Source organism: Chlorocebus sabaeus, chromosome 16, assembly GCF_047675955.1.
Source record: "Chlorocebus sabaeus isolate Y175 chromosome 16, mChlSab1.0.hap1, whole genome shotgun sequence".
Classification (NCBI taxonomy): Eukaryota; Metazoa; Chordata; class Mammalia; order Primates; family Cercopithecidae; genus Chlorocebus; species Chlorocebus sabaeus.
In genome coordinates this window covers 21,522,398-21,593,459 of record NC_132919.1, presented here as the reverse complement: position 1 = coordinate 21,593,459, position 71,062 = coordinate 21,522,398, and the positions used below count along the sequence as shown (strand labels likewise).

At 49.0% G+C, this 71,062-nt stretch overlaps 1 protein-coding gene, 1 long non-coding RNA gene and 3 pseudogenes across 2 annotated transcripts; 1 reads left to right on the top strand and 4 right to left on the bottom strand.

Annotated features, from left to right (window-relative positions):
* Positions 1-19,327: 19,327 nt before the first annotated feature.
* LOC103247499 (coilin-like) lies at positions 19,328-21,472 on the bottom strand (annotated as a pseudogene).
* Positions 21,473-28,175: 6,703 nt separating this feature from the next.
* On the top strand, positions 28,176-28,937 carry LOC103247498 (uncharacterized). The gene is made up of 3 exons (XR_012088967.1): positions 28,176-28,329; positions 28,433-28,631; positions 28,870-28,937. It is a non-coding gene; the product is annotated as an uncharacterized lncRNA (long non-coding RNA).
* Positions 28,938-31,723: 2,786 nt separating this feature from the next.
* LOC140708752 (leukocyte receptor cluster member 1-like) lies at positions 31,724-35,730 on the bottom strand (annotated as a pseudogene).
* Positions 35,731-36,150: 420 nt separating this feature from the next.
* Positions 36,151-50,379, bottom strand: LOC103247502 (voltage-gated chloride channel TMC4-like). The gene is given in 17 exon segments (XM_073005542.1): positions 36,151-36,405; positions 36,498-36,558; positions 36,560-36,574; positions 36,880-37,035; positions 37,132-37,262; positions 38,061-38,176; positions 38,179-38,243; positions 38,612-38,709; positions 38,973-39,099; positions 39,692-39,855; positions 40,418-40,591; positions 41,395-41,542; positions 45,416-45,537; positions 45,693-45,924; positions 46,568-46,723; positions 49,209-49,422; positions 50,301-50,379. Coding segments are annotated over 17 exon segments (2,127 nt in total). The 3' UTR covers positions 36,151-36,336.
* An 8,657-nt stretch (positions 50,380-59,036) lies between these two features.
* Positions 59,037-61,897, bottom strand: LOC140708586 (lysophospholipid acyltransferase 7 pseudogene; annotated as a pseudogene).
* Between the last annotated feature and the right edge of the window lie 9,165 nt (positions 61,898-71,062).

Here is a 71,062-nt window from a genome sequence, read left to right as displayed (position 1 = left end):
TTTCTGATTTAGTGAATCTGGGGTAGGGCCTGAGGATGTGCATTTCTAACAAGTTCTCAGGTGATACTAATGCTGCTGGTTTGGGGGCCCCACTTTAAGAACCAAAGTAAATGATGAAATACTCCATGCCATGCCACAAAACAAAACAAAACAAAAAAAACCCTTGGATTTCCTCTAGCTCCTCAGCTTTTGAAAGGTGTTTCAGGGGCCAGCAACATCAGCATTTCTGGGAGCTTATTATAGAAGCATACTCTCAGGCCCCCACCTCAGACCTATTGACTCACAATCTACAGTTGTGTGTGTGTGTGTGTGTGTGTGTGTGTGTGTGTGTGTGTGTGTGTGTGTTTTGAGCTGGAGTCTTGCTCTGTTGCCCAGCCTGGAGTGCAGAGGCGTTATCTCGGCTCACTGCAAGCTCCGCCTCCCAGGTTCACACCATTCTCCTTCCTCAGCCTCCTGAGTAGCTGGGACTACAGGTGCCTGCCACCGTGCCCAGCTAATTTATTGTATTTTAGTAGAGATGGGTTTTCACTGTGTTAGCCAGGATGGTCTCCATCTCCTGACCTCGTGATCCACCTGCCTTGGCCTCCCAAAGTGCTGGGATTACAGGCATGAGCCGTCGCACCCGGCCCAGAATCTACAGTTTAACGAGATCTCCAGGTGATCCTTATGTGTGTAAAAGTTTGATAAGCACTGCTCTATCTAGCCCACTGGTTCCCAGCCCAGGCCCGCACATTAGGATCCCCTGGAGAGGCTTTTCAAAAGTACTTGTGCCCAGGTCCCACTGTAATGCACTTGATTTAGGAATGAGTCAGGGCATGGGTTTGGTTTCAGAGCTCCCCAGGTGATTGTAATGTGCAACCAGGGCTGAGAACCACCGCTATAGGTATCACCCTCAGTTAGGAGAAGAGTTCCCCATCAGGGCACTGTTTTGAACATTCTGTCATGAAAGTTTGAAAGAGCAGCCAAAAGCTGCAAAGCCATAACTACCTGCGGAGAACAGAACTGGAACAGGTACAGGCAGATTACTCTCTTTCATGCTTCTCCCCTCTCACCTCACAAATGTCTCTTCCTTTTGCTTGCCTTTGGCCTCCCGTTCTTTTAGTTTCTCTTTCACTCTCCCTTAATGACATATAATATTAGTTAATTTAAAAATTGGTTATGATTATATAACTATGTAGCTAATTACATAACTATATATTAATTATATAGTAGTTAATATAAAACACTTTCCACAGGAGCATATCATTTTAGTATGTAAAACACTAAATGTATATAGACGACCCTTGAACATGTCCACTTCTATGCAGATTTTCTTCTGCCTCCTCCACCCCGAGACAGCAAGGCCAACCCCTCCTCTTCTTCCTCCTCCTCAGCCTACTCAAGGTGAAGATGACGATGAAGGCCTGCCCTTATGATGATCCAGTTACACTTGATGAACAGTAAATATCTTTTCTCTTCCTTATGATTTTCTTAATAACATTTCATTTTCTCTAGCTTACTTTATTATAAGAATATGGTATAAAATACATATAACATACATCATATGTGTTCTTCAATTGTTTCTGGTTTCAGGCTTCAGGTCAACAGTAGTTAAGTTTTGGGTGAGTCAAAGATTAAACCTGAATTTTCAACTGCATGGGAGTAGGTGTCCCTAATGCACACGTTGTTCAAAGGTCAACTGTGTTTAGTTTTAACATATGGAATCTTATTAGATAATATGAAAAGGAGATAGCTTAAAAGCCCTTGTATTCTGAAAGCTACGTGGCTTTGATATGCCATTTTAATAACAGGTAAATTGAATGTTTTCGATTTCTGTCTCTAAAACAAAACCAATGCAACTACTAGTTGAGATGCTTTGTATTTGCATATGGCCCTTGACAGACCCCCCAACCCCTAATCCCCAGACACACTCCTCAGAATTTAACCCTAATCGAAGTTCTCACCCTATTTTAGGGCACATGTTTATGCAGTGTGTACTATGAGAGCCACTTAGTGCAGTTAGATTATGTAGTCTTCTGGGACAGTTTGGCCATTCCAAGGGGCTTTGCCATACAATAAAAGCCATTAGCACTGAACTTCAAAGACATTAGGTGAAGTGAAAGAAGCCAGACACAGAAGACTATTGTATGATTCCATTTGTATAAAATGCCCAGAAAAGACATATCTATAGAGAGAAGGTAAATTAGCGGTTACCTGCAGTGGGAGAGAGAAATAACTGCAAATGGACACTATGGGGTTTTGGTGGGGGTAGGGGATAGAAATGTTCCAAAATTAGATTATTCCTATTGTGGCACAATTCTATAAATAGATTTAAAAACTATCTAATTGTACTGGTAAAATAGATGCATTCATTGATATGTAAATTATACTTCAATAAAGCTACTAAAAAATAGCAAATCACCAAAAAATTAGCACTAAATATTTCTCCACCTTAAAATAAGTTTTTTCACCCTCGTCCTTTTCTAGTAATACCTGGTGAAGAGGAAGGAGCAAAACGGTTTTAAGGCAGACTCACTTATTTAAGAGAAGTATATATTCCCATTGCCAGTGGTTTGATACCATTTTTACTTGCTTTCAAGTACTCTGAGATCTGGCAAGGCAAGGAAAGGAGGGAGGGGGGGAAAAGGAGGAAATTTTGAAAAGAATTAAAAGCTATCGGATTTCTTTTTGAGACGGAGTTTCACTCTTGAACCTGGGAACAGAGGTTTTTAAAACAGCTGCCTGGGGAAGCCGCGGGACTCAGGGGAAGGCGGCGCTGCCAGAAAGTGTTAACCTCACAGGCGCCGACATCTGGCAGGAGTCAGGGCTTTGGCAGAGCCTGGTCCTCCCTACCAGTCTGTACAGGGGAGCTGCCCCACCTGCTGATTTATCATTCCGTAATGTCAGGGGGATGGGATGTTGAAATTGTGGCTAGAATGTGAAATACGAAAACCACGAAGACTATGATTTAGCATCCGGGGAAGATCAGCACTAGCCTGCAGAAGAGCTTGTGAACGGGAGGCATCCTCGGCCCTCGCCTGTAGGTTTTTTACTCCAACACTCAAGCTGGGGATCTGGGCGGGCAGAGCGTTCTTGGGTTAGAGCAGACAGACGCAAAAGTGGAATTAGTAAGAGCAAAACCACTGCTGTGCCGCTATGGGGATAGTGTGAGCGAGGGCCGGGAGGACCAAAGTAAGTTTTAATTAAACAGAGACCTGATGTTGAAGGATAAATAGAACAATGTGGGGTGTAAACAGCTTAAATCAGGGATTCAAATACACCTGCGGGTGACTAGACTTGATAATTTGTAGTCTCGGAGAAGATACAGATGAGTAGGATAATATCCGCAAATTTTGCTCCTTAAAAGAAATAATAGCTTGAATTTTAAGGAGGTACTAAATAAGAGAATTAAGTGGGAGAATGATTTTAAGTTATTTGTGGAGAAAAAGGTAAGTTAGCAAAGGAAACACAAAACTACATGTGTGTAAATCTTGCATCAAAAAAAGTAAAACATCAATGCTTTGTGTGATTTCTTTCTTCCCTCCTAGGATTTACATAGTGTGTTGAAGTTTTTCTCTTTTTTTTCTTTTTTCCTTTTTTTTTTGCATTTCCAACTTTCAGCATGCCCCTATTTACAGGGAAAAATGCAGTTTCTACATTGCTGGTTATCAAAATAAGCGTTGACAACTGTTCCCTCAATGTTTACAGTTTGTTTTAATTGCTTCCTGTCATACCAAATGCATCTACCATATGGATTTTCACAACTGGCTTCAAGACATGAGCATGCTGCATTGAAAGTTAAATAGGACAACTTGACTACTGAATCCTGAGGTTCATTCATTTGTTCATTTATTCATTCATCCAGAAAAACGACTGCCCCAGGCACTGTACAGAAATGAACAAGTCTGCCTGCCTTTACAAAGCACGCTATCTGCTCAATGGGATGATACAAAAAGCGCGTGCGTGCATGTGTGTGTGTGTGTGTGTGTGTGTGTGTAGCTGGTACCCAGCTAGAGTACTGAGTCCATTTTGTAACAATAGGCAGAAATATATATAAAGGAGTTCTTTTTCTGTCCAGCAATATCGGGCAGTGGAACTTTGCCAGAGGTCAGTAGTTCAGGTAACTGAGGATAATCATTCTTAAGAACCAATTAAAAAATTGTAAAAGAATGTTTGCTGGGAATCACTCGAAAATATAGCACTTATGCCTCTGCCTTCCTTTCATTTGATCATGATGACCCTTGACTACAGTTGCTTTGATACAGGGAGTCAGGGGCCTGGGAGGTTTTTGTTTACTTGTGTATTTATTGTATGTCACAGTTTCATCCTTATTGCTGTGTGATTTGGGGCCATTAACCTTGCTAATTGTGCTTCATCTGTAAAAGGAGAGGGTGGGCTTCAGTAGAAGTTCTTTAAAGGCCTGTTCTAGTTTTGATGTTTGTTGCTTACATTGTGCCATCAGTAAAGTCTCAGTGCCTTTACACCATGGACGGTAGCACGACCCTTTGGAAAAAGCCCGTAGTATGTGAGGACTTGGGACCCTTGTTAGAATCAAGGCTGTGCTTGTTAGAATTGTGTCCAAGGTACCTGTGAACATGTTCTGAGGGAGGCTGTGCGAAGCTCTTGGAGGTTTCCAGGTCATGAACTTGTCAGCCTTTGTGAACTTGTCAGGATGCTCACAGGCTTCTTTTTGTTTTGTTTCTCTCTTGCTCCTATTTATTTATTTGGCTTGTTTCTGCTTTCAGTCATGGTCTGGAAAATTGAGGTCACTTTAAACCTTATCTCTAGATAAATGGAGTATAACTACACATATACACCTTCCAATTGTGCTATTCAAGACAGAGGGAAATTTTCCCTACTGTGCATCTCTAAATTTCCAGAACAATGGCACAAAATACATTCCACTTTTCTGTTCATCAATTAAGTTATCTTCTTCTCTGAAACTGCTATCAAGGAATTCAGCAAACATTTAGTAAGTAGGCACCTTCTCTACTCCAGCCCTGGGAGAGTTGCTGAAAATAGAGAGATGAAAAGCCTGATCCCTAACAGGGTGAAGTTCCCTGGTATGTGTAGCTCACTGGCATAATGTCATGACACAGCCCTGCATGGCCCACTGGTCTCACCACACTCTCTCATGGGTTTGTCATTCAGATGCATTTGTATGTTTTGCCCCAGATAAAGACCTAAAAAGTGCAAGTGAAATCCCACTGTTCTGTTAAAATAGAAAACATGTTTGATGTTGCCTATATTTATGCCTTCTCCAAATATTTGATAATTAAAGGGTCATTGTTATTTGCTGTCATAACAATATGATGTAATACATGATTATTGTGGAAATCTTGGAAAATAAAGAAAACTTGGAAAAAGGGAATAAAAATCTGCATGAGTTGCTACACTTAGAGGCAACTACTGCCAACATTATGGGCTATTTCTTTCAGGTCTATATTTTTACTTACTGACACTTTGCCAGGCACTGTGCTAGTGACACTGTAATGAATGACTGCATCCTCCCCTCAGAGCTCACAGCTTAGACCTTGTGTTAAGTGTAATGACCTGGAAGTACAAAAAGAAAGTAGGAGGAGCTTGACCTCGGGGCACTTCCATGGACTCTGGGTTTAGGAAAGGGTTTCCAGAGGGAGAGATATTTAAGTTAAGACCTAAAGAATCAGGGGAAGTTGTCCAGGAGATGGGAAGGATGGCAATGGGGGGAAGGCGTAAGTGAAACATGGCTTTGGGGTGACTGGAGGGCAGAGGGCGGAAGCCTCCAGGAGGAGGAGTGATAAGAGATGGTGCTGCAGAGGTAAGCCAGTCCCCAGGCAGGGAGCTTATCAACCCAGTTATTACTATTCTGTAGTAACAACTTTGGGTCCTGAGTCTTTCTGGTTTTATTTCATTTTAGATTCTGCACTTAATACCATAGCATAATCTTGTTTTATATTAATATAAATTATTTTAAGGGATATGTAATATTCCCCCAATGGATGAGGCATCATTGACTTAACTGTGCTCCTTTTGCTGAAGTTGAATCTACCAAGAATTTAAGGTGGGCGGAGCAAGATGGCCAAATAGGAACAGCTCCAGTCTCCAACTCCCAGCGCGAGCGACACAGAAGACCGGTGATTTCTGCATTTTCAACTGAGGTACTGGGTTCATCTCACTGGGGAGTGCCAGACGATCGGTGCTGGTAAGCTGCTGCAGCCCGACCAGCGAGAGCTGAAGCAGGGCGAGGCATTGACTCACCTGGAAAGCGCAAGGGGGAAGGGAATACCTTTTCCTAGCCAGGGGAACTGAGACACACAACACCTGGAAAATTGGGTAACTCCCACCCCAAAACTGCGCTTTAAGCAAACAGGCACACCAGGAGATCATATCCCACACCTGGCCGGGAGGGTCCCACACCCACGGAGCCTCCCTCATTGCTAGCACAGCAGTCTGTGATCTACCGGCAAGGCAGCAGCGAGGCTGGGGGAGGGGCGCCCGCCATTGCTGAGGCTTAAGTAGGTAAACAAAGCTGCTGGGAAGCTCGAACTGGGTGGAGCTCACAGCAGCTCAAGGAAACCTGCCTGTCTCTGTAGACTCCACCTCTGGGGACAGGGCACAGTAAACAATAACAAACGCAGCAGCTCTGCAGACGCAAGCGACTCTATCTGAGAGCTTTGAAGAGAGCAGTGGATCTCCCAACATGGAGGTTGAGATCTGAGAAGGGACAGACTCCCTGCTCAAGTGGGTCCCTAACCCCTGAGTAGCCTAACTGGGAGAGATCCCCCACTAGGGGCAGTCTGACACCCCACACCTCACAGGGTGGAGTACACCCCTGAGAGGAAGCTTCCAAAGCAAGAATCAGACAGGTACACTCGCTGTTCAGAAATATTCTATCTTCTGCAGCCTCTGCTGCTGATACCCAGGCAAACAGGGTCTGGAGTGGACCTCAAGCAATCTCCTACAGCTACAACCTACAGCTGAGGATCCTGACTGTTAGAAGGAAAGCTATCAAACAGGAAGGACACCTACACCAAAACCCCATCAGTACATCACCATCATCAAAGACCAGAGGCAGATAAAACCACAAAGATGGGGAAAAAGCAGGGCAGAAAAGCTGGAAATTCAAAAAATAAGAGCGCATCTCCCCCGGCAAAGGAGCGCAGCTCATCGCCAGCAACGGATCAAAGCTGGACGGAGAATGACTTTGACGACATGAGAGAAGAAGGCTTCAGTCCATCAAATTTCTCAGAGCTAAAGGAGGAATTACGTACCCAGCGCAAAGAAACTAAAAATCTTGAAAAAAAAGTGGAAGAATTGATGGCTAGAGTAATTAATGCAGAGAAGCTCACAAACGAAATGAAAGAGATGAAAACCATGGCACGAGAAATACATGACAAATGCACAAGCTTCAGTAACCGACTCGATCAACTGGAAGAAAGAATGTCAGCGATGGAGGATCAAATGAATGAAATGAAGCGAGAAGAGAAACCAAAAGAAAAAAGAAGAAAAAGAAATGAACAAAGCCTGCAAGAAGTATGGGATTATGTAAAAAGACCAAATCTACGTCTGATTGGGGTGCCTGAAAGTGAGGGGGAAAATGGAACCAAGTTGGAAAACACTCTTCAGGATATCATCCAGGAGAACTTCCCCAACCTAGTAGGGCAGGCCAACATTCAGATCCAGGAAATACAGAGAACGCCACAAAGATACTCCTCGAGAAGAGCAACTCCAAGACACATAATTGCCAGATTCACCAAAGTTGAAATGAAGGAAAAAATCTTAAGGGCAGCCAGAGAGAAAGGTCGGGTTACCCACAAAGGGAAGCCCATCAGACTAACAGCAGATCTCTCGGCAGAAACTCTTCAAGCCAGAAGAGAGTGGGGGCCAATATTCAACATTCTTAAAGAAAAGAATTTTAAACCCAGAATTTTATATCCAGCCAAACTAAGTTTCATAAGTGAAGGAGAAATAAAATCCTTTACAGATAAGCAAATGCTTAGAGATTTTGTCACCACTAGGCCTGCCTTACAAGAGACCCTGAAGGAAGCACTAAACATGGAAAGGAACAACCGGTACCAGCCATTGCAAAAACATGCCAAAATGTAAAGACCATCAAGGCTAGGAAGAAACTGCATCAACTAACGAGCAAAATAACCAGTTAATATCATAATGGCAGGATCAAGTTCACACATAACAATCTTAACCTTAAATGTAAATGGACTAAATGCTCCAATTAAAAGACACAGACTGGCAAACTGGATAAAGAGTCAAGATCCATCAGTCTGCTGTATTCAGGAGACCCATCTCACACGCAGAGACATACATAGGCTCAAAATAAAGGGATGGAGGAAGATTTACCAAGCAAATGGAGAACAAAAAAAAAGCGGGGGTTGCAATACTAGTCTCTGATAAAACAGACTTTAAACCATCAAAGATCAAAAGAGACAAAGAAGGCCATTACATAATGGTAAAGGGATCAATTCAACAGGAAGAGCTAACTATCCTAAATATATATGCACCCAATACAGGAGCACCCAGATTCATAAAGCAAGTCCTTAGAGACTTACAAAGAGACTTAGACTCCCATACAATAATCATGGGAGACTTCAACACTCCACTGTCAACATTAGACAGATCAACGAGACAGAAAGTTAACAAGGATATCCAGGAATTGAACTCATCTCTGCAGCAAGCAGACCTAATAGACATCTATAGAACTCTCCACCCCAAATCAACAGAATATACATTCTTCTCAGCACCACATCGTACTTACTCCAAAATTGACCATGTAATTGGAAGTAAAGCACTCCTCAGCAAATGTACAAGAACAGAAATTATAACAAACTCTCTCTCAGACCACAGTGCAATCAAATTAGAACTCAGGACTAAGAAACTCAATCAAAACCGCTCAACTACATGGAAACTGAACAACCTGCTCCTGAATGACTACTGGGTACATAACGAAATGAAGGCAGAAATAAAGATGTTCTTTGAAACCAATGAGAACAAAGATACAACATACCAGAATCTCTGGGACACATTTAAAGCAGTGTGTAGAGGGAAATTTATAGCACTAAATGCCCACAAGAGAAAGCAGGAAAGATCTAAAATTGACACTCTAACATCGCAATTAAAAGAACTAGAGAAGCAAGAGCAAACACATTCGAAAGCTAGCAGAAGGCAAGAAATGACTAAGATCAGAGCAGAACTGAAGGAGATAGAGACACAAAAAACCCTCCAAAAAATCAATGAATCCAGGAGTTGGTTTTTTGAAAAGATCAACAAAATTGACAGACCACTAGCAAGACTAATAAAGAAGAAAAGAGAGAAGAATCAAATCGACGCAATTAAAAATGATAAAGGGGATATCACCACCGACCCCACAGAAATACAAACTACCATCAGAGAATACTATAAACACCTCTACGCAAATAAACTGGAAAATCTAGAAGAAATGGATAATTTCCTGGACACTTACACTCTTCCAAGACTAAACCAGGAAGAAGTTGAATCCCTGAATAGACCAATAGTAGGCTCTGAAATTGAGGCAATAATTAATAGCCTACCAACCAAAAAAAGTCCAGGACCAGATGGATTCACAGCTGAATTCTACCAGAGGTACAAGGAGGAGCTGGTACCATTCCTTCTGAAACTATTCCAATCAATAGAAAAAGGGGGAATCCTCCCTAACTCATTTTATGAGGCCAACATCATCCTGATACCAAAGCCTGGCAGAGACACAACAAAAAAAGAGAATTTTAGACCAATATCCCTGATGAACATCGATGCAAAAATCCTCAATAAAATACTGGCAAACCGGATTCAGCAGCACATCAAAAAGCTTATCCACCATGATCAAGTGGGCTTCATCCCTGGGATGCAAGGCTGGTTCAACATTTGCAAATCAATAAACATAATCCAGCATATAAACAGAACCAAAGACAAGAACCACATCATTATCTCAATAGATGCAGAAAAGGCTTTTGACAAAATTCAACAGCCCTTCATGCTAAAAACGCTCAATAAATTTGGTATTGATGGAACGTACCTCAAAATAATAAGAGTTATTTATGACAAACCCACAGCCAATATCATACTGAATGGGCAAAAACTGGAAAAATTCCCTTTGAAAACTGGCACAAGACAGGGATGCCCTCTCTCACCACTCCTATTCAACATAGTGTTGGAAGTTCTGGCTAGGGCAATCAGGCAAGAGAAAGAAATCAAGGGGATTCAGTTAGGAAAAGAAGAAGTCAAATTGTCCCTGTTTGCAGACGACATGATTGTATATTTAGAAAACCCCATTGTCTCAGCCCAAAATCTCCTTAAGCTGATCAGCAACTTCAGCAAAGTCTCAGGATACAAAATTAATGTGCAAAAATCACAAGCATTCTTATACACCAGTGACAGTCAAACAGAGAGCCAAATCAGGAATGAACTTCCATTCACAATTGCTTCAAAGAGAATAAAATACCTAGGAATCCAACTTACAAGGGATGTAAAGGACCTCTTCAAGGAGAACTACAAACCACTGCTCAGTGAAATAAAAGAGGACACAAACAAATGGAAGAACATACCATGCTCATGGATAGGAAGAATCAATATCGTGAAAATGGCCATACTGCCCAAGGTAATTTATAGATTCAATGCCATCCCCATCAAGCTACCAATGAGCTTCTTCACAGAATTGGAAAAAACTGCTTTAAAGTTCATATGGAACCAAAAAAGAGCCCGCATCTCCAAGACAATCCTAAGTCAAAAGAACAAAGCTGGAGGCATCACGCTACCTGACTTCAAACTATACTACAAGGCTACAGTAACCAAAACAGCATGGTACTGGTACCAAAACAGAGATATAGACCAATGGAACAGAACAGAGTCCTCAGAAATAATACCACACATCTACAGCCATCTGATCTTTGACAAACCTGAGAGAAACAAGAAATGGGGAAAGGATTCCCTATTTAATAAATGGTGCTGGGAAAATTGGCTAGCCATAAGTAGAAAGCTGAAACTGGATCCTTTCCTTACTCCTTATACGAAAATTAATTCAAGATGGATTAGAGACTTAAATGTTAGACCTAATACCATAAAAATCCTAGAGGAAAACCTAGGTAGTACCATTCAGGACATAGGCATGGGCAAAGACTTCATGTCTAAAACACCAAAAGCAACGGCAGCAAAAGCCAAAATTGACAAATGGGATCTCATTAAACTAAAGAGCTTCTGCACAGCAAAAGAAACTACCATCAGAGTGAACAGGCAACCTACAGAATGGGAGAAAATTTTGGCAATCTACTCATCTGACAAAGGGCTAATATCCAGAACCTACAAAGAACTCAAACAAATTTACAAGAAAAAAACAAACAACCCCATCAAAAAGTGGGCAAAGGATATGAACAGACATTTCTCAAAAGAAGACATTCATACAGCCAACAGACACATGAAAAAATGCTCATCATAACTGGCCATCAGAGAAATGCAAATCAAAACCACAATGAGATACCATCTCACACCAGTTAGAATGGCGATCATTCAAAAGTCAGGAAACAACAGGTGCTGGAGAGGATGTGGAGAAATAGGAACACTTTTACACTGTTGGTGGGATTGTAAACTAGTTCAACCATTATGGAAAACAGTATGGCGATTCCTCAAGGATCTAGAACTAGGTGTACCATATGACCCAGCCATCCCATTACTAGGTATATACCCAAAGGATGATAAATTATGCTGCTATAAAGACACATGCACACGTATGTTTATTGCAGCACTATTCACAATAGCAAAGACTTGGAATCAACCCAAATGTCCATCAGTGACAGATTGGATTAAGAAAATGTGGCACATATACACCATGGAATACTATGCAGCCATAAAAAAGGATGAGTTTGTGTCCTTTGTAGGGACATGGATGCAGCTGGAAACCATCATTCTTAGCAAACTATCACAAGAACAGAAAACCAAACACCGCATGTTCTCACTCATAGGCGGGAACTGAACAATGAGATCACTTGGACTCGGGAAGGGGAACATCACACACCGGGGCCTATCATGGGGAGGGGGGAGGGGGGAGGGATTGCATTGTGAGTTATACCTGATGTAAATGACGAGTTGATGGGTGCAGCACACCAACATGGCACAAGTATACATATGTAGCAAACCTGCACGTTGTGCACATGTACCCTACAACTTGAAGTTTAATAATAATAAATAAATTTAAAAAAAAAAAGAGAGCAACTTAATATATGAGAAAACGTAAACTTAAAATGAAGATATCTCTTTCTTGATGGTGAATAACCTATTAATTTAATTTATAATTTCAGAAGATTTTTTCTCCAAAAAAAAAGTTAAATAAACTTGTTTAATCAAGAGTTCCAAAGAATTCCATATTGCTATCTGTAGAGCAGATGGCTATCCTGCTGCTTCTGTTGCCACCTTGTCCTCTAGCAGCTGTGATTACTAGAAAAAAATTTCCTTTATTACTTACATGATGTGTCCATAACTGCAATCAAACATTTAAAAAGTTACTCAGTGGATCCTTTAAAAAAGGAGAAATACACACAATTTTAAAATTAAGCACATCTGTATTTCCAAAGTTTCCATGGACAATCCTAAAATTTGGTTAAGAGATCAATGAATTTTTTCACTTTCTTTAATCTCATCTCGCTCACTCCTAACCTGTTGTGCAAATGGTTTCTACCACAGGTAGAATGCTATGTTATTTATTTCTTTAAAAGTCTTACTTCCATTGAAAAGTAGGTATGAAATTAACACAACAAAATAAGGAAGATCATTGGTAACTGGGTATAAATGTCCATATAGGTACTTATTCTATAATACTTTAACAATTCATTTCAGTTATACTCAAACCTGTTTTTTAGACGTGTCTTATTTATTCAATGAATCACGCTTGTTCAGTTAGAAGAATTGGATATTACACGTTTGTATCTTAGTTTTGTCCTGCTGTCATTTAAAATAAAATCGAATCTAAAAATTAAAAAAAAAAAAAAAAAAAAAAAGAATTTAAAACAAAAAATAGCATTTTTTTTTTTTTTTTTTTTGCTTCACATTCCACTTCCCCTGTGGTTCTCCATGGTCTCCAGGTAATAGTAAAACTGGATCATTCTAAGCAAGGTAGACACATTCATGTTCTTTTACCCCAAATCAGAATTTGGACCATCAACCAGAATCCACTGCTTCAGGACTCGTGGTAGCAGGTGTTAAATTCCCTTCCAGAAGCAGAATCATCACAGCTTTCATTTCTTCCTCTAAGCAGCCCACTCCTGCATCCAAAGAAAGATCAATGCACAGAACTTGTTTCTAGGTAGTGTCAAATCCCCTCTTCCTTCCTCCACTGGTCTCCCCCTCCTCCCCCTACTCTAAAAAAAACTAAGATCAGAATCGGTTGACAAAATATCAACCTTTTATTAAGGAAAACACTTTAGAAGAAAGAATCGTTGCAGGCAAAAACCGTGTGTGATGAAACACACTCTTTCATCCCTCTTAACCCAGGAAAGTTACCAGCACTCATTCATACTTTCATTCATTGGTTTATTCAACAAGTACTTATTTGGTGTTAGGCCACCCTCTGAGTATAGAGTAAGGGCCAAAACCAACCTGGCTGCTGCCTTGCAGACCCTACAGCTGAGAAAAGAGTCTGACATTCCACAAATAAACATATCAAGTATTTTATGACCTGCGGTGGTAGGTGGTGCTATGAAGGTAAACAGATGTGAAGGAAAAAGCATAGCAAATCTAAGGAATTGGAAGGAGTCTGTGGCTGTGCACAATGAGAGTGTGGGAGAATGTTGTCAAATGAGCAAAAGAAGTTTTCTCATTTTTTTTCCTCTTTCTCCTTAACATAGCCATAGAATGTCTTGTGGGAGATGGAGTATATCTGCCCATTTAGAAACCAAAAGGCTCATCTTCAGATTGGGAGGCTTGGCAGTGGGGCAGGGGACCACTTCCTATCACCTTCAATTCCTTCAGCCTCCTATTTCCTTTTTCTTTGAGGCCCTCAGGGCCAGTAACCTGGTTATGAAGGCAGCTCTCGAGAAAATTAAAATACTAAAAGCAAACCATGAATGAAGAAATTCTGTTTAGGTAGGTGCCATTTATGTACAGCTCATTGATTTCCCTTCTGGTGGTTGTTCTCAAAAAGTATCTTGTGAAGATAGAATGTTATTGTGAGCACAGTTGTTAATATTAATGTTATATTTCTATTAGTCCATTCTCATGCTGCTGTAAGGACAGGCCAGAGACAAACCCAGGTAATTTATAAAGAAAAGAGGTTTAATTGACTCACAGTTCTGCTGGATGGGGAAGCCCCAGGAAACTGGCAGTCCTGGCAGAATACACCTCTTTATAGGGCAGCGGGAGAGGGAAGGAGGCACCTCTTCACAGGACAGCAGGAGAGAGAATGAGAGCCAAGTGAAGGAGGAAGCCCCTTATAAAACCATTGGATCTCATAAGAACTCGATTACTATCATGAGAACAGCATCAGGGAAACTGCCCCCATGATTCAATTACCTCCTACCGGGTCCCTCCCATGACATGTGGGGATTATGGGATTACAATTCAAGATGAGATTTGGATGGGGACACAAAGCTAAACCATATCAATATCCGACACCCACAGATTCTCAGAGAAGTAAGATTACCTTTAGCCTATATTATTGAGTACTCTGCCTAACCAAATCATTTGGAACTCTTTCAGTTACAAGTGACAGAAAACCCAACTCAAGTTGGATTAAGCAAAGAGGGAATTTGCTGGCTCATGTGACTCGATAGTCCTGGGCTAGGGTTAAGTGTCAGGCGCAACAAAATGTAGGGGTTAAACAATATTATTAGTACTCAGCACAGCTCTGTTCTTCCCATGTGTTGACTTTGTTCTCAGACAGTATCTCCCTTCGGGGTCAGAAGGCAGCTGCTGCATCTCAGCTTAAAATCATGTAGTGAAAAGGGAGCTGAATACAACCAGTGCCCACCCTGGGAGCTGGGAGGTGAGGGGTGGAAGGAAATCCACCCAGTGCATATGGCTGAGGGTGAGGGAGGCATGGACCCTGAAGAAAATGCAAGGTATTAAACTTTTCTTTTTTAGAAGAACGGTAAATCCTCTAACAGTCCTGCCCCCTAAAAAAAAAATCACTGTATCTCAAACTTAACTTTTGATAGGACCCACTTAAGTTACTTGATAGAAGAGAAACTCAGAGAATGGGCCTTTGTTACTTTCTCAGGAAGCCGAGTTACAAGTTGAAGGTGGACATCCTCCTTTCATTTTGTACCATTTATTTTCAACTTAACAGAATTTCCTTGAAATGTTCTGATATTTGCTGGGCACCCTTACCCAGCTACCAGTACCAATCCAGACTTACCTTATTTTTATGGATGTTCTATCATTTCATTGAGACTGGGAGGAAGGGACATGTCACCCTAAAAACTGAGTCTAACCGTTTTTCACTCATTCAACTTTGAAACACAGCTTGTCTTGCTGTTTGCAGTTGTGAGGGAGTGAGAAATGTAACATTTTTTGCAAAACATTTCAAATACTGGAGACTCAGTAACATCCCATTTCTGGCAACTCCTAGGGGAAAGGAGGAAGCAGTAATGAGCAAAACCCTCCTGGGGAAAAGAGCACAGGAGATGAAGTGTGAGTGGTTACTCCTCAGTGACGCAGGGTCCGAGGAAGTCAGGGCTTCTGAGGGAGGCTGCTGCCAGTGGCTCTGACTTGCCTGCCCCATGGGCCAAGGCTTGCCTTAGCCACAATAGTTTACTATGCCCAGACAAAAAGGAAATTCATGAACAGAGAGCATGTCAAGTGTATGGCCACTGCCAAGAATAAGAGCCAGAATCTCCCAGTCAGGCTTCTCCTTGACCTTTCAGCTTTCATGAGGATGGAGCCAGACCAGGTGAACCAACCTGAGCACCTCTGTGTACAAGGCTGTGGTTTGCTTGGGAAAGTGAGTGCTGGCAAGGGCTGCTTATGGCTCCTCAGCCTGAATGAAGATGTCCATTGTAAGAGAGCTGTGTGTATGCTGTGAGTCTGCCCATCCAGGTTTGCAGGCAGAAGATATGTATGCCTTCTTTGGAGGAGGTGGAGGCTGGACATGGCTTTCTCCAAACTGTTTTACTTTATTTTTTCCTGTGATGTCCGTCCAGCCAGTCTGCATAGCATCTGCCCTTTCTGGTCAAGAGGCTTGCCGGAGAAGATACTAAGGGGCCACATAATAAGAGCAGAGCCACACAGTATCACTTAGAGCTTAAGGACAGTCAGCACCTCTGGGCTTAGACTAGATAGAACCCATTTACATGATACAACAGAAGAGAAACTCGTGGAATAAGTCTTTGCTACTTTCTCAGGAAGTTGAGCATCTTCCTTTCCTTTTGTTCCAAATTCAACTTAATTTATGAATTTGACTGAGCCTGACCCCTTACCATACCTTGCCCACTTTTAGGCAGACCATGCACCAACATGGGGAGGCAGGCACTGGAATACAGAAATGTTTGCTGAGGCCGTTTGATGTGCAGAACATCCAAAGGATAAGCTTGGGGCCCTGATTCATTTGCCAACTAGGTGGGTGGCATTGGGTAACTTTCTTTCTCTCTATGGGCCACATTCTCCTCAATAGTAAAATAGGTAATGGTCAGAATGATGTTCATGGCCTTGTATAATTCTCACGCTAAGACAGGACAGTGCATAAAAACTCACAGTTACCTAAATCACTCTTCTAAGAGGAAACAGGAAAATGTGGCACCATTGCAAGTTCTCTTTCTCCCCCTAGGACCATTGCACAACGCTAGAAGTGATGTCTGCCTCCCATGATAGAGTGAGCACCTCCCTGATGGGGCTGGGCATGGCATGGGGCTGCACATCAGCATGGAGGCCTGGGCTCCCTTTGTACTGGCAAAACACCTGAGCTTCACTTGGATTCAGGGACCATCCCTAACCTGTCACCATGTGGGAGGTACCACATGGAAGACACAGACATATAGAAAATACAGTCTCCACCCTCAGGATATCTAGCTAATCTGAGCTTCTTCTAGTTACTCAATGCTTCTCCTTTTTCTTGTTTACTTCTAAACTTCACACACGCTGTGGTCTCAGCCTGAAATGCTCTCTTTGTTGCCCTGTTACTAGGACTGCTGTGTACAGCTATGGAAATGTCATGCTGCATAATTCTAGGCCTATTTACATAAATGTATATGATGCCCTCAGAAATGTGCAGTGTACAACTTATACAACTGCACAGCATGGCTCCAACTGCCACCTCCACCCCATTTCCCCTATCTGGGTGTAGCTCATACTCATCTCAGTTTTCAGCTTAGTCATTACATTTCCTTTCCTTCTGACCATCTTCCTTTCTTCCTTCTCTCCCTCTTTCTTCCTGTCTCTCACATTTATTGACCACCTACTTTGTGCCAGGACCTGTGCTAGGAGCTGGGTATACAACTGTAACAAAAGAGAGTCCCTGCTCTTGTGAAACATTTATATTGTTCTTCCTCCAGGAAGCCTTCCCTGATTGCACCATAATTGTATTAGGTGCCTGTTGACTGACCAATGAACAGTTCTCACCTGGGGACCTTGTGCCCTAGAATATAGGGCCTCTGGTGTGAAGGAAATCTGAGGGTAGGAGGGGCTGGGGGAGACTGAGCTGGAGCTCCATTCCTTCCAGTTTTCTGTCCTCAGGAGTGCCCTGGGGCATTTATGAAGCTCATTAGTAAAGCAGCAATTAATGTGGGGCCCAGAGCATGGTTTCTTCCTGCCAGGGAGGCCACAAAGTTCCAGAACATCCCAGGGAGGAATGGGGCACCACCCAGGCCTGCCTCCTGGGGCTGCAAAACAATCCCTGATGAGTCCTCTCCAGCGGACGGTGCAGTCACCTGCAAGGAGGCAGCTGAGCTGAAGGTGTTCTCCAGGACGCTTAAAATTGCCAGGCTCCTTCCACAAATGCCTTCCCAACACTGTTTAGGGTGGTGAATGCCAGGAAACTAATGAATCTGAGCTTAGTGAATTAATTGTTGATGAAAGAATGTAAATAGTGTGCTTCCTGTTTGTCAGTTTCTACAGAAATTAATCAACCCCACTTGGCAGCAAACAGGATTGAATTTTAAACTTAATTTACGAATTTGGCGAAACTATGGGAAGTCTTGCCTGGAGGACCTTCCATGACTGCTTCATGTCCCAACAGGCTTTGCCTTTCATAGAAGGCATGATTGCTTTAAGAGGGTCCCAACCAGAGAAAGGGACGATGGAGGAGGAAAGAGGGGAAGGTAGGATTGAACACAGGCTTTGATTGCGAGGCTCCAGCCAGACCCATGCTTCCTCCTGCCTTCCTGCCTCAACCCTCCCCGGTGGACCCCTCACCAGATGAAGGTCTGTTAGCTGAGCTGGGGGATGATGGCTCAGAGCAACGGGGCTGACTTTCAGGCAAGGCCTGAGTTTGGTTTTAATTATGTTGTGCTGTGTGCATGAACTAAAATTGCAGGATGATGTGAAAGAAAAATACATCTAATAAGAAGTGTATTTTTTGGACTTTTTTTTTAGTTCAATGTGATTTTATTTAAAAATGTGTACAGCTGAAGGAGGGATCTGATCTTTTTGTTAAATAAAACCAATTTTCACAGTATATATTTGGCCATTTTAGCTTGGTAGTGAATAATAACAGAAAAGGAAGTCTCTGTTCAAGATCCTCACTCCAGCACTCAGCCACGTGCCTGGCAAGATGACACATTTCCTGGTGTGAGGCTCACAGCCAATCCTCTCACCCAAGTGGAACACCAATTCTCCTCCAGGCATACACACACACACACACACACACACATATCTTATTTTCCCTACTCTACACAGTGCCCTGAGAATCCTTAATTTTAAAGTTGGGCAAAACATGAAAGGATTCCTTAACTTATTGTCTGCGACAAATCCAACTACCTTTTAACTCTTAACAATTGCAAGTATAAAATACTTGAAATTTACAAGATGCTCCATTTAATGGAACAACTCAAATGCTAAAAAATTAGATCAAGTAACATGCTTTAATATTTTTAAATGTTATTTGAAATTTATTGAGACAAGATAGCAGCACATTCTTGGTATTATAAACTCCTACTGATGACTGCTACTTGGTGGACAAAAACATTTAAAACAGAGAAGAAACCATACTGGATACAACAATGTCTGCAGGGAATGTCATGTTTTACATTTTGTTAACTGAAATTAAACCTGACAAAGAACCAAAGATCTACAAACCGATACCCATGTCATTTTAAATGATGAGGTAGATTGTTTCCTATGCAGTAAAGCGAAGATAACAAAAAAATTCCATACAACTTCCAAATCCTCTTTAAAAAAAGTTTGAGTTATAGTCACTTTCACAAACAAGACATTCATAAACCATAAGGTGGAGAGGTCATACTCAGGCAGGTTCTGTACTTGATGTGCTACTTGGAGATTCAATAATCAGTCTTGGGTCAATCAACTCTCTCCAAAATACAGTGATCTTGCTCTCCTGCGTCACAGTGTACTCCACTACCTCGGTTCCATTTTCATTGTGATAAACCAAATCAAATTTCCCAGGTTCTCTCAAGGCAGGTAAGGATGAAAGAATTTGTATATCTACTTGATGGGTCTCTGGATTGTGAGTTAATATTCTTCCTTCCTTGTAATCGAGACATCAGGAGGGTAACTGGATGTTAGTTCCAAAAGTTTAAATATAATCTTTTCTCCAACTTGAGGGGCAGCTGCTAACAGTGGTAACAGACTATAGTCCTTCTTGTGTGTCTCTACCAGATCTGGATAATAGTAGATGAATTTGTTACCACATCATTTAATTGCTGTCACCTCTGGTTGTCAGTGCTTCTATTTACAACACAGGAAACAGGATGCCCTCATCCTCAACCTCTCCCCAGCATGCCCCGTCCCTTAGCTCTCTTCCAAGAAAAAAGGTTCTCTCCTCTACCCCATCCTCTTCCTAAACTAGTGGGGAGAGACACCCTGGGAGAAAGACCATGAGCCTGTCTGCCACCATTTGAGCCAGAACGCCTCCATCCAGGAGAACCTGCAGTCTGTGATGACAGCCCTGGGACTGGACAACCTCTTCCTGCAAAAAGGCCTACTGTCTTTAAGAAACCCACAGCACACTCCGGGGTGCTTGATGACATCAAGCATTGGTCATCTGACTCTGAACTAGAGTCTGAACTAGAAGATGTTGTTCCGGGGGTATGGCTAAAGCCAGGTTATTTTTTGTTTTTTTTTTTTTGAGACGGAGTCTCGCTCTGCCGCCCAGGTTGGAGTGCAGTGGCGTGATCTCGGCTCACTGCAACCTCAGCCTCCCAGGCTCACGCCATTCTCCTGCCTCAGCCTCCCGAGCAGCTGGGACTACAGGCGCCTGCCAACACGCCCGGCTAATTTTTTTTTTTTGTATTTTTAGTAGAGACGGGGTTTCACGGTGTTCGCCAGGATGGTCTCGATCTCCTGACCTCGTGATCCACCCGCCTCAGCCTCCCAAAGTTCTGGGATTACAGGAGTGAGCCACCGCGCCCGGCCTAAAGCCAGGTTTTATACCAGTTTGTCTGCAGTTGTATTTTTGGTAGAGGATCCTTCCTTTGATAACTCAGTTGGTAATTTCTCGGAGGAATTTCTGGCCTCCAAAGTGACTTTGCTGGGACCATCACTATAGATTCATCACAAGACTCAGACTCCGAGGGGGAACTGGGACTCTCTTTTGGGCAAATGCTTACGATACCTTTCCTTTTGGCTTTACCAAGGCTGTTTCTAGCAGAACTTTTTGGAGAACTACATCTTTGATTGGCCCAGTCTTTTACTGCCTGTATTTTAGGAGACTTGGGATTCTTGGCCTTTTTTTTTATATTCACATTTCTCCTTTTTCTTTGGGGATTTTCTTTTGGTCTCTTCGTTATCATCACCCACAGTGCCACAGGTTGTTTTCTTTTTTCTTTTTTTTTTTTTTTTTTTTTTTTTTTGCTGGCAGTCTGATCTGTGATGGCTTCTGGTTCCAGATCCAAGACCTTCTCATTATTGTTATTGTTCTCTTGCCTCTTCCAATGCTTCTTTGATTATTTGTAATCTGGTTCAGTTTCTTCATCCTTCTCTAACTGAAATGCCCCTTCTTTGCTATTCTAAGAGATAAATTAGTGTCGCATTACTGATGACTGCAGGATTCTCAGCGGCTCCTCTCTCTTCTAATTTAACTCTGAGGCAGTCGTTGTCTCTCACCAGGCGCTCGCTCTCGGTGGCGGGCAGGAGGCCCCCCTCCAGGTAGAGGCTTAGGAGGGCCCAGAACTGAAGCCGAAGCGCTAGTGGATGAGACTAATGAGATCTGTGATGACTTGGCATCTGTTCAAGTCGACCAGAAGCCAGAAGGCCGTACAGTAGGGGGTAACTGTCGGTGGATAATCAGATTGAAACCGTAGCCTAACGATCTCAGAAGCTGCCATCTTGCTTGATGCTTAGCGGAAGTCCAGAGATATTTTGGACTATTTTTAAATTTCGGGACCAGGGGGCATCTTCTTGAGTCTGGAGAGACTAATGTGAGGAATCGGCTCCTATGGGGCATGAATTAGAGCCTCGATCCTATGTGCCCCTGAGTGGAACCCAGAACAGCTGCTGGCTCTCGCGAGTGAGCAGTCAGCCCTTGTCACCACGCAGGTCAGGCTCTCTGATTGGAGCTAGTATGTTCAGGAATCCCAATCAGACATCCCTGGTGGGCAGTCAAAAATCCTGTGTAGGCCGGGTGTGGTGCCTCATGTCTGTAATCCCAGCACTTTGGGAGGCTGAAGCGGGTGGATCGCCTGAGGTCAGGGGTTTGAGACCAGCCTGGCCAACGTGGTGAAACCCCATCTCTACTGAAAATACAAAAATTAGCCGGGCGTGGTGGCAGGTGCCTGTAATCCCAGCTACTCAGGGGGGCCAAGGCAGGAGAATTGCTTGAACCCAGGAGGCGGAGGTTACAGTGAGCTGAGATCGTCCCATCGCATTCCAGCTTGGGGAACAAGAGTGAGACTTCGTCTCAAAAAAAAAAAAAAAAAAAAAATCCTATGTAGACCACCACTAAGCAGTGACCCCAACCTCTCCAGTCTTGGCTTATGTGACAGAGTGTGTGAATGCCTGTCTGTGTGGTGTACATGCTTTTTTTTTTTAGATGGGATCTCACTCTGTCCCCCAGGCTGGAATGCAGTGGCATAATTACGGCTTATTACAGCCTCAACCTCCAACCTCTCAGGCTGAGGCAATCCTCTCACCTCAGCCTCCTGAAAAACTGGGGCCACAGGGACGTGATACCATGCCCTGCTAATTTTCAATTTTTTTTGTAGAGACAAGGTCTTGCTACGTTGCCCAAGCTGGTCTTGAACTCCTGAGCCCAAGCAATTCTCCCACCTTGGCCTCCTGACATGCTGAGGTTACAGGCATAAGCCACTCCACCCAGCTGGCACATGCTTTTTATGTTCCAAAAACACTCATTTTATCATGGAAAGCCTATGAACCACTGAGTGAAGATAGGAGGGAAAGGTATAATGGAATGTGTTCTAATCTAACCAAAAAGTTCTCACCAGCCTCAAGAGTCAGGAAAGGGCTAGAGCCCCTGTGTTCCTACTACTTAGAAACATTTCCAATACTTAGAATTATTCAGTAATTCAACCGTTCATTAAGCCTTGAGGATACAGCAAGGAATGTGCCTGTGAAACTTAGAGTTATTATGAACACAGACATAAGCTTTCAGTTCTGGTTTCCTATTCTATTAAAACTTAGGCGCACATACCCCTGATTCTAAAAAATTTTTAAAGGTAACACCCCCACAAAACCAATAAATACTAGATAATGGGATAGATATTGGAAAGAGAACAGGCTGTAGGGATAGGCTGGCTCTTCCCCTTACTAGCTATGTGACCTTGGACAATTTATTTAACCTGTTCTTTGTCAAAAATGTTCTTTTTTTTTTTTTTTTTTTTTTTTTTTTTTTTAATTTGTGATGTTATTACCGGCTCACTCAGGCTGTGTCTGCCTTTTGTTTACCTTTGTTCTCAAACTGCCAGATTTATCATTCCATGGTTCTTTCAGGTAGCTTCTTGGGAGAAAGTAGATTGCATAAACAAAGGTGTGTATAGCAACGACTCGAGTTGGAATGGATAGGAAAGCATTTGATGTGCTAAGGGAACCAAAGCATGGTCTTTCTTCAGCCTAACTTCCCAGCTAAATTGACAAGTCACTGTTCTGTAACAAATGTCCTTTACTTTCTACCCCACCCTCATTCCCATTCCCATGCCTTTACTCACTCAGGGTCTGTGGCCTGAAGCTCCATTCCCTGCCTTCTCAGATGAAAAGGCTGTCAAGCCCAGCTCACATGCTACCTCACCTCCATGAGGGCTGCCTCTATGGTATTCTCTAGAGGTAATTCCTTTCTCCTTTCTGGCACTACATCACTCTTGAAATGCAGCCATTTGCATACTATCTCACCTACAAATTGCAAAGTCCTCAGGAGAAAAACTGTGCATTCTTAATCTTCTTTGTCCTCTATTGTCTTAACACTGAAGAAGGACTCTGTCTTGTTTGTTCTGTCTACATCACCCTGGGAATATCTGAGAACAAATTACTGTTTACAGAATATGATGAAATTTAATGAAAGAGGTCTTAATGTTAAGTCTTATTGTGCTGAATATGTAGATATTGTTTTTGACTGAAAGCAAACAAGCAGAGCGATTCTCTTTAGTGCCCTATCGCCCAGAACTGTGACTTCGTAATATTTCTGTGTCTTTCCTCCTTCCTTCCTTATTCTTTCTGCTATTTACATATTACCCCAGCATGGAAAATGGAGACCCAGAGTTGACAATAAGAGCCCAGAGACCAGGGTTCAAATCCCAGCTCTGCCCCTTACTAGCTGAGTGATCCTGCACAAGCCATTGAATTTGCCTGGGCTTCAGTTTTTGAACTGTAAATAAGGCCATCTTGTGGCCTATCTCCAGAATGGCTGTGAAAGTTAAGTGAGATGGTATACACATGAGTACTTTAAAATGGTGCAGTGTTTTCACCATGTAAACATCATTGAGTTGTACAGTTAAAACATGGATGTATATTTTAGTGAAAGGTTTTTTTTTTTTTTTTTTTTGAGACAGAGTCTCACTCTGTCACCCAGGCTGGAGTGCAGTGGTGTGATCTCGGCTCACTGTAAGCACCACTTCCTGGGTTCATGCCATTCTCCTGCCTCAGCCTCCCGAGTAGCTGGGACTACAGGTACCCGCCACCACACCAGGCTAAATTTTGTATTTTTTTTTTTTAGTAGAGATGGGGTTTCACCGTGTTAGCCAGGATGACCTCGATCTCCTGACCTCATGATCCACCCACCTCAGCCTCCCAAAGTGCTGAGATTATAGGCGTGAGCCACGCGCCCGGCCAATGAAAGGTTCTTTATAGCAGTTTGTTCAGACAATTTCAATTGCATGGCTATTAAACTGATTGCTGAAGAAAAAGGTGAAAGAATGATTTCAAGTTAGCTTTAAGTCATTAATACAGTGTTGAATAGATACTGAGTTTATATGGGAACTAGCCAGTTCGCTGTACTGAGACAACTCCACATTTTGTTCATTATTACTTCCTAAATCTCAGTGTTTTAATTTTACCCTATTCAAATACAATAGAACTACCTTTTGGTAATCTGGGAACTTGTATTTGAAGTCAAATTTAGGAGCTCTTTGTGGAAAAGTACATGATAGAGTAAAGGATGATTTATTAGGTTGCTCATAAATTTTGTCTTTAAAATACTGCCTGGGATAGACGAGCCATTATAATTGTTTGGTTTTGTTTGTTTAGTGCTCTAGACTCAGTGCTTTGCACAGTGCCTGAAAAACTGTGCTCATTTACTTGAGAACTAAGGGGTACCCAGGACTCAGGACTTTCAGTGTTAAAGCCGGGAAAGTCCCGGGCAAACTAAGATGGTTGGCACGTGGAAGATGCTGATATATTTGTGAAAGGAAAGGAGGGAGGAAGCAAGGAAGGCAATGAATTGGTAAATAAATGTTGGTACTATAGAACCCTCCTTTCCTTGAAATTTTCTAGAACTATATGTCATGTGTGCCTATTTTAAACATTTTAGTATTCATGTTCAAAAGCCACTATACTGCACTTTAAACACCATTATCTGGTAAAATGCCTTTCAATGAAGTGGTTACTGTTTGGCAAATATTCCATAGCTAGGACCACAGGCAGATGTAAAGATGTGGAAGCTACATATTTTAGACCCAATTGTCCGAATTCTTTTCTCCTGACTTAAGGATTTAATTACTTAAAAAAAGAGATTTATAAACCAGAGCGAAGATACCCGTGGAGACTGTACTGTATCCATGGACAATTAAATTCTAAATGCAGAGTTTGGGGTTTGATGTCGTTTTCCTGGTTAAACGCATGTAGGGCTGGAAAAGGCCTCAGAAACTCCCCCGGCCCCTTCTGTTACCAAAGGGTAAAGTGAGTCCAGGGTGGGCCAGTGCTGGCCCAGGTCCCCTTGGCAAGTTGATGGAAAGGCTGGACTAGAATGATCCTCTGCTTTTCTCTGTAGAGTGCATGCCACCTTTTTCTTCGATTTTCACTGCATTTGTCCTCCTTGCCTTCAGCCTATGAGCACTTTGGATCAAATTATGAAATCACTTGTCAGATTTGAGGATTTCCTGTGCTTCAAGGGTATGCACACCTATTTCTATTTCAAAACTAGTTGTTCCTACCTGACCCAGCCTCCTAAAAACTCTCCAAAAAATTGGGTACTGTACAGGTCTAATGAGGGTGCCTGAGAATAAGCAATATAAAAGCATTTTATCCATTAATCTCCAAGTGGGTTTCTACTCCTCATTTGGGGGTAAACATTGATGAATGGGGTCCTACAAATGGGCTTCCCTCTGAACGTGTGACTTTGATATGACTGTGAAGAGGAGCAAGTGAAAGTGGAGTGAATATACAGAACAGAGGTGAGAACAAAGCACAATCGCAGAAAGATGAACACAGCAAAGCCAAGTCTCAAGACACAAAGATGATAAGCTCAAAATTAGAAGACAACTAATGAAGTAGTGGACACCACTGTTATGGACTGTATGTGTCCCCCTAAAATGTATTATGTTGAAGCCCTAACCAGCAGGGTGTATTTGGAGATGGGGATTTGGGGAGGTAATTAGGTTTAGATGAGGTCATGAGGGTGGGACCCCAAAGATGGAATTAGTGTCCTCAGAAGATAATGAAGAGAGGCCAGAACACCCTCTTTCTCTGCCATTCGAGAACACAGTGAGAAGTGTCTGGCTGCAAGCTAGGAAAACAGCCAGACTTTGATCTTGGACTTTCTAGTTTTCAACACTGTAAGAAAATAAATTTTGTTATTGAAGCCAATCCACCTGTGGTATTTTCTTATGGCAGTGCAAGCAGACTGATACAGCCATATACACAATTCTTCCAACACCCTGGCCTGTTAGCTCCTTGACTTCTTACTCCCTGTGACCCCGCATTCCATCCTACCTAATCACCCACTGCTGTCTAAATCACCTGGACTAGGGACTCTCCACCTTCACTGCCCGTAAGATTCACCCAGAAAGTCTAAAACTCAACACCTGGACATCACCACAGCCCATTGGAATCACAGTATTTCACAGGGTAGAGCCTGTTGTTTAAAAGTTCCCTGGGTGATTCTAGTGTGTGGCCACGATTGAAAACCACTGCAAACACACTCAAGCAAGTTCAAATCAATGAAATGACAACCTTATATAAAATTAGGCAAAGAAGTCGGCATGGTGACTCACACCTGTAACCCCAGCAATTTGGGAAGCTGAGGCAAGAGGATCACTTGAGCCCAGGAGTTCGAGACCACCCTGGGCAACATAGTCTAACCCCATCTCTACAAAAAAATACAAAAATTAGCCAAATATAGTGGTGTGCACCTGTAGCCCCAGCTGGCTACACTCAGCCAAGTGAGGTTGAAGTGAGAGGATCACCTGAGCCTGGGAGGACGAGGCTGCAGTGAACTCTGATCTGACCACCGCACTCCAGTCTGGGCAACAGAGCAAGACCCTGTCTCAAAAAATAAAAATAAATTAAAAATTGAAAATAAGCAAAGAAAAAAAAATTTATAGAGGAAATGAAAATAGTTAATAAATGTGTGGGGAAATGTTCATATTTAGCTTCAATAGTGGTCAGGGAAATGTAACATTAAAAATATATATAATTTTTATATTTCTTACATAAATATATATTATAAATATATTTAATATATTGTGCCATTTTAATAATGCAAAAGCCTAGTAAAAGTAGAAAGTTCAATAATTGTGGTATGTCCACATAATGAAAAATTATTCAGCTACTGATAGAAGGGAGTATAATTGTATGTATTGACATGGAAAGAAATATATCTATACACAAGTGTATGATATGAGGAATAAAACAAATCACAGAACAATATCTGGTATAATCTTTCTTTTTTTATTTTTTTAGAGATGGGGGTCTCACTATGTTGCCCAGGCTAAACTTGAACTCTTGGGCTCAAGCAATCCTCCTGCCTCAGCCTCCTAAGTAGCTGGGACTACAGAGACATACTATCAAGCCCAGCCAATCTCATTCTTATTTTAAAAAATGCTCTCATTACATGCAGAGAGACACATAGACTTATACAAGCATAAAAGACTGTCTTAAAAATCCTTTAACAGTAATTACCTTTAGAGAGTTGGAAAGGAAAGTGGGGACTTTCACATTTTGCATTGTATTTTGTGACTGTTTTTACAATAAACAAGCATATGCTATTTTTGTAGTGTAAATAGTCTGCTGTGAGCTCAAAGGGAAGCTTTACAAAGAAAAGCTTTCTGTGTCAGGAGGTTGGGGCTATTTCAAGGCCATCTTTTTACCATCATTTACACTTAAAAAAATCTTTCAGGAAATCTCACAGATAAGAAAATTTTGGGAAAGGTGTTGTTTCCTCCAGATTCCTTTTTAGAATTCTCCTCATTTGGAAAAGACTGCTGAACAGGTGATTTGTTCCTGGCACAGGAATTCCCAACCTGGATAGATTGCCATTGAGGTTTCTGCTATGGGGACGTCAGGAGAGTCCTCCATTGCTAAAGATTGAGGAGGAAAATAAGACTGTAAATGTGTCATAAACTGGGAAGAAATGTAGGAATGCCACAGAGCTGGAGACTGATGTTCAAAGCATAATGTTTCTGTCAGAAAAAATAAGGAGGCTGGGCATGGTGGCTCATGCCTGTAATCCCAGCACTTTGGGAGGCCCAGGCAGTTAGATGAGGTCCACACTGAGCTCCTTGAAGTCCATGGCGGAACGGGCAGCCATTGACTCTGGCATTGAGGACCCTGTGCCAACGCTGCACCTGACTGAGCGAGGTAAGGAACACAGGACGGTGGGGAAGCAGTGGGCCAAAGAGGAGGGGCTGGCCCCTGACCCATCCTCATTACTGAGGGGCCGGACCCCCACCTCACTCCATAGACATCATCCTGAGCAGCACATCAGCACCTCCTGCCTCAGCTCAGCCACCCCTGCAGCTGTCAGAGGTGAACATACCGCTGTAGTTGGGTGTCTGTCCGCTGGGCCCTGTGCCCCTCACCAAGGAGCAGCTCTACCAGCAGGCCATGGAAGAGGCCGGCTGGCACCACATGCCCCACCCCTCTGACTCTGAGCGTATCCGGTGAGGGCCATAGGGAAGGGGGCTGGGCTGGGGTTCGAGTCTTAGCAAGGAGGCAGTGGCTAAACCTGTGAGGCTGTGGGTAGAGCGCCAGGCCCCTGACTTGGGCTCTCCACTGAAGGTCAGCACCACCCTGGGTCTTTCTGTACCACCTCCACCGTGGGGATGCGGTTCTGAGCACCCTTTTGATCAGAGCAGGATTAGTAGGCAGCTGGCACTGACCTTCCTGTTGCTCCCACAGGCAGTACCTCCCCCAGAACCCCTGTCCGACGCCCTCTACCACCACTAGATGCCACCCCCACACTCGGACACTGTGGAGTTCTACAGCGCCTGTCAACCGAGACACTCTTCTTCATCTTCTACTATCTGGAGGTACAGCAGGGCCCCCAGGGCAGCCTCGGGCCCCCCGGCTTCACCGCCACCGCCACCGTCCCTCCTCGGGCTGGAGGGGTGAGGTGGGTGCCCCACTGCGACCACTGGGACCGCACCCCCTCCCTATTCTCAGTCCCCACCGCCAATTCAACTTGTCCCTGTTCCCACTTCCAGCCCAAAGGTGTTAGAACTGCTCGGGTTGAGAGCGAGGCCAGTCCACTGTGGCTCACCCCAGCCCTGCTTCCAATAGCTTACTGTCTAGCCCATGGGGCACCCCCAGATCCCTGCTCCAGCAGCTCCTCAGTCTAGGCCAACCCCACTCCACTCGTCGGCACATTCTCAGGCCTCCCTGGAGGCCACTGGGGAACTGTCCAACCTCCTCCCCACCCCAGTGAGTCATGAGTGACCTCCACCCTCATCCCCACTTGGGAAATTTTCTAAATTGCCTCCTCTCTCAGCTCTCATCACACATTAGTTTTTCTTCCTTCTCAAAGCTTCTCTGAAAGCAATTTTCACCTGTCTCATTTTCCTTCTCCTGACCAGCATTGGTATGTTCTGTGTCCCCAGCCCCAACTCCAAGACGATTGTCCAGCCCAACTGTGGTCTGTGGCGGGGGCCGGGGTTCAGCCCTGATGTCCTGCCCCATCCCCCTGGCTCCCCACCCAGTTTGGGGGCCCCCTGATCCCCCTCTCCACTGTTCCTCCCCCAGGGCACTAAGGCACAGTACCTGGCAGCCAAGGCCCTAAAGAAGCAGTCGTGGTGATTCCACACCAAGTTCATGATGTGGTTCCAGAGGCACGAGGAGCCCAAGACCATCACTGACCAGTTCGAGCAGGTGAGGGCCCCGCCCCCTCTCTTCCCGCTGCTAGGGTTGGGGTAGAGTCCCCAGGCTCCAGGCAGCCCCTGCTGGCCTCTGCGCCCTCGCCTCCACCTTTCAGCCGGCACAGTCCCTCAGCCTGACCATGTTCTCCTCCCTCGGGCTGTCTGCTCAGCCTGGAACACTGCCCTCTCATCCTCCACTTGGCCAGCTCCTAGGCCTCCTGTGGGTCTTAACCCAAATGTCCCTTCCTCAAAGACACCTTCCTGGCGCCACCCAGCCTGGTGCCTCCCCCTTGCAGTGCTGGGCACACTCGCTTGGGTGTGGGATTTTCCCGGGATGTCTCCCTGTACCGGGCTGTGGGCTTTGCTGCCCAGGGACCTTGATGGTCCCCCTTCCACCTCCAGGTCCCAGCACCCAGCAGGGCAGGGGCTCAGTGGGGAAGCTATATTTTTTTAATGGGCTTCTCAAGTTGTAATACTGGGAAATTCCTGCTTCTTGCAAACACTCTGGAGCCAGCCTACCTGGGTTTGAGCCCAGTCTAGCTGGGTGACTCTGGGCAAGTCACTCGAACCTCTGTGTCTCAAATTCCTTATCTGTAAAAATGGGAGGAAGAAGACCTACCTAATGCGGTTGTTATGAAGATTAAATGAGTTAATAACATGTAAGTACTTAATGGTGACTGCTACATAGTCAGTGTCATGGATTTTTTTTTTTTTCCAAATTACTTTCAGTTGGTGTGTTCTACAGTGACGTTTTTTTCCCACCAAATACTTCCCTGAAGCCGAGCCCCTTCACGGGGATGAAGTATTACGAGGTCCTTGTCCTTAGAGAACCCAGTCCCCTCTCCTAGTTCTCCCAGGTTGCCATCTTTGAAGCATTTAAGACATTCATTCAGAACCTAGCTCCTCTCCCACTGTGTCCTCAGACATTAACTACAGACTTCTGTCCTTTCCTGGTTTGGCCCAAAACCATCCTCCAACTTAGTACATTTCAGGCCATCCAGCCATTCAGAAATTCCCACACCACTGCCGTCACCAATAAAATGTCCCTGCAGAGTGCTTGGATTTAGACTCTGAGCCTGTTCCATTCTCTAGAACAAGGGTGACAGCACCCGCTGCCTGGAGGTCTTTGTGAAGATTAAATGCTAGGCTGTGCATCCTGTACTCACACGGGAGAGGTGCTCAAAAGCCGCAGCCCTCGAGAAAACGAAGGCTGTGCACTCACACCTGGGGCTGGGGCTGGGGCCCTGCTCTGGCAGCTGGCTTCCGTGGAACCTCTGCGGCCCCCTCTGTTTCCTCCTCGCTGAAGTGGCATGATAACATTTCCTACCCAAGAAGAACCTTCTGAGGGTGGAATGAGAGTGTGCGTGCAGGGCAGTTGGCCTGGTGCCTGACACACCTACAGCCCTAAGAACGGTCCCCTTTGTCGGTCTGGCCCAGATCCCAAACCACCTCCTCATCCACTGACTGACCGCTTTCTCCCCCGGCCAGGGCATCCACATCTACTTTGACTACGAGAAGTGGGGCCAGCGGAAGAAGGAAGGCTTCACCTTTGAGTACCGCTACCTGGAGGACCGCGACCTCCAGTGACACCGGCCCCTCCCTCTACCCACCCCCTTCCCCCGCATGCTGATCCCCCTGCCCAGGTGAGGGCCCTGCCCTGGAAGACTGGAGGGAGGCCCCAGGCCACGGGGCATCCCCCTCTCCCAGGAAGCAGGGAGGGGGCCGGGAGGTTTTCCTCTCAGCCCCACCCTGGGGACCCGGGGGCGAGGGCTGCCCCCTCCTCACCTCCCCAGTGAGGGACATTTTTTGGTAAATGTATTTTCATTTTGGAAAATATTTATGAATAAATAGTTTTACATGATGGCTGGCAGCAGCGGCCTCTCCTGTACCCGCCTCAGGAGTCAATGAGCAAAGTGAGGGTCCTGCTGGTGGAGGTGCTGGGCCAGCTGGTGGTTGAATTGGGAGTTGTACCGCCACCTCCAGTCATCTGTCTCTTCTTCCGGCTGACCCTCCTGTAGTGCCCGGCCTTGGACCTGGGCCAACAGGGCATCTGCCCGAGCCCTCTCAGCTGCTTCCCTCCGAAGACGTCCAGCTCGAAGCTGGTCCAGGGATGGAGGCCTGCGGGGAGAGGAGTGAGGTCAGAAAGCTGGTAGCTCCTAGGAGGCCATTCCCCCAACCTCTCCCATAGAGGGAGCTGCCGCCTGGAAGCCCTGTTGCATCCAGTACGCCCCAGCCTCAGCTCTCAGGCCTTCTGGAAGAAGCCACTTGGTGCTGGGACACCATGGGCATGTCTCTGGCCTTCCCTTCTGTGGACTTTGGTCCTCCCCAGTCTTTAAAATCTGATGCTCCTCCAGGTCAAGAAAGCACAACGAGCAGCCCCCTGGCCCTCTCTGGGCCTCAGTTTCCCTTTCTAGAGAAAAGAGTACAGGCAGTGTACCCCCTCTAGACCAGGGGTACAGCATCCTGGAGACAAGCCTGCTTTTACTGTCTTAACCCAGCAGCTCTCAAACTGTTTGGTCTCAGGACCCCTTTATACTCTTTAAAACTGAGGACCCTAAGAGCTTTTGTTTAAATAGATTCTATCTGGTAATATACTGCAAATCAGAAGTGAAAACTAAGAAAGTTTGGACACAAGCATCTGTGCCATTAGCCATCAGAACGAGGGTGTCTTCTCATCACACAGCCTCTGGAAACCTGCACTATGTGCCTGAGAATGTGAGTGGAAAAGGCCAACAGTGTTAGGAAAATAGGCTTGATACCACAGCACCCCAGGAAAGGGTGGCAGGACCCCTAGGGCTTCCTGGACCACATGCTGAGAACCACTTCACCCAGCCAGCCCTTCACCGAGTCCCTGGCTGTCCTGACCAGAGACCCTGCAGTGCCCATGCTGGGCTGCTGCCAAGCCCTGAAAGTCTAGGCCCTGGTCTGCCAAGGAGGGGTCTTCCTTCTTACTCCTTGGGTCGTTGCTTCTCAGACCCCTCCTTCTTTTCCTTTCTGCTGCAATTGCCTTCACCGCTGTGCTGTCTCTTCTTCCCCAGATGCTTCTGCAGAGGGTCCAGACGGCTCTTGATCTTCTCATCTGGGGCTGGGCCAGGCGGGGGGCCCCCTTGCTCTGGGGGTAGCTGGTACCAAGGGGGTTGAGTCTGTGCCTCCACTGCACTCTGGCCCAGGTATGTCAGGATGCCCAGAGCTTTCTCTTGCCTCTCCTGAGGGGGCCAGGAAATACAAGAGATGGGATATAATCTTTCAAGGTGTCAGGTGTGTCTCCCTGACATAGGAATCTAAGCAAACAGGTACCTAAGGTTTGTCATGAATCAGTTGTACCAGGTGCTGGGGATGGAAGACACCAAACAGAGGCCAAGTTCCCCCTGGGGGGACAGTGGCAGGTACAGTAACAGCAGGGGAAGGAGGGGACAAGTGGAGCCACTCGAGTGTTCAAAGACAGGCATCTTTGCAGAGAGACTTGAAGAGAAGCCTGAAGGGACCAAGCAAAGCAGAGGAGCCATGGGTGGGGTCAGCAAGTCCAGAGACAGCAGGTGAGTGACAAGAGCTCATGTACCTGTGTTTTTTGAGATGCAGTCTCGCTCTGTTGTCCAGGCTCGAGTACAGTGGCACCATCTCGGCTCACTGCAACCTCTGCCACCCAGGTTCAAGCAATCCTCCTGCCTCAGCCCCCCTAGTAGCTGGGATTACAGGCACGCACCACCATGCCCGGCTAATTTTTGTATTTTTAATAGAGATGGGATTTTGCTATGTTTGGCCAGGCTAGTCTTGAACTCCTGACCTCAGGTGATCCATCCACCTTGACCTTCCAGTGTTCTGAGATTACAGGTGTGAGCCACCGTGCACGACCACTGATGTACTTTTTACACTTGATCTCAGCCAAAAGGCAAGAGGCGACTGATTCGCTTTTTTTTTTTTTTTTTTTTTTTTTTTTTTTTTTTGAGATAGGGTCTCACTCTGTCACCTGGGCTGGAATGCAGTGGCGCAATCTCAGCTCACTGCAACTTCCACCTCCCGGGTCAAGTGATTCTCCTCCTTCAGCCTCCAGGTAGCTGGGATTACAGGCGTGCACCACCACACTTGGCTTATTTTCTTGTATTTTTAGAGATACCATGTTGACCAGGCTGATCTTGAACTGCTGACCTCAGGTGATCCACCCGCCTCAGCCTCCCAAAGTACTGGGATTACAGGCATGAGCCACAGCTGGCTGATTTATATTTTTAAAAGCCCATGAGGTTTCAGACCCCTCCAGTTTGGAGAACTGAGCAGTTTGCCTAGCAGCTGGGGACCTCTAGCATCTACCTCCAAGCCCTGTGGGTGCCCAGATGGCAACACTTCTTAAGTGTCATGCTTTGGTATGGTTCTGAATTCTGTGTGTTCATTCTCGTTTGACCTTGATCACAAGCAGTGGCTAAAGTGCCCTCTCCCCCCAACTCGATTCATGGCTCCTCTAATGAAGTGGGTGAGGCCAGCTTACTTTCTCCTGTCGCTTTTCTCCCTCGTACTCTTTATTGCCTCTGATCACTCCTTTCCCTTCCTCCAGCAGCTCCCGAAACAGGTTCACAGGGCCAGAACTTGGGGCTCCCGCCTCTGCTGCTTCAAGCTCAGGCAGTGAGTTCTGCTGTCTGGCTTTCTTTCATAGGAATTCTGTACGGGCCTGGGGAGAAAGTTATAGGCAGGGCATTCAGAACCTAGAGGTAATTCAAGAAGTGTGAGTCTGGTGCCCACCACAGAAAATGGCAGTCCAGGGTGCTGGGTTTATAAGAAAGGGAGCACTAGACGCCTAAAAGAGACACCTGTCCTAGCTGGGGGTGAGGGTAGGCAGATGAGGCAACGTCTGCGTTTTGTAAACTGCCTTTCAAATAGTAAACCACGGGTCATCAAGGATGGCTGCGAGGAGGTCCCTGGCCTAAACCAAAGGGGTTCCTAACCTCAAGTGAGACAATTAAAATAGCCATAAAGGTAGACCAAACTGCATTAGGCCAGACGATCTGAATTCTAGCCATGGCTCCAAGTCACTACCCCAAGTCAACTGCTGAAGCCCTGTCCCCCGCCTTCAGGACGCGGATTTCAAACACTGCTCAGCAGCCTATTGAGATTCTAAAAACCCAGACTACCTCCCACCCACTGTGGAGGATCAGACTAGCTAAGGAACTGAAAGTTGGGTGTACACCAAACAGATTTAAGGAGCCATATAGAAAGCCCGTGTTTGTGTGTATGTGTCTAGGGGGCGGTGCAGGAAAGGGCTCGCCCAATGGCGTGGAGCCTGGCTGTCCCCCTCTCCTTAAATGTGCCTTCCCCTCACTGAAGCCATCTCACTTCGTGCAACAGCGATGACAGTGCCCCTCTAAGAACGAACAGTGCCTATTGGGGATTCCGCAAGTCAGGCACTCTGCATATAGTTAGCATACAATAGGTGCTCAATAAATAGGCTGTGCAGGCAAACTAAAAAGTGATCCGAATTTCCTTGAACTGTCCAAGCGCTCATGTATTCATTAAATGTTTTTAAGCTTCTCTTTTGTGCTAGACACTGTTCCAGCCATGTGAAATACATCAGTGGGGGGAAACTAAGACGAAGGCGAGATCAAGGGAGGTTTCGTGGAAGTGGGCACAAGGTTTGCAGGGCAACGTCCTCGAAAACGGGATCGGCGCCTGGTCCCGAATTTCACACGGGGCACACTGAGCCTGTGCAACGCCTCAGCTTTCGGTCCCCAACCGCGGCGCGTGCGCGCTGGGCTCCGGAGGTCCGCCCGGCCGGCCTTCGAGCTTACCTCTTGCTGAGCGAGCAGCACCCTCCGCTCACGCTCCTTCTCCTCCTCCTGGGCCTGGGCCTCGTCACGCCGCATGCGGGCGACATTGTCCTTGTTCCGGATGTGCCAGCTCTTCTTGGGCAAGATATTCATGGCGTCGTAGCTGTCCAGGGACTCGCACGCCCGCCTCTTTGCACTTCCGATTGGCGAGAGGATGCCCCCCTTCCTCTTGTCCCTTCTTCTACCACAGATTGGTTCCAAATTAGTTAGTACGACCACCTGGCCTGTAACGACAGGTGATTGGCTGAGACGTCCTTTTCACAGCGAATGTTAGGCGTTCAGCTGGTGGTGTTCCCTAGCAACCGCGTCTTATCACAGATCTGAACCAATCATAAGTTGGCCCGCCCCTGATGCTACCAGATGCGGCCGTCGATTGGTCGACATGACCATCAAGTCTCCTTGCGGAAGAGCGCTGCGCACCGACAAACATGCCCATACATTTGATTGGCTCCTGCCCTGCGGTAGCCCTGCCCCCACCTCAGGACACAGATTTCAAAGCGCGCTCTGCAACCTCGGCTGTATTTATTGATACAAGAAAGATCACCCGAGAGTCAGGGACGTGGCGGCGAGGGGCCCTGGAAATCTCCAGATACCAAAGCTGGAAGGGCGTGGAGTCTTCTCCAGTTCTCCTAGTTTACAGATGTTGTGACCTAGGCTTACAATGGGCCTGGGGTCTGAAAGTGGGACGTGAGCTGCGGGGGTCAAAGAGCCGGTTTGGTGGAGGTCGGCGCCACAGCGTGCCGTGCCAGGAAGACTTTATTCTGCGCCTCCTGGGGCAAAGAGAGGTGGAGGTGTGACAGCCCTCTTCCCCAATCCCTTTCCATGTTCCCCAGGGGCCCTCTCAGGGACCCGCCTGGCTCACCGTCTCTCTCTGACCTTTGAGCTCAGAGATAAGGCGTCCGTAGGAGTTAGCCCGAGCCACAGTACGCCATCAGGATGCTGGAGGAGACAGGAACGGAAGCCACTCCTGACACGCCCTTCGAAGTCAGGGATGTGGACCCCTAAGACCCTCCTCGTCCAGGCCCAAGGAGTTCAGTCCCCCAGCACCTCCGCCTTCAGATCCAGGAGTCCTAAATCCCACCCACCTCCTCCTTCGGACCCAGCAGTCCAGGAGCCTAGGCCTCCTCCCTCAGACTCAGTACGTTGCCTACTCCCACCCCCAAGCCTTTCCTCTCTTGGACGCAGGTGGTGGCCCCCAAATCACACGCATTCAAACCCAGACCCAGAAGTCTGGCCCACCTCACCTGGAGATCAGCAGAAGGGGCACAGCAGAAGCCTGCGTCCCCAGGAAGAAGAGGAAGTTCTGGGTGGTCTCAGGGAGGCTGGAAATAGACTCAGGGATCTGGGTCCAGATGGACGACTGCTCCCGGAATGGACCACACAGCTTAGAAGGCAGGATCCTGAAGTCAAGACAGGCTGGGCTCACGTAGAGCCAGGAGTCTGAACAGTGAATGTGGGGAGAGGGAGGGAGAGTGGCAGGAACCTCTCGCACTTACAGGAAGATGCTGTAAAGCAGGGGAACGCTGGAGATGGCCAGACCCAGGAGAAGAACAAAGGGGAAAAAGAAATTCGCCGTGGAGGCCCGGAAGGTTCGGGCAGCCGGAGAGTGGGTGGAGAAAAGGGTACGCTGGTGGGGGCAAGGCACGGAGAAAGGGGATCTGAAACACAAGAGTCTGTGCCTCTTTTTTTTTTTTTTTTTTTTTGAGACAGTCTCGCTCTGCCGCCCAGGCGGGAGTGCAGTGGCGCTCACTGCAGCCTCCCCTCCCGGGTTCAAGCTATTCTCGTGTCTCAGCCTCCCGAGTAGCTGGGATTGCAGGTGTGTACCACCACTCCCGGCTAATTTGTTTCGCTGTTGTTGTTTGTTTTCTGTTTTTGAGACGGAGTCTCGCTCGGTCGCCCAGGCTAGAGTGCAGTGGCGCGATCTAGGCTCACTGCGACCTTCACCAACCTGGTTCAAGCAATTCCCCTGCCTCAGCCTCCCAAGTAGCTGGGATTACAGGCGCTCGCCACCAAGCCCGGCTAAATTTTTTTTGTGTTTTTAGTAGAGACGGGGTTTTGCCGTGTTAGCCAGGCCAGTCTCAAACTCCTGACCTCAGGGTGATCAACCCGCCTCAGTCTCCCAAAATAGTGGGATTACAGGCGTGAGCCGCCACGCCCGGCCTACCTGCCTCTCCTTTTTCCCGAACCAGGAGTCTGAGCCCCTTCCTCATCTAGGACCTCGGAGTCTAAGTCCCCGGATCCTCAGACATAGAAGTCAGAATGCCCTAGACTCCTCCTTCTCTGAGATCCAGGAGTCTGTCCTCCAACCCCCTCCTCTCTTAGGACCTAGTAATCCAGGCCTCCAGGATCTTCCTTGCCCAGGACCCAGGAGTGCGAGCCCCAATACCTCCTGCCTCAGACCCAAGAGTCCCCCCCTACCCCTTACCTTCTTCAGGTAGAAAAGCAGCAGGAACTTGACCGTGTTAAGCAGGGGCAGCAAAGGGCAGAAAAAACTCCCCACCCAGACCACCGTCTGCGCGTAGATGAGCCCCAGCACCTCGTCGGTACCTGGAACTCCTGGGTCCCCGCCAGACGACCCAGCGCCCCATGACAGAGGCCACAGAGGAGCCTGAAGGACGGGGCGGGGCCGGGCCCCAGTCAGGGGCAAGGCGACTTGGAGTTTCCCCGCCTCCACCGCCCTGCCCGCCAATAGGAAGCAAGTATCTAGGAGGGGGCGGGACTTTCAAGCCTCCACGTGGAGGGGGTGTGTCCAGAGGACTAGACTGGACCCAGGTGTCGTGGTGGTAATGGCGGGGCCACAGGGAAGTAACCCACTAAAACAGGGGCGGGGAGTGGGGGAGATCTGTGGACCTAGGGCAAGCAAAGGGAGCCGGCAGAGGCGGGAACAGTAAAAAGGTGCGCGGTGAAAAGAACAGCGCGATGGGGCAGGGCCTGGTCCTAGAGGGGCGGGGCCACAGCGAGGGGCGGGGCTCTCACTTTCTAGGAAACTGGATGAGCAGCGCGACTGCCAAGGCAGTCAGCAGATCAAAGAGCAGACGTTTGTATATTTCCTGGCCCAGGACAGTCTCCCAGCACTGAAGGAGGAAGAAATAGGTCAGAAAGACCTCAGGACCCGAGCACCTGGAGGCCCACGCGTCCGAGTCTCCACATCGCAAGCCCATGAGACCCTGTCAATACTTTCTCTGGTGATCCTCGTTTTTCAAACATTCATACCCATGGGAGAGTGTTCCAGCATCCCGAGCTCCCCTCTCCGCCCAAACCAAGAGTCTGGACCCACCTAGCTCCATCTTTCCTTCAGGGACCCAGGAGTCCCAGGCAGACCCCATGCCGTTCTCACCGGAAGTTCCTTGTAATTGTAGCCGCAGGTTTTGCAGTCCTTAGCCTCAGAGTCGCCCCCACAAGTGATCTATTTCCAGAGAGAGAAGAGCAGGACCACCAGGGAGGCCAGGCGAAGAAACACGGTCCTGGCGGGGGGAAGGCAGAGAATGGGCCCTGATCCAGTACCCACCACGTGGCAGTCCCCTTCTCAGTGGAACGCGCTCGCATTCAACCCATCTCACAGATGAAGAAGCTGAGGCCCAGCGACAGAGTCAGGATTTCTTTCTTTCTTTCTTTCTTTCTTTTTTTCTTTCTTTCTTTCTTTCTTTCTTTCTTTCTTTCTTTGAGACAGGGTCTCACTTGTTGTACATACTGGAGTGCAGTGGCGCGACCTCAGCTCACTGCATCCTCTACCTCCCAGGCTCAAGCGATTCTCCTGCTTCAGCCTCCCGAGTAGCCGGGACTACAGAAACCACTATCACCGGGCTAACTTGTGTATTTTTACTGGAGACAGGGTTTCACTATGTTTGTCAGGCTGGTGTCAAACTCCTGACCTCAGCCTCGGCCTCTCAAAGTGCTGGGATTACAGGTGTGAACCACCGCGCCTGACCAGCGGAGTCAGGATTTGAATCCCTGGATCCGATATCAGCAGGATTTCGGTGTCTTACCTGTCAGCGCCAACATCCCTCTGACCGCCCTGACCCTCCATCATCCCCAGCCATCCCATGAGGCTGGAACCTGAGCAGAATAAAAACGATCTGGCGACTTCTAGTGTAGCCTTCCAGTGGAGCAATGAGCTTGAACACGGGCGGCAGCACAAAGTTGACCCCAGCGATGAAGATGGACCGAAGGTAATTCACCCCAAGCTTCAGCAGTGGCAACTCCTGAACAAGGGGCGTCTCCTGGGAGAGGGAGTGGACCATGAGTAGAGGCTTGGGGTCCTGGAGGAGCCAAGCTTAAGGTCCTCCCCCAGACCTCTTCTTTGTTGTTTGTTTTTGTTTTGTTTGTTTGTTTGTTTGTTTTGAGACAGAGTCTGGCTCTGCCGCCCAGGCTGGAGTGCAGTGGTGCGATCTTGGCTCACTGCAACCTCTGCCTCCCGGGTTCAAGTGATTCTTCTGCCTCAGCCTCCTGAGTAGCTGGGATTACAGGCGTGCACCACCACGCCCGTCTAATTTTTGTATTTTTAGTAGAGACGGATTTTCGCCATGTTGGTCAGGCTGGTCTCGAACTCCTGACCTCGTGATCCCCCCACCTCAGCCTCCCAAAGTGCTGGGATTACAGGCGTGAGCTACCGCACCCAGTCTCTCTTCTTCCTTTAAAATCCCGCAGTCCAGGGTCCAAACATACCCTCTCCCATACTTCCTGTGTAAGACCTCTGGCATCCCAAACTTCCATTCCCTCCCTCCATCGTTGGAAATATAGGTTCCAGGACTCCCTGGCTTCCTCTTCCAAGACCCTCCACACCTGCAGCGCCACGATGCTCTCTGTAGCCCAGTAGATGCCATAGATGCCATAGGCTCCCCCAAGGAGTGTGATCACCAGCAGGTTGAGCAGCACCTGCACCAACCAAACCCTGGCTTCCTGGCCCAGAGTCCACACAGCAGCCTGGCGCCGCACCACTGTCTCCTCCAGCTCCACCTGAAGGCAGGAGAGATGCCCGCTTGGACCTCATTTCCCAAGGCGCTGGCCTCTGGGTTCCCCAGGCCTGGCTCTCCAGAGATCCTCCTCAACGTGAACTGATGCAGTCGTCTCCCCACCAGCTAACAACCTCTGCAGTCCCGGTTCCACCCGCTCCGGGGCGCTCTAAGAAACCAGTGGCCCTTTACAGCCCCGCCCCTCCGCGGTCCAATCCAGCAACCCAAGTCCCCATCCCTGGGCGGCCGATCTCAGCACCCCAGGCCCTGCCCCTGAAGCTCCGCCCAACACCCCCAAGATCCACCCCTGGTCAGCCCTGCTTATCGGAGGCTCCGCCCCTAGGCGGCCCTGCGCTTAATGCCTGGCCTGAAGTTCCAGTTCATCTATATCAAGACGCCCCGCTGGCCGCTCCCATCACTTAACTTTGAACCAAATTGCCTTAAAGCCCTGCCCGCTTCTTGTGCTTGCTTTTTTGGGTAGAGAGGGAGCCTCCCTATGTTGCCCAGGCTGGTCTCGAACTCCTAGACTCAAGCGATCCACCTGCCTCGGTCTCCCAAAGTACTGGGGTTACGAGCATGAGCCACTGATCCCAGACTTGGCGCATCCTTTTCCTACACCCTTGGATCTCGGGTAGCCCTATCGCGGCCTCCTCTCAACTCTCTCATTCCCCAGGACCTGTCTTTCTTGGAGAAGGAGCTGCCTAGCGTCTCTCCGGAGGCCCCATCACCGGGTTAGGCCCTGTGCGTTATCTCAGCCCAGTCAGGTCTGGTCCCTACCCCGTTGCATAACCCGCCCCCTAATCGCACCTGTAATTCGTACAAGATGATGCGCTGGCGCAGACGCACGTGGACATCCCCACAGGGGCCGAAGTCCCAGGCCGAGAACACCCGGTGGCTGTAGTTGGTCAGATCCCCGGACTCCGCCAGCAGTGTCTGCTTCAGCCCGGACACCGAGCTGAGAGGGGAGACGGGATGTGAAAGGACAGCCAGGAACGGGGGTTATGGGGGGATCCCTCATATTGGGACCAATGGGGAAGACGAACCCTAAGGCCTTGGGTACTAGGGGAGCGGCCATCAGATGGAGACAGAGTCAAAGAGGCGGAGACACCTACAATCATTGAAGGCAAAGTCCAAGGGAGATGCAGAGACAGACCTGGAGCACAGGCACCCCACAGAGAGAGGCAGAAACCTAGGAGACAGGGACAGAGCCCCGGAGCGAAGGGGGCAGAAACCCAGAGTGAAAGGGACAGAGGCCCTGAGAAAGACAGAGATGTGGAGGAGGGACAGAGGCCCCAGAGGGAGATTCGGAGAAAGGGATACAAAACAGTGAGAAAGGAGAAACTAAATCTACAAAAGATGGGGGTCAAAGACCCATAAGAAGTACGGGCACCCAGAGAAGGGGGCTGGGCGGGAAGACCCGAGAAGAAGACAGAGACCCAGAGAAGATGGCAAGTAAAGACTCAAGAGACGGGGGCACACCAGGCGCCACGGCTCACGCCTGTAATCCCAGCACTTTGGGAGGCCGAATGGGCGGATCACGAGGTCAGGAGATCGAGACCATCCTGGTTAACACGGTGAAACCCCGTCTCTACTAAAAATAAAAAAAATTAGTCGGACGAGGTGGTGGGCGCCTGTAGTCCCAGCTACTCGGGAGTCTGAGGCAGGAGAATGGCCTGAGCCCGGGAGGCAGAGCTTGCAGTGAGCCGAGATCTGGCCCCTGCACTCCAGCCTGGGTGACAGAGGGAGACTCCATCTCAAAAAAAAAAAATTGAAACTTCTTCCTAGCATAACCTGCCAGGGCCTACCTGATCTGACCCTTCCCTACTTCTCAAAGCTTAAATCCTTGTCTTTTTTTTAATTTTTTTTGGACACGGTCTTGCTCTGTTGTTCAGGCTGGAGTGCAGCGGTGCGATCTTGGCTCACTGCAACTTCTGCCTCCCAGGTTCAACTGATTCTCCTACCTCAGCTTCCCAAGTAGCTGGGACCACAGGCATATGCCACCATGCTCAGCTACTTTTCATATTTTTAATAGAGATGGAGTTTCACCATGTTGGCCAGGCTGGTCTCAAACTCCTGACCTCAAGTGATCCGCCTGCCTCAGCCTCTCAAAAAGCTGAAATTACAGGCATGAGCCACCGCAACTGGCCCTGCCCCTTCTCATACAGGCCTTTTATTTCTCAGAACACCTCAAACCTCTTTCCTACCACATGGCCTTTGCACTTGCAGCTCCCTCTGCCTGGAATGCTGGTGGCTTGACTGTTCACCTGCCTGGCTCCTTCTCTTCTTTCTCTTCATCTGCAGGTCCCTTACTCCAGATAGAAAGGCTTTTACCACTCCATCTAATGAGGGTCCCTACCCATTATTCTGTATCACAGGGGTTGGCAAACAAGACTCCATGGGCCAAATCTGGGCCAACACTGTTTTTGTAAATAAAGTTTTATTGGAACACAGCCACACCCACTCATTTATGTATTGTGTGTGGCTGCTTTTGCACTACAGTGGCAGAGTTTGGTTGAGTCCCAGACTGCAAGGCCTTTAAAGACGAAAATATTTACTTTCTGGCCCTTCACAGAAAAAGTTTGCTGATTCTTGCTCTCTATCCTCACATCCCATTCGTTTTCTCTATAGTATTGCTCCCAAATTCAAATAATTGATTTGCTTGTTTATTTTATTACTATTATTATTTTTGAGATGGAGTTTGCTCTTGTTGCCCAGGCTGGAGTGCAATGGCCCGATCTCAGCTCACTGCAACCTCCACCTCCTGAGTTCAAGCAATTTTTCTGCCTCAGCCTCCTGAGTAGCTGGGATTACAGGCATGCACCACCATGCCTGGCTAATTTTGTATTTTTAGTAGAGATGGGGTTTCTCCTTGTTTGTCAGGTAGTCTCAAACTCTCAACCTCAGGTGATCCACATGCCTCGTCCTCCCAAAGTGCTGACATTACAGGCATGAGCCACTGGGCCCAGCTTGCTTGTCTATTTAACAGTCTGTCCCACAGTGTATCTCCCCTACTAAACGGTAAGCTGTACATATGTTTGGGGACTCCCAAATGGTTCTCCATATCCTAGTACAGTGCCTGGGCTAAGCAGACACTACACTGCAATATATATATATATTAAAGAGTAAAATTGAGCCAGGCACGGTGGCTCACGCCTGTAATCCCAGCACTTTTGGAGGCTGAGGTGGGCAGATCACCTGAGGTTGGGAGTTCGAGACCACCCTGACCAACATGGAGAAACCCCATCTCTACTAAAAATACAAAATTAGCCGGGTGTGGTGGCACAGGCCTGTAATCCCAGCTGCTTGGGAGGCTGAGGCAGGAGAATTGCTTGAACCCAGGAGGCGGAGGTTGTGGTGAGCTGGAGATCGCACCATTGCACTCCAGCCTGAGCAACAAGAGTGAAACTCCTTCTCAAAAAAAAAAAAAAAAAAAAAAAAAAAAAAGAGTAAAATTGACTGGGCACCGTGGTTCATGCCTCTAATCCCAGCACTTTGGGAGGCCGAGGTGGGTGGATCACTTGAAGTCAGGAGTTCGAGACCAGCCTGACCAACATGGTGAAACTCCATCTTTACTAAAAATACAAAATTAGCCAGGTATGGTGTCGCATGCCTGCAATCTCAGCTACTTGGGGGGTTGAGGCAGGAAAATGGCTTAACCCAAGAAGCAGAGGTTGCAGTGAGCTGAGATCGCACCACTGCACTCCAGCCTGGATAACAGAGTGAGACTCCGTCTCAAAAAAAAAAAAAAGTTGACTTTTGGCCAGGCACATTGGCTCATGCCTGTAATTCCAGCACCTCGGGAGGCTGAGACGAGCAGATCTCTTGAGTCCAGGAGTTTGAGCACAGCCTGGGCAACATAGCAAGACCCTGCCTCTATAACATTAAAAAAAAAAAAAATTTAGCAGGGCATGATGGTGCGTCCCTGTGGTCCTAGCTGCTCCAGAGGCTGAGGTGGGAGGATCAGTTGAGTTCCGGAGGCCCAGACTTCAGGTGAGCTATGATTGCACCACTGCACTCTACCCAGGTGACAGAGTGAGACCCTGTCTCAAAAAATAAAACAGGGTGGGCGCAGTGGCTCACACCTGTAATCCCAGCACTTTGGGAGGCCGAGGCAGGTGTATCACCTGAAGTCAGGAGTTTGAGACCAGCCTGACCAACATGGCAAAACCCTGTCTCTACTAAGAATACAAAAAATTAGCTGGGCGTGGTGGGAGGAGCCTGTAAACCCAGCTACTTGGGAGGCCGAGGCAGTAGAATTGCTTGAACCCGGGAGGTGTAGGTTGCAGTGAGCCAAGATCATGCACTCCAGCCTGGGCAACAGAGTAAGACTCTGTCTCAAAAACAAACAAACAAAAACAAATGAAAAAAAAAATCCCAAAACTTTTATTTATTTTATTTTTTTTCGAGACAGAGTTTTGCTCTGTCACCCAGGCTGGAGTGCAGTGGCCTGATCTTGGCTCACTGCAAGCTCTGCCTCCTGGGTTCATACCATTCTCCTGGCTCAGCTTCCGGAGTAGCCGGGACTACAGGTGCCCGCCACAACACTCGGCTAATTTTTTGTATTTTTAGTAGAGATGGGGTTTCACCGTGTTAACCAGGATGGTCTCGATCTCCTGACCTCGTGATCTGCCGACCTTGGTCTCCCAAAGTGCTGGGATTACAGGTGTGAGCCACCGTGCCCGGCACAAAACCTTGATTTTAACTGACACAGAAGAAAGGGTTACACGGCAAGACTGAGGATTCTTGGGGAGGGAGTTTCTGCCACCACCACTTGCTTCCCTACCCCAACCCATCCCGTCATGGGGTCAGGGGTGCAGGTGCCACTGACCGATGCAGGATGAGCAAGAGGCAGATGAGGCCAACTGCAAAGGCCCAGCACAGGTAGGTGACCGCCAGGCGTGGGCGGGGCGGGTAGAAGCTATAGAAGAGAGGGGACCATTCCAGGTAACCCTGTGGGGGAAGGCGGCGCAGGGGCCACTGTGGGAGGAGGTGGGGCTCCTGGAGCTTCACAGTCAGCGTCTGGGGTCAGGGTTTGATGTTCGTGTCATTGAAGGCACTGGGCTCACAGGTGGGCGGGGGAAACTCCCAAGGCCCCAGGCACCTACTTCTCCTGAGAGCAAGTTGAAGGGCTGCGTGGCAAAGGTGACCAGGCCCTGGGAGTGGGGGTTATAGGAGCCGCAGGGCGAGGAGGTGTTGGAGCAGGGAGGGCCTGGGGAAGCGCCTACCAGCCAGGTGGGCAGCAGCGTCACGCAGGCCATAAGCACAGAGGCCAGCACGTTGAGGAGGAGCAGGAAGCGCAGCAGGGAGAAGTAGGACTCCGTGCCGGCGAAAACTGCCCTGCAGGGGGCAGTAGAGAGAGGCTCAGGTTCCTTCCCGGGAGCAGGACCAGCTCCTCCCATTCCGGCACTAGGGGCCCAGCCGTGCCTTGCTTTCTATTATTATTATTATTATTGTTATTATTATTATTATTTTTGAGACGGAGTCTCTCTCTGCCGCCCAGGCGGGAGTGCAGTGGCACGATCTCGGCTCACTGCAACCTTCGCCTCCTGGGTTCAAGCAATTCACCTATCTCAGCCTCCCGAGTAGGTGGGATTACAGGCACGCGCCACCATGCTCAGTTAGTTTTTGTATTTTTAGTAGAGACGGGGTTTCACCATATTGGTCAGGCTGGTCTCAAACTCCTGATCTCAGGTGATCCACCCACCTCGGTCTCCCAAACTGTTGGGATTACAGGCGTGAGCCACTGCGCCCGGCCCAGCCGTGCCTTTCTCAGACCCAAAAGTCCAGGCCCCCAGCCCCTTCTCCCTCAGACCGGGGAGTCCCGACCCCGAGCCCCTCCTCCCTCAGACCCAGATCCCAGTCCCTTCTCCCTCAGATCCAGATCCCAGCCCCTCCTCCCTCAGACCCCAAAATCCAGGCCCAAGCCCCTCCTCCCTCACACCCAGGAGTCCAGGCCCTGCCCCCAGGACATGACCCGAACCCCACTGCACCCCCTATACTCTTCAGTGTCCATGACCAGGGCTGCAGGCTTCGCAAACCTTCCTTTGTTTTCTCCTTGGACCTCCGAAGTAGTCGTGCCCATTGGTCCCTCCTAGTTCCAGAGCCATAGACCACCTGGTCCCTGGCATTTCTTTGCCTGGGAGGGAAACAGGTAGAAAATGAGGGGTTTTGCAGCCCCAGACTGGGAACCATCCGAATGTAGAAACAACCCAAAAGTAGAACAGAGAAGTAAATTGTGGCCTATATATAAGATAGAATACTCTGTGGCAATAAAAAAGAAACGAATTGGGTGCGGTGGCTCACGCCTGTAATCCCAGCACTTTGGGAGGCCAAGGTGGGTGGATCATCTGAGGTCAGGGGTTCGAGACTAGCCTGACCAACATGGTGAAATCCTGCCTCTACTAAAAATACAAAAAAAAAAAAAAAAAAAAAATTAGCTGGGCCTGGTGGTGGGCGCCTGTAATCCCAGCTACTCAGGAGGCTGAGGCAGGAGAATCGCTTGAACCTGGGAGACAGAGGTTGCAGTGAGCTGAGATGGCACCATTGCACTCCAGCCTGGGTGACAGAGTGAGATTCCTTCTCAGAAAAAAGAAAGAAAGAAGGAAACCTAATGCTAGGCAGAAGAAAACAGCACAGAAGATTGAAGACTGCATGATTCTATTTGTACAAAGTTGCAGAGCACAGAGCTGGCAAAGCTATACAGAAAAGCGAGAGGCTGGAGTGGGAGAATCGCTTGAGCCCAGGTGTCGGAAGCTGCAGTGAGCTGAAATCGCACCACTGCACTCCAGCCTGGGCATCACAGCGAGACTCTGTCTCAAAAAAAAAAAAAAAAAATGTTGGGGGAGAAGGTTACCAACTCGTCATGAGGAGAAAGGGGGTGTCAGGGGAGGGACGCACAGGGTGCTGTCATGCTGGGTCGCTTGCCCTAGCTGGAGTTTATCTGGGCTCTCACTTTATAAATACGATCGTCCCTCAGTATCCAAGGGGGTTGGTTCAAGAACTCCCCAAGGATACCGGAATCTGTAGATGCCCAAATTCCGTATATAAAATGGCATAGTATTTGAATACAGGCTACACATATCCTCCTGTGTTTTTTTAAAATTTTATTTTATTTTTTATCTGATTTTTCAGAGATAGCATCTCGTTTTGTTGTCCAGGCTGGAGTGCAGTGGGGCAATCATAGCTCAACGCAGCCTCAAATTTCCAGGCTCCAGCCTCAAAATTCCAGGCTCCACACCTGTGCTGGGGCTACTCATGTGGGCCACTACACCCAGCCCTCCAAAGCACTTTAAATCACCTCTAGATTACTCACAATACCTCATACAAGGTAAATGTTATATAGATAGCTGTTCTTTTAATTTGTATTTTTTTTTTGTCATATTGTTACTTTATTACTTTTTTTTTTTTTTTTTTTTTTTTTTTGAGACGGAGTCTTGCTCTGTCACCCAGGTTGGAGTGCAGTGGCGCAATCTTGGCTCACTGCAAGCTCCGCTTCCCAGGTTCACGCCATTCTCCTGCTTCAGCCTTCCAAGTAGCTGGGACTACAGGCACCCGCCACCACGCCCAGCTAACTTTTTTGTATTTTTTAGTAGAGATAGGGTTTCACCGTGTTAGCCAGGATGGTCTTGACTCCTGACCTTGTGATCCGCCCGTCTCGGCCTCCCAAAGTGCTGGGATTACAGGCATGAGCCACCGCACCCGGCCTGATTGTTACTTTTAAAAAATACAGATGGAGTCTCGATATGTTGTACAGGCTGGAGTATAGTGGCTATATTCACAGGCACGATCCCGCCACTGATCAGCAGGGGAGTGGTGATATATTGTTGTTTTTTTATTGTTTTTTCCATATATATACTATATATATATTTATATTTGAGATGGAGTCCCGCTCTATCACCCAGGCTGGAGTGCAATGGCACGATCTTGGCTCACTGCAACCTGTATCTCTGTGGTTCAAGCAATTCTCCTGCCTCAGCCTCCCGAGTGGCTGGGATTACAGGCACATGCCACCACACCCAGCTAATTTTTGTATTTTTAGTAGAGTTGGGGTTTCGCCATGTTGGCCAGGGTGGTCTTGAACTCCTGACCTCAGGTGATCCACTCGCCTCGGCCTGCCAAAGTGCTGGGATTACAGGTGTGAGCCACCCCGCCGGGCCCACAATCATTTTTGAAGGAGGGCACCTGCATTTTCATTGTTCACTGGGCCCTGCGAATTGTACTGTGAGAATGGGAAAAGAAAGAAATTAAAGAGAGGGAGGCTTTGAAGAGGAGGCAAAGATGAAGGAAGGCATAAAGCAGAGAGAAATAAATATTAACAGATTTTGGACACACACAGAGAAGAACTGAGAGGCAGAGACAGGATTGGAGAAGACCAGGGAGACAGTGAATCCCAGAGACAGAGAAGAGATCCCAGAGCCACAGAAAGGCAGCACTCACCTGGAGTCCAAAGGAGAGACAAAGACAGGGGAAAAAAGAAACCAAGAGAGGCAGCTCTGAGCGTAGCAGAGAGACGCCCCAGAAGCCAGGAGCGGCAGAGGACAGAGGGAGGAGACTGAGTCCAAGGTATGGGAGAAGGGCCCGGCCCCAGGCTGTGCGGGTCCCAGCCGGAGGTGGGGCCTCACCTGTGTGCCCGTCTGGCCTGCACGGGCCAGGGCAGTTCCCGGGAAGGGTGAGGGTCCTGCAGCTCCATCTGGGTGACTTCTGTGAAGGCCTTTCTGCTCCTTTCTCCAGCCTCCTCCTCCTCCTCCGGCACCCCCCAAGGCAGCGCCCCAGGGCCTCGGTACTGAAGGGTGGCAGCACTGGGCAGCTCATTCAGCACAGAGGACAACGATGGGCCTGGGGAGGGGCAGGGGGCTGGGAAGACCCAGGAGTCTGGGCCCAAATTCCTCCTCCCTCAGACCAGGAAACCAGGCCTCAGTCCCTCCTCCCTCAGACCCAGGAGTCCAGGCCCCCAGCCCCCCTCCTCCCTCAGACCCAGGAGTCCAGGCCCCCAGCCCCTCCTCCCTCAGACCCAGGAGTCCAGGCCCCCAGCTCCTCCTCCCTCAGACCCAGGAGTCCAGGCCTCCAGCCCCCCTCCTCCCTCAGACCCAGGAGTCCAGGCCCCCAGCCCCTCCTCCCTCAGACCCAGGGGTCCAGGCCCTCAGCCCCTCCTCCCTCAGACCCAGAAGTCCAGGCCCTCAGCCCCTCCTCCCTCAGACCCAGAAGTCCAGGCCCTCAGCCCCTCCTCCCTCAGACCCAGGAGTCCAGGCACCCAGCTCCTCCTCCCTCAGACCAGGAAACCAGGTCCCCAGCCCCTCCTCCCTCAGGCCCAGGAGTCCGGGTGCCAGTCTCTACTTTCCCTGGACCCAGGGGCCCACAGTCGTCAACTCCATCCCCAGGCGCGGACCCCTCCTACTCCAGGGCAGAGGAGTCCAGTCCTCAACTTCCTTTCCCTTCTAGCTCAGAAGTGTGGGAACCCAGCCTCTCCTAGTCCCAAGACACCCAAACTCCCAGCCCTTAGCCCTCCCCTCCTTCCAGACTAGCCTGGTTCTCTAGGCTTCTCCTCCTCAGACCCCGGAGTTTCAGCCTTCAGTTCCTTTCTCCCCCATAATGTCAGGAAGTGGAACCTTCTCTTTAGCTCTCAGACTCAGGAGGCCAGGCCTCCCCTTTCCTCCAGCAGGACTCCCACCTAGCCCGAAGGTCAGAGGGATCTGAGCTTCTCCTGGCATCCCTACCTCCTCTGGCCTCCCGGGAGGCCAGCCACCCCCTGGAGGAGCCCCAGGCTTCTGATTCCAAGGTTGGGTTTTCTTCCATGGCCCCAGGCTGGGCTGTTTCTAGTGGCCACCAGGCAAACACTGCCCCAGGTAAGGGAGGGGCCAGGGGCAGGTGTGTACCTGGCCAGTAGGTGGCCCAGAGGGAGTAAGGTACACTTCCTGTAGTTTCTCAGGGCCGCTGATGTGAAAGGTCTCCTGGGAGCTGAAGTCCCTCTGGTGCCCCAGGCCTGACAGTTTGGTTCCTGGGCTGGGCAGCTGTCCCTCACCCCGGGACTTCATGGCCTAAGTCCTTCCTGCCGTTTATCACCCAGATACCTGCACGGACACAATGCCTTTGTGCAACACTTTATTGGGAAAGATTTACACATGGTGACCTGTCGTAGGCCAAGGGATGAGAAGAGGGTGCCAGGAGCGTTGGGGCCCTGAGGTGGCTTAGATGGAAGCTATGGGACGGCCATCCCCAGGCCCACACATCTGCACCTCAGTTTCCCCTTTGTGAAATGGGAAGCTTATGCTTCCTTCCAAGTCTGCAATATGGGTGCAATGAGCTAAAAGTGGAGCGAAAGACACAAGGAAGAGGCTTCCCACTCCCAGGACCTGCCCCCAAGCTCTGACCCCACATTGTGGATGCAAAGAAAGGGAATTTGTCCAAAACCCACTGCCCAGGGACCCCTTCCATTTTGGGGAAGTGCAGTGCTCTCTGGATACCCAGAAGCTGGAGCAGGGGCCCATGAGACTCTTGTCTGGACAAAACTTTGATTTTGTAGGAGTGGAGGTGGTCCCTGGGTGGAGGGCAGGGAGGACACCCCCAGGTCTGCTTCAGTTGCAGGCAGAGTATTTAGCTGGGGAAAAGGAAATTCTCTCCAGGACACTCTCCAAGGTAAGGACTCTTTCTGGGGAGGAGACAGTGGCCTGGTTCACAGAATTCCCGGGACCAGCTGGCAGAGGGAGCGTCACGGAGCTTACTCCCCCCGGAGCTTCTCCGGGGCAAGGCTGGTGGGCTGGGATGCTGCCTTCCGCTGGCTGGGGCTGCCCCCACGCAAAGCCAGCCCCAGCCCCAGGGCTGCCAGGGCCAGGAAGTGGATACAGAAGTAGATGGAGGCCCAGTACCAAAGCGTGTCGGCCAATGAGAGCAGCACGAAGCCCATGCACATGTAGTCATAGGCGCGCATCTTCAGGAACCAGTGCACCCAGTCCCAGGCCTTCTGGCCCCCTGGGCTTAGCCGCCCCTGCAAGGCTGACTCCAGCCGGCCCTCAGCAGCCAGGCACAGAGGGATGGTCAAGTAGTAGCCTGGATGGAGGCCCTACCAGTAGGCACTCAGCAGCATGGTCCAGGCACTCCTGAGGAGGCAGCTGGGAGTCAGGACCTGTGAGTCCAGGTCCCCAGTGCCCACAGACCCCAGATCCAGGAGTCCGGGGCTCCAGCCCTTCCTCCCTCAGACCCAGGAGTCCAGGACCCCAGCCCCTCCTCCCTCAGACCAGGAGTCCAGGCCCCACCCCTTCCTTCCTCAGACCCAGGAGTCCAGGCCCCTGCCCCCACTCCCTCAGACCCAGGAGTCCAGACCCCACCTCCCTCCTCCCTCAGATCCAGGAGACCAGGCCCCAGGCCCTCCCCGCTCAGAACCATGCCCCTAGCTCTGGAAGGCGGAGGAGGCCATAGGTCTCCTTCAGGGATCCAGAAGCTCGCAGCCTCCCATACACACTCACAGCCCTATGAAGGCCCTCCCCTCCTTTAAAGATTTAACATTTTATGTTCCACTGCCCTTCCTCTCCCAGGACCAACAAGTCTAATTCTTCAGCCCAATGGGTTTTGTTTTGTTTTGTTTTGTTTTTTTGAGACAGAGTCTTGCTCTGTCACCCAGGCTGGAGTGCAGTGGCCCGATCTCGGCTCACTGCAAGCTCTGCCTCCCGGGTTCAAGTGATTCTCATGCCTCAGCCTCCCAAGTAGCTGGGATTACAGGCAAGCACAACCAAACCCAGCTAATTTTTGTATTTTTTTGTTGTTGTTCAGACTGAGTCTTGCTCTGTCACCCAGGCTGGAGTGCAGTGGTGCAATCTCAGCTCACTGCAACCTCCACCTCCCGGGTTCAAGTGATTCTCCTGCCTCAGCCTCCCGAGCAGCTGGGACTATGGGTGTGTGCCACCACGCCAGGCTAATTTTTTTCACCATGTTGGCCAGGATGGTCTCAATCTCTTGACCTTGTGATTCGCCTGCCTCGGCCTCCCAAAGTGCTGGAATTACAGGCGTGAGCCACCGTGCCTGGCCATTTTTGTATTTTTAGTAGAGATGGGGTTTCACCCCATTGGCCAGGATGGTCTTGATCTCCTGACCTTGTGATCCATCCGCCTCGGCCTCCCAAAGTGTGGGATTACAGGGGTGGGCCATTGCACCCAGCCTCTTTTTTTTCTTTGTAGAGACGGAGTCTTGCTGTGTTGCCCAGGCTGGTCTCGAACTCCCAAGCTTAAGTGATCCTCTCACCTTGGCCTCCCAAAATACTGGAATTACATTGCACCTGGCCAAGTCCTGTTTTCTTGAGAAGGGAGGACCACTGGTTTTCTGGTTCTTCAAGAGTGTGGAGGCAGGGGGCAACAGCTGGCGCCTGTAATTGCAGCACTTTGGGAGGCTGAAGTGGGAGGGCTGCTTGACGCCAGGAGTTCAAGACCAGCCTGGGCAACATAGTGAAACTCCATCTCTATTAAAAAAAAAGAAAAAAGGGCCAGGCGTGGTGGCTCACACCTGTAATCCCAGCTACCTGGGAGGCCGAGGTGGGCAGATCACGATGTCAGGAGATCAAGACTATCCTGGCTAACACGATGAAACCCCATCTCTACTAAAAATACAAAAGATTAGCTGGGCGTGATAGTGTGTGCCTGTAATCGCAGCTACTCAGGAGGCTGAGGCAGGAGAATCACTTGAAACTGGGAGGTGGAGGTTGCAGTGAGCTGAGATTGCACCACTGCACTCCAACCTGGGCGATAGAGTGAGACTCAGTCTTTAAAAAAGAGGGCAGGAGTTCGATTTGAGACCAGCCTGGCCAACATGGTGAAACCCTGTCTCTACTAAGAATACAAAAATTAGCCTGATGTGGTGGCAGGCACCTGTAATCTCTGCTATTTGGGAGCCTAAGGCAGAGGAGAATCACTTGAACCCGGGAGGCAGAGGTTTCAGTGAACTGAGATTGTGCCACTGCACACCAGCCTGGGCAACGAGAGTGAAACTCCTCCTCAAAAAAAAAAAAAAAAAAAGAAAAAAAACCAGGAGCCCCCAGCCTCCCATTCCTCTATACAGCCCAGGTCCCCTCTTCCTTCAGGAACTCAGGATTTTGGAAGCCTGTCCCCCTTCCTCCCTCAGGGCACCAGGAGTCTCTACTCCTTTCTTTTTAGGGGCCCAGTTCATCCCCTCCCACCCAGAATCCCTCCTATCCTTTCCCTCAGGACCCAGGATTCGGAGTCCCAGCCTCTTCTTCCTTCAGGGATTCAAGAATATAATTCCTGCCTCCTGAAGACTCGGAAATCTCCAGCCTCGGTCGCCTCCTCTTTTGGGACCCAGAGTTTTGGTCCCCTCTCCTCATATACCCGTAAATTTATTTCCCTAACCCTTGAAGACCTACAGAGTCAGGCTCTCACCCCATCTTTACCAACGAGAGAAATCGCTGTCCATCTCACTCCCCATCTGTGTATCTATCAGTGAGCTTTGCCACAGACGGTGACCTGAGGGAGGTCTTTCCTGTTGTGGTCACTGACTTGTCCCTCAGACACATCTGAGTGCTAGAAGCACAAAAGTAACCTGATGATTAAAAAAAAAAAAACAAAAAAAAAAACCTCTGGCCGGTGCAGTGGCTCACACCTGTAATCCCAGCACTTTGGGAGGCCGCAGCAGGTGGATCACCCGAGGTCAGGAGTTCAAGACCAGACTGGCCGATATGGCAAAACCCAGTCTCTACTAAAAATACAAAGATTAGCCTGGTATGGTAGCGCTTGCCTGTAATCCCAGGTACTAGGGGGGCTGAGGCAGGAGGATCGATTGAACCCGGGAGGGGGAGGTTGCAGTGAGTCGAGATCATGCCACTTCACTTCAGCTGTAAAATAAACAAAAAGGAGGAATCCTGTGCATTTTAAGATGTTTAGGAGCATCCCTGGCCTCCACACACTACATCCCACTAGCACCTTCCAGTTAAAACAAAATGTCTCCAGGGATTGCCACGTGTCTCCTGGAGGTGCAGCAGCAGCACAACTGCCCCCAGTTGAGAAGCACTTGTGTAAACACTGGGGTGCTCTGGGCTTTGACCTGGCCTCAGCCCCAGAGCTTTAAGTATCATCTATATACCTGGCCAGATGCAGTGGCTCACGCTTGTAATTCCAGCACTTTGGGAGGCTGAGATGGGAGGACTGCTTGGGGCCAGGAGTTTGAGAACAGCCTGGTCAACACAGCGAGACCTCATCTCTCTATATTTTTTAAAAAGTAAAAAAAAAAATAATAATAAATAAATTAAAAAATTTTGGCCAGGCATGGTGATTCACACCTGTAATCCCAGCACTTTGGGAGGCTGAGGCAGGTGGATCACTTGACGCCAAGAGTTCAAGACTAGCCTGGCCAACATGGCGAAACCCTGCGTCTGCTCTTGGCATGAGAATCACTTGAACCCAGAGATGGAGGTTGCAGTGAGCTGAGATCACACCACTGCACTTCACCCTGGGTGACAGAGCATCGAAAAAATAATAACAATAAATAATAATAATAAAAATTTGTAAAGGTATAATTTACACCTGATGCAACTCAAGCGTCTCCTTTTAAGAGCGACTTTTCCCTTAAGCGTCAGAATTACATAATTACCTATCCAATAACCTCAACTGGAAATCTAATAGTCACCTCAAAGTCAATCAGACTAAAACCCAAGCCCTGTTTCCTCATCCTTCTTACTCCCAAAACTTACTCCTGCTGGGTCTTCCCCTTCCATGTTTAATTTAATTTAATTGATTAATTAATTTTTGCTTTTTTACTTTTTTATTTTTTTTGAGATAGAGTCTTTTCTGTCGCCCGGGCTGGAGTGCAGTGGCACAATCTCAGCTCACTGCAAGCTCCGCCTCCCAGGTTCATGCTGTTCTCCTGCCTCAGCCGCTTACTACAAGCGCCTGCCACCACGCCCAGCTAATTTTTTGTATTTTTAGTAGAGACGGGGTTTCACCATGTTAGCCAGGATGGTCTTGATCTCCTGACCTTGTGATCCGCCCACCTCTGCCTCCCAAAGTGCTGGGATTACAGACGTGAGCCACTGTGCCCGGCCTGTTTTATTTTATTTTGAGACGAAGTTTTGCTCTGTTGCTCAGGTGACCTCGGCTCACTGCAACCTCCGCCTCTTGGGTTCAAGCAATTCTCTTGCCTCAGCCTCCCGAGTAGCTGGGATTATAGGCGCCCGCCTCCATTCCCGGCTAATTTTCTGTATTTTTAGTAGAGAAGGGGTTTCGCCATATTGCCCAGGCTGGTCTTCACCATATTTCCCTGACCTCAAAGTGATCCACCTGCCTGGGCCTCCCAAACTGCTGGGATTACAGGTGTGAGCCACCGCGCCTGGCTATGAGTTTCTACTTCTTTTTTTTTTTTTTTTTTTTTTTTTGAGGTGGAGTCTCACTCTGTTGCTCAGGCTGGAGTGCAGTGGCGAGATTCCGGCTCCCTGCAGCCTCCACCTCCTGGGTTCAAGCCATTCTCCTGCCTCAGCCTCCCCAGTAGCTGGGACTACAGGTGCACACCACCACGCCCAGGTAATATTTTGTATTTTTAGTAGAGATGTGGTTGCACCATGTTAACAAGGATGGTCTCAATCTCCTGACTTCGTGATCCACCCGCCTCGGCTTCCCAAAGTGTTGGGATTACAGGCAGGAGCCACCACTCCCGGCCTTTTTCTTTTGAGACAGTCTCGCTCTGTCGCTCAGGGTGGAGTGCAGTGGCATGATCTCCGGTCATTGCAACCTCTGCCTCCTGGGTTCAAGCGATTCTCCTGCCTCAGCCTCACAAGTAGCTGGGATTACAGGTGCGCACCACACGTCTGGCTAATTTTTGCATTTTTAGTAGAGACAGGGTTTCACCATGTTGGTTAGGCTGGTCTTGAACTCCTGACCTCATGATCCACCTGCTTGGGCCTCCCAAAGTGCTGGGATTCCAGGTGCGAGCTGCCGTGCCTGGCCTGAGTTTCTGCTTCTAAAGGCTGCACAGATAACAATATCAAGCACAGAGTCTCCACTCAAGAAATACTGGAAAAATGAAAAACAATAAAAACAAATATGTAGCACGCACTTACCTGTCAGGCCTCACACTAAATACATTTCACATTTTATCGCATTTAGTCCTTCTATCTACCTATGAAACCAGTAATAAATAGCATTAACTCCATTTAACACTTGAGGCAACTAAGAGGTCAACTAACTCCTCAAGGTTTCTCCATAACCTGGATGGCCAAGATCCCAGGAAGTCTGGCTGTTGAGTCCACAGGACTCAGTACATTGCTTCTGTCAAGTGAGGCTGACTTTACACAAGTAGAAACTGAGACCCAGAGAGGGGGAATGGTTTTACACCAGCATGCTGCCACTAATCAGTGGCAGGGCAAAACCAGGCTAAACAAACTACAACTCCCATGAGCCTCCGGGGCAGGAGCCCAGCCAGGGAAGCTGCAGGCTACCCTGGGGCTTGCTGGGTGATGTAGTTCTGCAGTGTCACCTGAGGCTGGTGGGACTCACTCACCGCAGGACATAGGAACGGGCAGGTGCGCTCTTGTAGATATACTGTGCCAGCCACCACTGCACCGTCATGTTCCAGTACCGCATGCCATTGCGCACCCGCACGCAGAAATCTGTGCCGTAGCAGTCGATGTTGCGGATGGTCTCATAGTCATACTCCGGGGAAGCCGCCTTCTCTGGACTGGGGGGTGGAGGATGAGGGGGCACAGACATGCAGCTCAGCCAGGCCCCCACCCGATGCCTGCTAGTGTCCCAGCCCCGGATGCTAAGGAAGGGATCCTGGTCAGGCAATGGCCCTCTGGCTGTCAGACTTGCTAGGGCAACAAGGGAGGGTGGCCCAGGGGGTGCCTGTAGGGGAGGACGACGGGTGGGCCGGGTGGTACAGTTCACTGACAATGGGCTTCTTCTTCTTTTGGTACCTAATGGGGCCTGCCACAGCCATGAAAAGCCTTGAAGGGCTATGGTTGCTAAGCTATGAGTCCTTTAAGCAACCAACCTCAGTATATTCAGAGAAGCCTCCAAGGATGGTCCCTTCTAAATCGTCGGACACTGCAGTTGCTAGGGAAGTTGTGATTATCATCCCTCATAACAAGGTGCTTCATGGTTGCTAGGGAGATGTTCCAGGCACCAGTGGGGTCCCCATGATCTTTGTTGCTAAGGAAAAGGCATTCCTTAGCAACAAGGCCTGGGATGTTTAGAAAGGCTTTTAGAAAGGGGCTTTTTCCTGGTCGCAGTGATTGTTGGAGAAGTGTCACCTCTAACAATACAGTGGTTCCCTCGTCACTCATGCCGACAGCCCCAGCAGTGGGAAACGTTGGCCCATATGAAGCCTTGGTGGCCTCTGATGATGGGAGGGGAGCCTTCCTTTAGGGGTGGGGACCGAGCAGATTTAGAAAAACCTTCAATTCCTGCTTGGATTCACTGGGGGGACATCGTCTCTCTAGCAGCTGGAGGTCAGAGCATGGTTATTAGGACAGTGGTAATAAATTCACGTGGGGGTGTCACTACTCCCACAACAGAATGGCAGTTGGTGACGACTCGGGGACAACCCTAGCAGGGAGTAGTTCATCATTTACATCGACGGGCTGTTCCCCCAGCTGCAGTCCAAGCCCCTGAGGGAAGGCTGACCGCAGCTGCGAGGAACACAATGGCAGTCTACTCCTGGTTGGCGGGGGTGCCATTTCCCTAGCAACACGGGGGCAATACTTCCTCAGCCACAAGAAAGTCCACAGCTATGGCCGTGCTACTTGCCTAGCAATACAGGTGCTGGGGGTTGGGGGGTGGAGCCTCTCTGGCAACAAGGGTCAACCCATAGTTACCAGGGGGAGGTTTGGCTTCCTTAGCAACAGTGTAACCGTAGTTGGTAGGAATGGCATGTCATCTGTTGGGGAACAGCACTGGTCAGGGATTGGAAATTGCTATTTCCTTGCAAACAGAGGGCAGCTGAGGGCTGCTATGTGAGAATATCCCACGGGATGGCGCAGTACTAGCTCCTAGCAACAAAGGCGCAGTGCAAGGGGAGCCATATCTGCAGCAACAGAGCAAAACTTCTGGCAAAAAGAGGTGAACTACTGTTGCTAGGGATCCTGCTTCCCTAGCAAATAGCAGTGTTCCGTTGCTAGGGAACCGTTTCCCTAGCAACAGAGGTTCCCTAGCAACAGAGGGTGACCCACCACTACCAAAGGATGGCATCCCCAGCAAGCAGGAACAACCTGGTTCTGGAGGGTGATACTTCCGTGGCAACAGGGGGGTGGCACAGAGTTGCTAAGTTACCACCTTTTCCTAGCGACAGGGGGCAGTTCACCATACTGCGGGGTGACAAGCGCTAGCAACAAGGGGCATCTGTCAGTACCAGGGCTCTTTTCCCTACCGATAGGGGCTGGTAGGCCGTGGTTGCCAAGGGGGCGACACTCTGCTAACAAAAAGATGGTGGCCCTGGCCCCTTGCTCCCCGCTCTCCTCCATGCTAGGGGCAGAGCCAGCCCTTGGAGGTGGGGGCTGCTGGGTCTTGGGAAGCCTCCCTCGCGCCGCCTGACCTGCTGGGGGGTGGGCATTGGAGGGTGGGGCCGCCCCCAGCCCAGGCTTTGGCGGCCACGGGGTAGGCCCCGAAGCCGGCGGCAATGCAGCCGCACTCGGCGGCAATCCAGGTCACGTAGAAGCGCGTGCAGAAGGCGAAGAAGACGGGGATCATGTAGAAGAGGCGGGGGGGCAGCGGGCGGGCGTAGAAGGCGTCCTCGCGCACTGCCTCCAGCGGGAAGAGGTGGGAGGAGAGCAGGAACAGCAAGAGCTGGGCCGGCCAGGCGCGGCGCAGCAGGGGCCGCAGGCTGGGCACGGCCCCCGGGAAGGGCTGCTCCAGCCAGTCCAGGTAGGTGCGGTAGCGGAAGAACGGGCCTGTGGGGCGGGGAGTGAGGGCCGCCGTCAGACAGGCAGGTGGGCAGAGCTCAAGTCTGCAGGAGGAGGAGAGGGAGCTTGGAGGGAAGGGGGGAAGAGGGAGAGAAAGGGGCAGAGACTGGGCGCCGGGGAGACCCCAAGGGTAGGGACAGAGGCCCAGGGAAATGGGGATGAGGAACGAGAGACGGGGGGGGGGGGGGGGGGGGGGCGGGGACAAGAAACTCAGAGAGACAGAGACAGTGACAGAAAATTAGAAAGAAGGGCCGGCGCGGTGGCTGACACCTGGAATCCCAGCACTTTGGGAGGCCTAGCTGGGAGGACTGCTTGAGCCCAAGAGTTCGAGACCAGCCTGGGCAAAACGGCAAGACCCCATCACTACAAAAAATAAAAATTAGCCAGGTGTGGTGGAGGGCACCTGTAATCCCAGCTACTGGGAGGGCTGAGGCGGGAGGATCGTTTGAGCCCAGGCTGCAGTGAGCAGTGACTGTGCTACTGCGTTCCAGCCAGGGAGGGAGGGAAGGAGGGAAGGAGGGAAGGAGAGAAGGAGGGAGGGAGGGAGGGAGGGAGGGAGGGAGGGAGGGAGGAAAGAAACTAGGAGATAGCTGTGGAACTTTAGCTACAACATGATGGTGATCTGGCCTAGGGAGGAAGCAGTGTGATTCACAGAAGGGACCGGGGTTAAAATTTTTGTATGTTCACAAAAGACCATATGTTTAGGTCAATGTAGCATGGGAAGTTAAAAATAAAAAAGAAAGAAAGAAAAAAAAATTAAAATAAATAAGACCACATGTTGTGTGATTCCATTTATAAGTACAATGTCTGGAACAGGCAAATCTTTACAAATAGAAAGTCAATTACTGGTTTCCAGGGATGGATGGAGGTTTGGGGGATGATGGATATGGGGTTTCTTTGCAGGGTATGAAATTGTTCTGAAAATAACTACACAGTGGTCATGTTTGCACAACTCTGTGGATATACTAAAAATCAGGGAGTTGTATGTTGGTTTTTCTTTTCTTTTCTTTTTTTTTTCAGGAAATCAAAGCCAAGAGTTGTATGTTTTAAGTGGATGAATATGTGAATTAGAGTTCCCTAAAGCTGTTATTGGAAAGAAAAACTTTGATGAGGTAAACATTAATGAAAAATCTTTTTTTTTAAATTTCACACACATATATACATATATATACACACACTCACACATATTATATATATAAATATATATATATATATATACAGACACATTTTTTTGAGACGGAGTCTCGTTCTGTCGTCCAGGCTGGAGTGCAGTGACGCAATCTTGGCTCACTGCAAGCTCTGCCTCCCAGGTTCACGCCATTCTCCTTCCTCAGCCTCCTGGGTAGCTGGGACTACAGGTGCCCACTACCACGCCCAGCTAATTTTTTGTATTTTTAGTAGAGACAGGATTTCACTGTGTTAGCCAGGATGGTCTCGATCTCCTGACCTTGTAATCCACCCACCTCGGCCTCCCAAAGTGCTGGGATTACAGACCACCGTGCCTGGCCGACATACATATATATTTTTTGAGACGGAGTCTTGCTCTGTTGTCCAGGCTGGAGTGCAGTGGTACAATCTCGGCTCACTGCAACCTCCACCTCCTGGGTTCAAGCGATTCTCCCATCTCAGCCTCCCAAGTAGCTGGGATTACAGGCGCACACCACCATGCCCGGCTAATTTCTGTATTTTTAGTAGAGACGGGGTTTCACCATGTTAGCTAGGCTGGTCTCAAACTCCTGACCTCAGGAGATCTGCCCGTCTTGGCCTCCCAAAGTGCTGGGATTACAGGTGTGAGTCACTGCGCCCGGCCCTTTTAATTTTATATTTATTTATTTTTTAAAATAAAGGTTTAAAATAAAGGGACGGGATCTTGCTACATTGGCCGAGTGGATCTTGAACTCTTGGCCTCAAGCAATCCTCTGGCCTCAGTCTCCCACAGTGCTGAGATTATAGGCGTCAGTCCCCACGCCCAGATGAAAAATATTTCCTTAAACTGAAAGTGGGCCCTAAGCTGTGAATATTTGTTATCTGGGCAGCAAAAACATCAGGTTAACATAGATCTTTACCTCCTTTCTCTCTTCTCTCTGCTCCCGATAAGCTACAGGAGAAGAGAAGAGCAAGGAATCACTTAGGCTGAGAACAGCCAGCTTCTACCCCGAAGCAGCTCTGGTCCAGCGGAGGCGTGAGACGTAGACCCAGACACATGCTCACCCTCACAGCAGCAGATGCTAGGATGGAGGTTGCCCCGGGCAGGGCGGGAACACAGAACAGGCACTCAGGGCGGTGGAGAGACAGAGCTGTTGGGCAGGCCCACTCACCTGTCATGATTCCCACATAGCAGTAACTGTAGCTGAGCGTCTCCATCAAGGAGGGCACGTCGGGCAGCAGCACCAGGGTGGGCCCCTTGTTGAAACTCGAGGTCATTTCCTTCCTCTGGGCCAGGTGCAGGTCCTGGACTTCACTGGCCAGACTCACCAGCTGGGCGGAAGGGGGTGAGCAAGGGGCCAGGTCAGAACTTTGGGCCCTTCCCCACACCCATCTCCCTTGTGCTGCTGCCCTCTGATGCCAAGGGGTGCTGCATGCTCGCAGCTCTGCATATCTAGGCTGTGTGTAAGGCCTCTAGCTGGGCAGTGTTCCCCAGGGATCAGTCCCAGGCCCTCCTCCCCGCCTTCCCTGTTCTGTCCTTACCTGCTCTCAGGCAGTCACAGAGGTTTCGATACTATCCACACACTGATGATGCTCAAACGCTACCCCAGCCCCAGACCTATCCATCAAGTGGCTTATTGGCATTTAGACTCGGATGTCTCCAGGCACCCCAAAACGCACTGGAAATGGAAGACGATGTTACCCGCCCCACAAAGTAGATCCTCTTCTAGTGTCTCCTCTCAAACAATAGGCCACCAAATTGTTCAAGCCCAAAACCTCCCTCACTCCCTCACTCCCCAAATCCGATCTCTCTTTTTTTTTTTTTTGAGACAAGTTTTGCTCTGTCACCCAGGCTGGAGTAGAGTGGCATGATGTTGGCTCACTGCAACCTCCACCTCCTGGGGACTCAAGCAATTCTTATGCCTCAGCTGGCCAGGCTGGTCTCGAACTTCTGGCCTCAAGTAATCTGCCTGCCTTGAAATCCCTTAAGTTTAACTCTGTTGCCTCTTTTCATCTCCACTGCTGAGCTGAATATGTTGTACTCTCCACCCTTTCCCACCAGTCCCAAGGTCCACCCTATATCAATAGATCTCATTCTTCCAGCTTGTGGCTGGGTTGTCCATAGAAATCCCTGGCTGGAGTTGGACAAAGTCAGGAGAGGGAGGGCAGGGCTTTTATTCCCTTGTGAGATGGCCTTGGGCTGGCCATCACCCTTGATAGATTGTTTCAAGGTGGGTGGCTCTACTCACCCTTTAAAAAAAAAATGTTGGCCTGGCGTGGTGGCTCGCGCCTGTAATCCCAGCACTTTGGGAGGTGGGCGGATCACCTGAGGTTGGGATTTTGAGACCAGCCTGACCAACAAGGAGAAACCCCGTCTCTACTAAAAATACAAAAAATTAGCCAGGCATGGTGATGCATGCCTGTAATTCCAGCTACTCAGGAAGCCGAGGCAGGAGAATTGCTTGCACCCAGGAGTCGGAGTTCGTGGTGAGCCAAGATCGTGCTATTGCACTCCAGCCTGGGCAACAAAAGCGAAACTCTGTCTCAAAAAAAAAGAAAAATATAGGGCCTGGTGTGATGTGGTGGCTCACGCCTGTAATCCCAGCACTTTGGTTGGCCTAGGCAGGCAGATCACTTGATGTCAGGGGTTTGAGACCAGCCCAGCCAAGATAGTGAAACCCCATCTCTACTAAAAATATAAAAATTAGCCAGGTGTGGTGGTGGACGCCTGTAGTCCCAGCTACTCGAGAGGCTGAAGCGGGAGAATCGCTGGAACCTGGGAGGCAGAGGTTGCAGTGACATCACACCACTGCACTCCAGCTGGGTGACAGCGAGATTCTGTCTTAAAAAAAAAAAAAAAAATTTTTTTGTAGAGACAGAGTCTCACTATATTGCCCAGGCTGGTCTTAAACTCCTGGCCTCCAGCAATCCTCCCACTATGACCTCCCAAAGCGCTGGGATTATACAAGTATGAGTCATTGCACCAGGCCTACACAACCCTTTTTCCATTGAGGTACCACAACCTGACCCACTTCCCCTGGACCTTGAGTTGGAAACGGCTCCTGCTGCTGGTCTGGGGTTCAGGTACCACCCCCTTTTTTTTGAGGCAGTCTTGCTCTGTCACCCAGGATGGAGTGTAGCGGCACTATCTCGGCTCACTGCAAGCTCCGCCTCCCGGGTTCACCCATTCTGCTGCCTCAGCCTCCCCAGTAGCTGGGACTACAGGCGCCCGCCACCGCGCCCGGCTAATTTTTTGTATTTTTAGTAGAGACGGGGTTTCACCATGTTAGCCAGGATGGTCTCGATCTCCCAACCTCATGATTCGCCCACCTCGGCCTCCCAAAGTGCTAGGATTACAGGCGTGAGCCACTGCACCCAGCTGGCACCATCCCTTTTCGATCCTCTACATCCTGCCCACACGGTGGCCACTCCTTCAATCATCCTAAATGCGCATTTCCTGCTGCAGCTCAGACCTACCCACAGCCGACAGCCTGTATCAAGGCACCACAGTCTGTCACCTGGACTCAGATAAATGGATCCTTTTTTAGGATCCCTTTATCTAGGATAAAGAAGGATCCCTTTATCTAGGATAAAAGAGGATCCCTTTATCCGAGTCCATTCCAGCTTGCCCTGTTCCACTTCAATTCTCCTTCAACATCCAGAATGAGTATTTTTTTATTTTTATTTTTTGAGATGGAGTCTCACCCAGGGAGGCCCAGGCTGGAGTGCGATGGTGGGATCTTGGCTCACTGCAACCTCCACCTTCCAGGTACAAGCAATTCTCCTGCCTCAACCTCCCAAGTAGCTGGGATTACAGGTGTGAGCCACCACACCGGCTCATTTTTGTGTTTTTAGTAGAGATGGAGTTTTACCATGTTGGCCAGACTGGTCTCAAACTCCTGACCTCAGGTAATCCACCCACATCAGCCTCCCAAAGTGCTGGGATTAAAGGCGTGAGCCACCGCACCTGACCTAGAACGAGTATTTCTATTTATTTATTTTTGAGACGGAGTTTCGCTCTTGTCGCCCCGACTGGAGTGCAATGGCGCGATCTCAGCTCACCACGACCTCTTCCTCCTGGGTTCAAGCAGTTCTCCTGCCTCAGCTCCCCAAGTAGCTGGGATTACAGGCGTGCGCCACCATGCCCGGCTAATTTTTTGTATTTTTAGTAGAGACAGGGTTTCTCCATTTTGGCCAGACTGGTCTCAAACTCCCCACCTCAGGTGATCCGCCTGCCTCAGCCTCCCAAAGTGCTGGGATTACAGGTGTAAGCCACCGCGCCCGGCCAGAACAAATATTTTTAAACATTAGAAACTGGTCACATTGCCTCTTCTGGCAGCAAACCAAAAATCCCCTCTTCCAGCAGATCTCAGTCCTCCATGGGAAGAAGTCCAAAGTCCTCACGGTCGCCAGCCAGACCTAGCACGGTGTCAGCCCTGCTGCCCATTCCCTTTTGCTCTTCCCAGAAAGTGGCTGTGGCTGGTGCAGCAGGTGAACCCATCCTGCTCCCCTCCACACACATCATCCCTACGGCCTGAAATGCTCCTCCTCTAACCCCTCTCTCATCCAACCTACCCCTGCCACTGCTGAGCTCCCACGGGGCACGCTGAATGCTGTGGAGGCTGCTCCCTACCTAGCATGACCGCTGTGTTCACAGATAAGCCTCCAGTAGGAAACTGTGACTCTGTGGGTCTGGCGTGGGCCCTGGGAGTCTGTTTTCACCCATCTTCCCAGGTGACCAGGAGCCAGACCTGGATGCCCTAGTTTTGTGCCCTTCAACAAGTACCTTCTCCCCAGAGCTGGGTTTTCTCCTTTGCAAAATAGCTAGCTACAGAGATTCAAGGACAGCATGTTGGTAAACCACCCAGCTGGGCCTCTGGCTCACAGCAAGCACCCAATGGCACCTACTGTTACCCCACATGGGTTATTTCCTCACTCCAGGAGGAGCTGGGAGGTGAAGAGCTGCCCACGAGCATGTGAATGGGGAACCCTATGCCCAGGGCAGCAGTGTGGTGGCGGCCCACCCCCAGGGTGTGCAGGAGGTAAAATCCGGGAGCGGCTGGAGGGGGAGGTAAAGTGGGGAGGTGAAGGGGCCACAGGGAGGCTGGAGGGGAGTGGCAAGCCCCGAGTCTGACCTTCAGCATCAGTAGCAGCTGGACGGCGTTGGTGAAGGGCGTGGGAGTGGGCAGGCCCAGCAGGCTGAGGGCTCGGAAGAACAGGAGATAGGAGAAGGTCCAGGCCAGAGCCAGGGCGTGGCAGGAGCTGGGCAAAAGCAGGAGGTGCGTTGTGTTGGGCACAGAAGTCTCAACCTTGGCCACCCACTCCCCGAGTCCAGCCACCAATCCTCCCCCAACTCTCCCCATTCATTCAGAGACAGAAACACAGAAGGGCAGAGAGAGAGGACTGGAGGGTGGATGTAGGGATGGAATGAGTATGATTGAAATGGGGAGAAGAGGCTCAGCCACACAGAAACACACAGCAACAGAGAATAATGAGGTTCAGAGAAGCTTCAGGTGAAGACCCTGCAATCCTCCGCTTTTTCTTTATTTCCAAGGTCCAGGGCTCAAGAAGAGGGGGGTGGATATGAATGAATGTGAATGGTGGCAGGGCCAGCAGACACACCACCCACCTCTCTCCATGACATGGATGTAGCGAACTGGGACAAACACACAGGGACCAGATGCAGAAGGCGGGGGAGGAAGAAAAGCAGATGAAGAGGCTGGATATGGTGGCTCACGCCCGTAATTCCAGCACTTTGGGAGGCTGAGACAGGCAGATCACAAGGCCAGGAGTTCGAAACCAGCCTGACCAACATGGAGAAACCCCATCTCTACTAAAAATACAAAATTAGCCAGGCATGGTGGTTCATGCCTGTAATCCCAGCTACTCGGGAGGCTGGGGCAAGAGAATCGCTTGAATCCGGGAGGTGGAGGTTACAGTGAGCTGAGATCGCACCATTGAACTCCAGCCTGGGCAATAAGAGGGAAACTCCATCTCAAAAAAGAAAGAAAGAAAAAAACCCCCACGAAACAGAGAAAGGAGCTGATCAACAAGAGACAGCCAGACAGCCAGAGATGAGGCAGAAGCTGAGAAAGACCCAAAGAGGAAACAGGTTACTTCCTCCTCTGCCCTCCTCTCCCTCTCCTCCCTCCACCAAATTCTCACCAGGGCTGGGCCTGAATGAGGGCCTAGGTCCCAAGGATGGTGATCAGAGAATGCAAAGTGTGGGGGCCACAGGTGAACAGGGTGAGCCCCAGGCCCACAGCAGCTGCCTCCCACCTCTTCAGCCCAAGACCTGCAGGGGAAAGGGACAGCATAAGCCTGGAACCTTCCAGAGGGTCCCCCCCTTTATTTTCCACTGCGGAGGGAGCCTGACTCACCGGCTTTCTTAAAGAGGAAGCCGATGGGGATGGAGATAAGAAGAACCACTAGATACGTCCATTCTTCAGGCGACATGGTCTGGGGGAGGGGCAGAGATTCACAGTGAGAACCCAGGAATTCAGGCCCCCTGCCTCCTCGCTCTTCGAGGATCCAGGAACCCAGCCCTCTAGACCCCGGTTTTTGAGGATGATGGAGTCCGAGACTCAGCTCCTCTCCTTTGAGAACCTAGGAACCCGGACTCCAGCCCCTTCCTCCTTGGAGACAGGAATCCACCCCCAGCCCCTCTCCTATGAGCGCACAGGCCTCCAGCTCTTCTCTCCTTTGAGAACCCAGGAAAGCGTGGGGATCTCGCAGCACCCAGGCGCCTCCTTTGCGAAGGCAGAAATCAAAGTTACTCCCCGCACCCATACTGGGGACCCAGATTAGAAGACGCCCCTCTTTTAAAAACCCAGAAACAGCACCCCTCCCAGACCCTTCCTCTTCCACAGCCCAGGAATCTAGACCTCCGAGACCCCTCTTTCAGCGAGGATCCAGGAACCCAGATCCCCTCTTTGGACCCCCATCCCCCTGCCCTTGTGAAACCAGATATCCAGACCCCCAAGCCCTTCTCCTTCGCGAGCACCCAGAGGAGCCCGGGCCTCTAGCCTCCACCTCCTTCGGTGCTCCAGACCCCTCTCCTACGGAGAACCCGGGGACGGACACCCTTCCCTCCCCAGGCCCAGGCCCAGCCCCAACCTGTCCTGCGCACCCCAGCGTGGGTCGGATCCAATCCCCGGCAGATCCACAGGCGGTTGCGCCAGCTCGGAGCTCTAACGCGCCTCCGGGGCCGCCCCGCACCCACCAGCCTGCAGAGACCCTGCCGCCGTGTAACCTTGCCTTGCCACTGGGCGCCGCCACCCCGGCCCACCTGAGCTGCTCGCCGGGCAGGAGGCGGCCGAGCAGTCCCAGCCCGCGGGCAGCTGCGGCTCCGGCCACGCCTCCCCCGCCCAGCGCGCCCCCGCGCCGCCTGCTCCTTCTGGGCGCCCGCTGGGCCGCGCGGATCCGGGCAGGGATGAGGCCATGGTCAGGGTCCCGGGAGGGCAGGGAAGGAGCCCCAGAGCAGGCGACCGGAGCTTGAGTCGGCAACGGGCCAGGAGATCAAGACCATCCTGGCCTATATGTTGAAACCCCGTCTCTACTACAAATACAAAGATTAGCTGGGCTTGGTGGCACGTGCCTATAATCGAGCTACTCAGGAGGCTGAGGCAGGAGAATCACTTGAACCTGGAGACGGAGGTTACAGTGAGCCAAGATGACACCACTGCAATCCAGCCTGGCAACAAAGTGAGACTCTGTCTCAAAAAAATAAAAAAAAGAGAATGTAGAAATGATGCTGGGGAAGTAAATACGTTTCATCTCACAAACACATACAATCCATGAATTGTGATGCCTGGGACTCAGGTTGCCAAGGCTTTAAGGCCATATTGCGGTTCAACTGTAAAGTCCTCAAGATCAACTGGTAATTTCTGCCATGGACACAGGAAGGGACAATGGGGATGACACATGCAGTATAGTAGTCATGGGGAAAAAAACAAGAATTAAGAATGATGAAAGTTTACTTTTAGGGCGAAAGATGCAGTGCTGATTCCTTTTATTTGTTTTTATTTTTTATTTTTTTTGAGACAGGGTCTCACTCTATTGCCCAGGCTGGAGTGCAATGGCGTGATCTTGGCTCACTGAAGCTTCTGCCTCCCAAGTTCAAGCCATTCTCCTGCCTCAGCCTCCCAAGTAGCTGGGATTACAAGTGTGCACAACCACACCCAGATAATTTTTGTATTTTTACTAGAGACAAGATTTTACCATGTTAGCCAAGCTGGTCTCAAACTCCTGGCCTCAGTTGATCCACCTACCTCTGCCTCCCAAAGTGCTGGGATTACAGTCATAAGCCACCATGCCCAGCCTGATTCCTTTTAAATTTTGCTCCATAAAGAACAAATAAATAATTCTCTGATATCATAACTCAAGAGTTCAGAAATGTAACTGATAGTAATCAAATGACTTCTCTGTAGCTCCACATCTAGCATAATGATGTAATGCTGAGATCTCAGTTCTTGAAACAGTCACATGCAACTTGAGAACGCTGATCTGAGTTCATATGTAACTTCAGTTCTCTTAATAAAAAGGTATTCAGAAGTTCTCATTAACTGGCTGATGAAAATGTTCATGGTTCTCTGTGCCAATTTAAACAATAAATATTTATTTTTACTGAGTCCAAATTGCAAAAGAAAGGAAAGGATAGGAATGGAACCCCGAGAGGAGGAGCTGATGGTCTGGAATAGGTCCAGAAGTTCCTACTTAAAAAAGATTTTCCATATGCTCTACACCAGTTAGATTCATCCAGTTGAAAATTCAAAAGCCCTCAGAGAGAGTCAAACCTCATTCCAGGCAGTTGTTTGCTGATGTCAGCACTCAGAGAAGAGGAATTTTGATTGGGCAAAGAAATAAGAAAGGCTTCAAAGTCACTTGGCCACCTTTGCCGCCACTGTTCTCCATTCCTCTCATTCCCCTACATGCTAAGCATGCCTTGCTTCCTTGACACTTGATGCTCTCACAAGCTTCCACATTGTGACCCGTACGTTTCCCTCTGCCTGGAACTGTCTTCTCTACCAACAATTTCTATTCACTTAACTTCTCAGTAAAGTCTTGCCCGATTCCCCCAAACATGAAGGACAGTTAAGAAGAATACTCACTTCGTTTTCCCCTAAAGACTTTTCACACTGTTTCCCAGGTCCTTTCTTGATGTCTTTGTTACCTCCTCATCACAGTTGGAATAACACAAGTAGATTATGTGCAAGGAACACTTAGCCCTCCCTTGAGGGCGCAAGTCACTCGAGAGCAAGAGCATGTCCTCATCCTCATTTCCTCACGATGCTTGGTGTGGTTTAGTGCAATAATCATAGACTCTCTTGCTGTGTGGGCACTCTAAAATACATTCTCAGCAAATGCAAAGAGCCAGCTGTGGTTTGGTTTTTCTGCAATACAAGAAATCACAAGAGTGACAAATTTAACTGTATGGGGAAAAAACTTTGAAAAATAAAATAGCACAAATTTAAAAGGAAAGCCTTTTTTTTTTTTTTTTTTTTTTTTTTGAGATGGAGTCTTCCTCTGTCGCCCAGGCTGGAATGCAGTGGCCCGATCTCAGCTCACTGCAAGCTCCGCCTCTTGGGTTCATGCCATTCTCCTGCCTCAGCCTTCTGAGTAGCTGGGACTACAGGCATCCACCACCACATCCAGCTAATTTTTTGTATTTTTAGTAGAGATGGCGTTTCACTGTGTTAGCCAGGATGGTCTCGATCTCCTGATCTCATGATCCACCTGTCTCGGCCTCCCAAAGTGCTGCGATTACAGGCGTGAGGCACTGCGCCGGGCCTAAGGAAAATCATTTTTAAGTATTTATGATACACTCAATTTTAAAAATAAAGATTGGTCAAATAAGTAGATATGCAGGCAATTTACAGAGTAAATAGAAGTTTCAAGACAAGTATATAAGACAATTCAGGTTATGTGATATAGCTATTAAAATTAGGATTACATAGACTGATAGGATGTTATACATACATATAAATTTTTTTTGAGACGAAGTCTTACTCCGTCACCAGGCCCGAGTGCAGTGGCGCGATCTCAGCTCATTGCAACCTCCACCTCCCAGGTTCAAGCAATTCTCCTACCTCAGCCTTCCGAGTAGCTGGGAGTACAGGCGTGTGGCACCATGCCTGGCTAATTTTTGTATTTTTCATAGAGACAGGGTTTCATCATGTTGGCCAGGATGGTCTCAAACTCCCGACCTCAAGTGATCTGCCCGCCTCTGCCTCCCAAATTGCTGGGATTACAGGCATGAGCCACTACACCTGCCCTGATAGAATATTTTTATGAAGTGATGTTAAGGGAAAAACTACATCAGTGTATTTGATCCATCAATTTATTTATTGACACCATAGATAGAATTTACTCATGAACAATGGACATGTTATAAAAGTACATAATAAAATAAAATAAAATAAAAATAAAAATAAAATAAAAATA